This window comes from Poecile atricapillus, chromosome 31 (genome assembly GCF_030490865.1).
Source record: "Poecile atricapillus isolate bPoeAtr1 chromosome 31, bPoeAtr1.hap1, whole genome shotgun sequence".
NCBI lineage: Eukaryota > Metazoa > Chordata > Aves > Passeriformes > Paridae > Poecile > Poecile atricapillus.
This window is the reverse complement of record NC_081279.1, coordinates 2,108,459-2,180,547: the sequence shown is the minus strand read 5'-3', so window position 1 is coordinate 2,180,547 and position 72,089 is coordinate 2,108,459.

Here is a 72,089-nt window from a genome sequence, read left to right as displayed (position 1 = left end):
CTGGGGGGCTTCTCCCTTGTTGTGTTTCTAGTGGTCCCTGACCCTTAACTCCAGCCTCAAGGGTGGAGACCGTCAAGAGTTCTGTCCCTCAAAAACCCCTGCCGTGCCTCTGTTTGGGGCTCTCTGTTCTGGATCTGAGTTTGTTCCCATGCTGAAGAAATGGTTTCATGAACAAAGGCCCGTCTCGCTGGTGTTCCATGCTGGTCCCCAGAACCCTGTGGTTTCCCTGGCCGAGATCCTGAGGTTGCGGACTGCAACAGGTGCCAAGGTTGGAGAAGTTGGTGCGAAAACTCGACTTTGTGCTGTCAATGTTCTGAGTGTTGAGCCAGCACCAAATCTGTGCAACTCTATGGGAAGGAAATAATGAGGCAAAATGACATCATTGAAACAAGGAAATGCTCTTGGCACTTGATGTGCACAAATGCACAGCAGGAGAGGAAGAGCAGAGCAGCTACAAGCTGCCAGTACTTGCAGAAGAATGAATGGAAGTAACTTCCTGTTTAGGCTGGAAATTCGGAGAAAATTTGACCCCATCCAGAAGGGTGCTGAAGTGAAGCAGCTGTCTAGTTACAAGAGACAGATGGAGAAGTGAAACCCCAAAGGAAAGGCTTTGAATGTGGAGTTTTTTGGATGTTGGGGTCTTTAGAAACAGATCTTGCAAATCCCATGGGTGATGCAGGCGGCTTGCCAAGGGAGCATCCCTGTCCCCATGCCAGGGAGCTGCTGCTCTGGTCGCACAGGGTGCTTTGGGTTGTACCTGATGGCTCAGCAGAGCTTGGGGAAATGTCTCAATGTTTTTTGGATTTGAATGGCATTTGGGTCAAATCCAATTTCTCCTCTGCGGGATGAAGTCTTGAGCTCTGACGGGTTTCACTTGAAGATTTCTTTAATCTATGCCCCAGGCCAAAACCCCCCAGCAGATCCCCTGCTCCTCCCACTCTGTGTCTGCCCCAGCTATGATCCTTGGAGCTTTCCCCTTCAACTGAAAGAACTGGAAATTGGCTGGGTTTTGTCACCTCTTGGCAACAAAATTGTCTCCTGTTGTGCAGCTCAGGGGGAAAGAAACTTCTTCCTCCCTTCATTTTGCTGCAACCAAGTGTTTTGTTCCTCTTGGTGAAGAGCTGGGAAGAAAGACTTCTTTTTAAGCTGAGGGAGCCAAATTCAATACCCTTCTCATTTGGAGCAAAATCACCCAGTTATTTATGTTGAAAGTAACTTAAAAATTTTTAAGAGATCTTTTGAGAAAATTTTTCTCTTGGTGACTGATTGCAAGTGGGTATGGGAAGAAACTCTTTGCCTTGAACAATTCAAAGCAGTAATTTCTTCCCAAAGAAGAGAAGAAATTACATTTTCTGTGTGGAAAAAATAAAATAAAATAAAATAAAATAAAATAAAATAAAATAAAATAAAATAAAATAAAATAAAATAAAATAAAATAAAATAAAATAAAATAAAATAAAATAAAGTAAAATAAAGTAAAGTAAAGTAAAGTAAAGTAAAGTAAAGTAAAGTAAAGTAAAGTAAAGTAGTAGTGGACCAAAGGAGCTTAAAGCCAATCTCCATGTGCTGCCAATGACTGAATTAAATGCACAGGGCTCCTAGCAGCTGGGCCAGACCAAACGCTGTTTTTGGTTTCTTGGGGGTTTTGTCAGAAATCTTTGTAGCACCAATAGTTCATGGACTTCTCTCTGCTGGCTTCAGCCATTCCTGCTGCCCATCATATCTTGCTATTATAAGGCAGCTCTTTTCATGATGTTGTCTTTGAAGTCAGATCTCTGAGCCTTTTTCTACTTCTAGCCCCAGTTTTCAGTAGGACCAACATTTTCTTGTCTGGGAGTGTATTCAGTGGTGGCCACACAAGTGAAGGCAAGGAGGTGGCAGGTGATAATTGATGGAACTTCCTGGAATGGGAAAAAACTCAGCATTCAATGTCCAACTCCTTAGAAATCTCTATTTTTCTTTCTTTTCCTGCCTCTTGTGCTCTTTGTGAATTTAGTCCTTGGAATTGCAATTCTATGGCTCCAAATTATTTGGAGACAGAATAATCTTGTACATAAAACCAAATCAATTTAACTTTCCAATATGAAAACAGTTTGACATCCAGGCTTGGGGGGAGCTGGCAGTAGTTAGTGCCTGGCCAATGACAGAACACAGAGTTCATCTGATTGAGGTGAAATTTCATTCACTGGAGACAAAGTCACATTGCCTCGCATTTGCTCAGCACTACAAATCCGTTTGAAGCTGGTTGCCAAGACTTGCTGCAAGTGCTGAGTGATGGGATAAAGCCCTGCAATGGCACCATGAAATGGGAGAGCTGGAGAGAAATCTCAAAGAATGGCATTTCCAAGCATTTTCAGGCACTGATGTTCTGCTGCTGGCTTGGTGCTGTCCAAGGGGCTGATTGGAATGGTTTTAGAGGAACTAAGCTGGGCAGTGGAATGCACCTCAGGCAGAAAATGCATCTCTGGTCTCTGCAAGTGCCTTTATCTCCCTTCATGCTCCTCAGCACTGAAATCCTGCAAGGACTGAGGGAATCTGAGGCTTTGGGAATGTCCAATAGTGAGAGATATTGGGGAGATTTGACTCAGGAGATGGAAGCAGCAGCAGAAGGTGCTGTCATCTTCATCCTAGTGCTCTCCTGCATGCTGATGCATCGTGAAGGAGGCAGGATTCCATCAAGTACCTTCTGTGTCTCCCGTGGCAAATTCTTTCATTTCTTAGAGTTTCAGGCATGTGTTGTGTGGCTGTGCTGCACCCCAGGACCAGCCTCTGCCTCTCTTTGCTCTGGCTGCTGCTTCCAAGCTGTCCGCTGTGATTTTGATTTGCAAGCCACCTCTCTGACCAGCTTCCACTTTGCTTGAAAAATTCAGCACTATGTTGGGGGCTGAACAAGTCCCAGAGCTGGGGAGAAGGATTTGAGCTGCAATTTGCATCACAGAGTTGTTAGAGTGGGGGAAATGTTGCATCCCTCCTGGACCTGGAGCTTTTAATCTTGTTGCAAACATTGAAAACCTCTTCAGCTTCTCTCATTCTACCTAAATTTGATTCCTGCTTTGATTTCACACCTCTTTCATGCAGCTTTTTCTTCTGTCCTTGGCAAGAATTGTCAGGCCTGAGAAGTTTGGTTGAGCCTTGGGACAGTTCCCATCATCTCTCTCTGCTCCTGATGCTGCTTTGAATTCTCTTGGGAATCTGAGCATGAGGGAAACTGGGGGGACTTTAGTGAGAGGAAAAGTGAGGCACAGAGGCTGAAGTGCAAATGCAGAGGGTGGGTCACCAGAGTCTGCAGTGTTGTGGGGATTTGGGCCATGCAAACAGATGTTTCTTCTCTGAGAATGGTTGATTCCTTCGGTGTGTCTCCTCCTGAAATTCCTGTGCACCAGGGCTGGTGCTGGAGCTGCAGCAGCACAAAGTTGCCAGGGAGCCGTGTGGGACCCAGTGGGAATCATTTCTTTGCTGCTTTTGATGAAAAGTTGTGACATGAATCTCAGTGTCAGGGAGGTGCCCCGTTAATGCTGCTGCAGTGCCCGCACACTGTGTCTGGAGACAGCTCAGGAGAAAATGAAGAAAAGCCAGGATGAAATCCCATGTGCTACTGAACTCGATCAGAACCTGCTTGGAGTGAAGTGTGTGAAGTGACTGGGGAGAGCTGGATAGAAGGGACAGCTCTGAGAAGTGTGTGGTACATCACTGACATCCTTCCAGAGATCTTTGCACACAGACGAAAAAGTATCAGTTTGCATGGCCTGAATCTCTGGGTCTGGAAATCCTGCGTGTTGCACAAGCTGTGCTGAGCTCACCAGGCTCTGAAATATCATTTCTGCACCTTAGGCAGGAAGAGCATCAGAGTTGTGAAGAGATGAAAAAAAATCAGTGGTAACCCAGAAGCAAACCTTGGCAATAGACATGTGTGGCAGGTGAGGAGACTGAAAGCTTTCATTCTTGTTGTGGGAGAATGAATTCAGCAATAAAACATCCTGTCTCTTGGCATTAAAATACTTTAGTTTCAGCTCTGCCCCAGCCCATCAATGTCACTGTGTGGTTGGGGGTAGGTTCTCCCCCTGTAGCTCTCTGCAGGTTGGTGCTAATTCAAGATGTTCTGGCAGGTTCCATTGTTTTGGTGCACGAGCAGGGAGAGCAGAAGAGGGATTGCAAGCGCTGCCATTTGCTGTGCTAGAAAGTCCAAGGGACAAATTTGTGCCAATTAAGGTCTCCCCTTGAAGTAGGAGGAACAATTGATGTTGTGCTTGTAGCAGAGTGTGGTGACAGAGGGGGTTTGCAAAGGAAATGTTGGTGCATGTAGGCCAGAGGCCCCTGTGCTGAGGCTCCCTCCAGGCTGGCTCCAGCCCCTCAGGGTGCCCAGGAAGCAGGCTGCCCGCAGCCCAGTGCAGCCTCCTTAGCCCTGGGGCTAGCCAGGGAAGAGCCATGGATGAGGCTGAGCCCTGCTCCCATGTGGGATGCCATGGGACAGGGCCCACTGGGATTTGCCCCTCCAGCTCCCATGTGTGTCCAGAGAAACTGCAAGGAGAGGGTGAGCTCTGTCAGTGGGACCCCCTGTGCACAGGGAGCCACTGCTGGGGTGGCTGTGCCAGCTCCCTCCGGGACATCCAGCCCTGGGAACCTGGAGCGAGTGGAAAGCACAACTTTGCAAATGTGCCCAAAGCAAATGCAAAGAGAAGTGGGGTGTGAAAAACAAAGAATGTTTATTTGTAGAAGAAAAGGAACAAGAATGAACTACACAACATATTTACATTGTCAGAATATTTGTAACAACAACAACAACAAACTATAGAACCTATTTACCTAAGAACTTATCTAACAAAACTATATGAAACGTATTTACAGAAAACTTAAGCAATCCCTAAAACCTCTATCCTGAACAAAACAACTCCAAAACGTATGTACAGAAGCGTGTCATCTCTGTTCGGGATGTCCCTCAGTCCTGGAAGAAAAACAAGTGGCACGGTGAGTGCAGTCAGGCATGGAGGGGTGTTCCATGTGCTCCCGGGCTGGGACACTGGCACAGGGGGACTCTGCTGCCAGAAGTGAGCCTGGCTGGGGCTGGGGGCTGTGGCCCAGGCACTGGAACAGGGCTTGTGTGGCCCAAAGCAAGGCCAGGCCAGGCCAGGGATGGCCACCAGAATCCAGTGCATGGGCTAGCGTGTCCCTGAGCAGGGAGTGCCCAGCCCAGCCCCAGCCTGGCAGCAGGGGACCCGCTCTGCCCGTGGGGAGCACCTGCCTGTTCTACTGCTGGCATCGGTCTTCATCCCAACACCATGTCCTCCTCCTCGTCTTTTATATCTACATCCATCTCTTCAATATCATCTTTGGTTTCCACCTCCATCTTTTCCTCTGTCTCGTCCATATCCACATCCATCTCTTCATCTCCTGTATCTTCTCCGTCCACTTCCATTTTCTCTTCTATGTCAATCTGTGGATCGACCTCCATCGCCTCCTCTCTGTCCATGACAGCCTGCAGAGGTAGCAAAATCTCAGAGTGGGGTCCCGTTCCCACACTGTCCTACACAGCTCCAGCCCACCCAGGCAGCTGCGGGGTGTCCACCTCCATGGAATAGTACCATACCTTCTTTGGAACAAATGCAGACATCCTGCAGGGATGGATAACGAAATCCAGGCAATGGGCAGCTTTCAGGACTGAGGGGGGTATCAGGGAGCTAGTGACAATCAAAGTGGCAGGGGTAGCTGTGGAGCAGGGTGAAGAGCGTGCTGACACAAGAGGCCAAGGGTTGTGTTGTGGCCGTTGCTGGATGCTGGAAGTTCTAGCTGGAGCGTGCACTGTGACATCACTGCCAGGAGCCCAGGCCCAGGCTGAAGTGGACAACGGAGACCATAGAATGATGGAATCCCTGGGTGGCTGGGCTTGGAAGGGACCCTAAAGACCATCTTGTTCCAAGCGGAGCAATCTTCCCCCAGAATATGTTGCTCAGAGCCCTGCTCCCAGCTGGCCTTGGATGTTGCCAAGGATGGAGCATCCCCAGGCTGTGTGCACAGCCTGGGCCAGTGCCCCAGCAGCCTGAGTGGAAAAGAGCAGCTTCATTAGATGCAACTTCAATCTCACTCCTGCAGTTGAAAGGCTTCTCCTCTCGGTGCCCATCTTTCCTAGAGCTGCAGGGAGGCCTCCCCAGCACCTTCTCTTTCCAGGCTGAGCATCCCCAGCCCCACATGGACAGCAGTCCGATGCGTGGGGGTCAAGGCTAAAGGGTAGCAAAGAGCATGAGGAAGTGAGAGATGGAAGCTTCTGGAGATGGAAGCTTTGCCTCTAAATGTAGAAAATCAATAAAAGTAGAGGGGAAAATGGTGGGAGTCTGGCTCTGTTCTAACTGGCGAAGATTTTCTTTTCTTCTTTTCTGTCGTGCTGCCCCAAGTTTTGTTGTTTGAAAGGAGGTTTGGCAAAATATCCATTGTCTTCTCCATTGGTGAAACACTGAGTAAAGTCTGGGCAAGCTGATGATGCAGAGCAAAACCTGGAAATATCTACTGGGGATCCTGATCCTGGGGAATGCAGCTAAAGCCAGCCAAAAGCAATTTCTGGAAAGTCAAGCCTGGTTTACGTTTTCTGGAGTTGGGCTGTGCCAACTTCACCAGTCATTTATAAAAAAGGAAAAACACTCAAATCAAAAGAGACAAAAGCACAAAGAAACAAACCCAAACCAACCAATCAAACAAATAGATAAAAAACCCCAAATAGAACGAAAGGCAATGAGAAGTTAGGATTAGTTGTAAGGATATCACAGCAGGCGAATGGCTGCTTCCTACAGGATCACCATCAAAAACCACCTAGAACAACTTCTCCAAAATATATCCAACGGGAGAAATCTAAAAAGTGATCCATGGCAGCTTTGGGGGCAGCTCTGCATTACGGTGAAGGATGAGCATGCAGTGGTACAGATGCAGCACTGCCCACCCTCCAGGCTGCTGTTTGCTCTGCTGAAAGACTCTTGCAGGACTGTGGCCCCTCTCCATGCAATGGAAATCATTGCCACAGCTCTCAGTTGAGGCACTGGCATTTCCAGAGCCAGATTCAGGCACAATCCTGCTGCCTGCTGAGCATCTGGGAAAGATCCTGAGCATCTTCAGGCCTAGAAGCACAAAACAGCTCAGGCTCTTCCTGAACTGGCTTTTCAGGGCAGGTTTCCATAGCTCTGCAAGATTTCTTCATCCCTCAACACGTCTGACTTTATGTCCAATGATGCATTTGGCTTCCTTCCTTCCTCCTGTGTGCCCGTGAGTAACCTTCCACGTGGATGGAGGAGATTGTGTACAGGACAATTGATTCCTGCATTGCCATTTGGCTTCACTGTCACTCAGTTGAACATGGTCCTTATCTAAGAAGGACTTTCAAGAAATGGGTAGGAGTTTTGGCTCTGAGAGGAGCAGAAAGCACATTTTCTACACCAAATTGCCAGCTGATGCAGTTTCCCTGCCAAAATAGTGATTCTCATTCATCTTCCTGGGAAGAATGTGAAGAGCCATTCAGAGATCCCAGGTTCAGCTGGCCTGTGGCTTTGTGTACCTCATTTCACATGTCCAATTTCAAGGGCCACTAAAAGAGGCTCATATTTGCCTTGCTACGCAGAAGTGCTGTAGGTATTTCCAGGAGAAAAGGAAAAACATCGCTGTCCTGTGGTGTGCTAGAAATGCCACCACAATTGTGGGTCTGTGAGCAAAGCCAGCCAGTGCTTTTTGGCACTGCAAGAGCTGAGAGTGTGGCAGAGCGGTTTTGATATTCTTTTTAGAGTCCTGAAAGCATTGTTGCCAAAACAATCTTTCTCTCCTGTCTTCTGTCCTAAACTGTGGAACAGAGAAAATGGAAAGGAGCAGAGGTTTGTTTCAATTGGCTTTTCTATTTTGAAGTCTTCAAATAGTGTCAGCTTGATGCATGATACTTTAGAAATTGGATGAGTTGCACCTATTTCATCCCAGCAGAGAGGTGGGATTGAAGACTTCCAACAAGAGAAGTACTGGATGTGTAAGAGCTCAGTTTTCCACCCCTCAGCCCCTGGTATCTCGCTGGACTATTTGAAGCAGCCTCAGCCAGATACATTAAAATACAGCTCCAAACAACAACAGAATGCAAATGTTCCACCAAATGGGGAAAAATAAGCAAAGTGGGTGGGCAGCATCTCTTTCTGAAGAGCTCGTGTTGATTTTGCAAAGTCAGATGCAAACAAGTTTTGCCATATTTCTTTCCTAGATAAATGTAGCTATTGAATAGAAATCTGTCTCTGAGGCTGCTAAATTAGGTATGATTTTAGATCTGGCAGGAACAGACCAGGCTGCAGAGAAGCTGTGATTGTCTGACCCTTGGAAGGGTTCAAGGCCAGGTTGGATGGGGCTTGGAGCAAGCTGGTCTAGGGGAAGGTGTCCTGAGTGTGCTGAGAGCTGGAACAAGAGGAGCTTTAATGTCCCTTCCAAGGCAACACATCCTGGGAGTCCATGAAGAGAAACTTGGACTTTTCCTGAGATGCTGCCTTTGCAAGGGCAAGTCCCAAATAGCCCAGGTAGTTTGAAATGGCCTGAGCAGAACCCAGCTGTGCTTTCTCATAGGTTGCCGCGGCGGTGGAGGTGGCAGGGGTGCCGCGACTCCCGGAAAAGCGGTCCGCGGTTGGGCTGCCCGGGGCACAGACACGTCCTCTGCCCGGCGAGTGATTTCAGCTCAGCTCAGCTCAGCGGCAGCGTGCAGGCGACACGGAGGGAGAGAGCAGAGCGCTGTGTGGCGTTCCGCAGAGAACTGGCCTTTATTACAGCCGGGCCCTCGGCCAAGGGAGCCAGTGACAGCAGCTCTGTGGAACAGGGGATAAACTGGGGTATTTATAGGGGAGGAGAGGGGCTGGGGGAAACTGGGATACAGGTATTGGGGTGGGATGGCAGGGGAGAACACCAATGGAGTGTAACAGTTTAACATAACTAACTCAAAGATTGCTGGGACTGATACTTTTCTCTCTCAGAAAAATGTATCTTACCTCCAAGGGAGGGCCAGGATCTCTGAATCAGGCAGTTCCCCAGCCTCCGCAGTCAACCATGGAAAAGCAGCTTCTGAACAATAAAGATTGCTCTTGCCGTGCCAACCTCGCTGCGTCGTGTGTCCGTCTCGAGCGCCACAGCGACCCTCTGCAAACAGAGCTGCACCTGACTGAAAATGAATGGGACAGAAATCAGGAACTCTGAAAGTTTGATTTCCTATCCAATACAGCCCAGCCAGCCAGCCCCACACAATCCCCATCCCACCGCTCCAAATGTGGATCCCACTTCTCCCAACCTCCTTCTGGCCTGGGGTGACTTTGTGATCCTTGGATCCCCAGGTGTCTGTTCTGTTTCTGCTGCCTATTAAGTTCTGCACCTTCAAGACTGGCTCTGAGAGCCAAGGGGGGGAAGAAGAAGCTGCAGCTTGTTTGCAGAAATGGCACTCAGTGCCCCGCACGCTTCCCTGGCCTGTGTTGTCTGCAGCAGGGACGGACAGTGGGACAGAGCTCTCCTTTGCTTCTAGGCAGTTTAGTTCAGTTTCCTTTTTAGTTAGTTTTTAGTTTAGTTTAGTTGGTTTTTAGCTAGCTGAGGCACAGAAGTTCCCCAGAGTGTTTTTTGCCTTTTTCCTTGGATCTGTTCAAAGCTGCTCTGGACTGAGAACCCAGACAAACCCCGGGAGCTCACGGCTGTGGCCCACGGGGGCCTGGGCCTGGGCCCTTTCCAGCGCCGGAGGAACTGATAAGAGACTGAGCGAGCTGAGCTACACCCCATGGAAAGGACTTTTCTGGCTTTGCCATCTCTTCAAACAGCCAGAGGATTTATTCTTTAGTATTATTCATATTATTCATATTATTCATGTTCTTCATATTCAAGGGACAACTTTAATTTGCTTTTTAAATGGACCCCATTCAGACGGTTTCTTCCAAATTTGCCCTAAACCAAAACATCTTCCACCTCCATCTCACCTGGCGGCGGTGCAACTGAGTAATTTTAGTGTGGGATTGAGATTTTCTGAGGAGGAACAAGCCCTTTTGAGTTGGGATTAAGCCTTTTTGGGGTAAAATGGAGCTGTTTTCAGTGGGATTGAGTTGTTTCGAGGTGACAGATCGATCCCTCTTGGCTTTTGGAGTGCAAAGAGATGGAGATGAGAAGCTGTTGGGGGTTAGGTTTCCTTCTTTTTGTTCTGGCTCAGCTGTGGAATTTTTACGCATTAGTTGTGGGAAAAACCTGACTGCGGGTGGTACTTGAGAAACACAAAGAGTTCGGTTGGGCCCAGGGGGAAAGGGGGCAGGAGAAGGGGAAGGTGGGCAGAGTTTGGCAGCTTCTTCAGCTTCAGAGAAGGACACTTTGCTGGGTGCTGTTGCTGCAGAGAGAAGGGAATTTGCCATCACCCAGACGGAGCTGCTGTTTCTCCTTCTCCTTCTTCCCTCTTCGTTGGTGGCCTCACACCCCCTGTCATGCCGGGACACGTGGCAGTGCCAGGCACCGCCACGGAGCTACTGATCCACCTCAGCCACCGGCCCGGGATCTCAGCTCATCCCTGCTGTTCCAGCTGAGTGTTCCTCAGAGCCCTGCAGGAGCACTGGCACTGACTGCCAACCCGAGGGGGTTTGTGAAGCAAAACCTCTCCTCCATCCTTTCCCATGTTGGCCGAGAAGGCTGTCACGGGGTCCCTGGTTCTGTTTTCTTGTTAATGCCGTAGTTATTGTTGTTTGTGTGCCTCGTTATACACGCTAAAGTGTGTATACAGTAAAGAACTGCTATTCCTATCCCCAGATTTCTGTCTGAGAGCCCCTTGAGTTCAAAATTATAATGATTCAGAAGGAGGCGATCTACATTTTCATTCCAGGGGAGACCCCTGCCCTTCCTAGCAGACACCTGTCTTCCAAAACAAGGACAGATGGGGAGTTTCTCCACCCTCCTTACCTTTGTGGGGCCGGCAGTGCTCTTGGTTCCCCATGCTCTTTTTGTGGGGTCTTTTGTGTCTGTCCCCCTCCACTACAGGAGGGGTGGGCGTTGTGTCTGTGCCCCTCCAACTTAGGGGGACAGGGGATATTTGCTGCCCCCTTTCTTCTCCTGGGAAGCCTGTGCGGGCTCTTTGTCCCTCTCTGATTTGGGGGGTGCCAGTGTTGTCACCATCCTGGCAGCCCCCGGCCGCTCTTTCCCTTTGACAGTCCTGGGGTGTTCCCTGTCCGCTTGCAATTTGTGGGGCTGGCACAGGCAAAATTCCCCTCATCTTTAGGGGGGCTGGCAGTCTCCCCTTCCCCCTCTGACTTGGGGGCCGCTGTGGGCTCCATCCATCTCTTATTTTGGGGGGGCCAGGTATTTATCTCCCTTCAGTGTTGTGGGCCCAGGGATCGTCTCCATCCTCCTCCACTTTTGAGGGGCCTGGGAGTAGTCTCTGCCTCCCACCGATTTTGGGGGGACTGGTGCAGGCTCTACCCCTCTCTGATTTTGAGGGACAACCTGGAGGAAAGGCATCAAAAGCTTGACAAAGGCTGAAGGGAACGCTCTGATTACCCCTTTTGCCAAGAGGTTCCCTTAGCTGAAGTTGCTAACAAGGACCAGACTTGCCAGCCCGCAGTGGATTTCAGATTCTTTTATTTCCTGGGCCCTCAGTCCTGCGTGGGACACGGGAACTGGGTGCTGCAGAGGCTGCGGCAAGGCATCAGAAATGGCCGCCCAACACCCAAGGGTGGTAGAAGATCTGCTCCAGCACTGGCCGATCCATGGGGTGCTTGGACAAACAGCAGCGGATCAGATGTTGGCACTCTGGGGAGAGAAGGCAGAAAGCGGCGCTCACTTGCAGAAGGCTCCTGCCCAGCTGCTCCCGGCGCCTGCAGAAGCCGGGCCACGCTGCGTGTGCTGGGAGCTGGCCTTGGCGGGAGAGCGGCACGGCAGGACAAGCGTCCCCTCCTTCAGCCAAGCGTGCCACAGCCAGCCTGCCACGGGCCACCTGCTGCAGCCGGCCCTTGAGGGCACATGGACGTCCCGCGCAGCTGCGGGAGGGCCGGGCTGGGCTGCGCGCTGCCACCTGCCAAAGCCTGCCTTCTTCAGGCCCCATAGCAACCTGGAGAGGCCTCCTGCGGGAAGAAGAGCTGCCCCAAGACGATGTCTCGCTCCTTCTCCAAGGGTAAGTACCCGCACACCATCTCAAACAGCAGCACGCCCAGGGACCAGATGGTCGCCCCATCGCCGTGGTAGCAGCGAAGGCCCATCCACTCGGGCGGGCAGTACGTGCGTGTTCCTAGGGGAGACGGGCCTTCAAGTCCCCTCAGAATCCATCAAAATCCTTGAAAAGACACACAAAATTCCAGAAAAAACCCACATAATCTCTGACAATTTCCACAAAACTCATGAAAAATCCCTCAAAATTATTTAAATTTTCCCAAAATATTATAAAATTCCAGAGTAATCCCACAGAATTCCCTAAATATTCAGAAAATTATTCCAAATTCCAGAAACATCCCACAAAATCTCCACAACTTCCCACAAAATTCCAGAAAAATCCCTCAAAATCCCTAAATCTCATAAATAACCAACAAAATTCCACAAAAATCCCAAAAAATCTGAGAAAAACTCCTGAAAATTTTTAAAAATCTCCTCAGAATGCCTCAAAATTCCAGAAAAAGCCCACAAAATTCCAGAGATATTTACAGAATTCCCTAAACCTTCTCAAAACCCTACCGTATTCAAGAAACAGCGCACAAAACTTGCCACAAAGTTCTAGAAAAATCATTCAAAATTCTTCAAGTCTCCTGAAAATCCCACCAAATACCCGAAGTCTTGTCAAAACCCAACAAATTTTAGAGACATCCCACAAAATCTACACCAATTTCCACAAAATCCAAGAAAAATCCCACAAAATTCCCTGCATCTCCTCAATACCCTACCAAATTCCAGGAATATCCCACAAAATCCCTACCAATTTCCATAAAATTTAAGAGTAATCCCACAAAATTCCCTAAATCACCTTAAAACCATACCAAATTCCAGGAACATGCCACAAAATTCCCTAAATCTCCTCAAAACCCAACTGAATTCCCACAAAATCCCACAAAATTTCCACAAATTCCCACAGAATACATGAAAAATCCCTCAAAATCCCTAAATCTCTTCAATATCCCACAAAATTCCACAAAAATCACACAAAACCTCCACAAGTTTCCACAAAATCCAAGAAAAATTCCACAAAATTCTTCAAGCCTCCTCAGAATCCCACACAATTAACAGGAAAAATACACAAAATTCCTGAAAAATCTCCAAAATTCACAAAATCTTCTCAAACGCTTACCAAATTGCAGAAACATCCCACAAAATCTCCTCAATATCCAACAAAATACATGAAAAATCCCTCAAAATTCTTTAAGCCGCATCGCAATCTCACAAAATTCCACAAAAAGCACACAAAACCTCCACAAGTTTCCACAAAATCCAAGAAAAATTCCACAAAATTCTCCAAGCCTCCTCAAAATCCCACACAATTCACAGGAAAAATACACAAAATTCCGGGAAAATCCCACAAAATTCACAAAATATTCTCAAAAATCCCACCAAATTGCAGAAACATCCCACAAAATCTCCACAAATTCCCACAGAATACATGAAAAATCCCTCAAAATTCCCTAAATCACCTTAAAACAATACCAAATTCCAGGAATATGCCACAAAATTCCCTAAATCTTCTCAAAACCCAACTGAATTCCAGAAACAGCCTACAAAATCACCACAAATTCCCACAAAATCCATGAAAAATCCCTCAAAATTCTTCAAGCCGCCTCAGAATCTCACAAAATTCCACAAAAATCTCACAAAAATCTCCAGAAATGTTCACAAAATCTAAGAAAAATTCCTCAAAATTCGTCAATTCTCCGCAGAATCCCACAAAATTCCAGAAAAATCCCACAAAATCTCCACAAATCTCCACAAAATCTAAGAAAAATCCCGCAAAATTCATCATCTCCTCTAAATCCCACAAAATCCTTGAAAAGCCTTACAAAATTTAAAAAAAATCACTCAAAATTCCCTAAATCTTCTGAAAACTCTACCAAATTCAACAAAAATCCCACAAAATCTCCACAAATTCCCACAAAATTCCTGAAAAACCGCACAAAATTGCAGAGAAGTCCCTCAAAATTCCTTAAATCTTCTCAAAAGACAACTGAATTTCAGAAACATCCCACAAAATCTCCACAAATTCCCACAGAATACATGAAAAAAACCTCAAAATCCTTAAATCTCCTCAATATCCCACAAAATCTGGCAAAAATCACACAAAACCTCCACAAGTTTCCACAAAATCCAAGAAAAATTCCACAAAATTCTTCAAGCCTCCTCAAAATCCCACACAATTCACAGGAAAAATACACAAAATCCCTGAAAAATCCCCAAAATTCACTAAATCTTCTCAAACCCTTACCAAATTGCAGAAACATCCCACAAAATTTCCTCAAATTCCCACAAAATCCATGAAAAATCCCTCAAAATTCTTCAAGCCGCCTCAAAGTAAGACAAAATTTTACAAAAATCTCACGAAATTTCCACAAAGGTTCACAAAATCTAAGAAAAATTCCTCAAAATTCATCAATTCTCTGCAGAATCCCACAAAATTCCAGAAACATCCCACAAAATCTCCACAAATGTCCACAAAATCTAAGAAAAATCCCAAAAATTCAACAAGTCTCCTCTAAATCCCACAAAATCCTTGAAAAGCCTTACAAAATTTAAAAAAAATCACTCAAAATTCCCTAAATCTTCTGAAAACTCTACAAAATTTTACAAAAATCCCAGAAAATCTCCACAAATTCCCACAAAATTCCTGAAAAACCCCACAAAATTCCAGAGAAGTCGCACAAAATTCCCTAAATCTTCTCAAAACCCAACTGAATTCCAGAAACAGCCCACAAAATCACCACAAATTCCCACAAAATCCATGAAAAATCCCTCAAAATTCTTCAAGCCACCTCACCATCTCACAAAATTCCACAAAAATCACACAAACTCTCCACAAATGTTCACAAAATCTAAGAAAAATTCCACCAAAATCTTCAAGCCTCCTCAGAATCCCACACAATTCACAGGAAAAATACACAAAATCCCTGAAAAATCCTACAAAATTCACAAAATCTTCTCAAACCCCTACCAAATTCCAGAAACATCCCACAAAATCCCACCTAATTTCCATCAAATTCAAGGAAAATCCCTCAAAATTCTCTAAATCACTTTAAAACCATGCCAAATTCCAGGAATATGCTACAAAATTCTCTAAATTGTCTCAAAAGCCAACTGAATATCAGAAACATCCCACAAAAATCCCCACTAATTTCAATCAAATACATGAAAAATCCCTCAAAATTCTTCAAGTCTCTTCAGAATCCCACAAAATTCTTGAAAAATCCCACCAAATTCCAGAGAAGTCCCACAAAATTCCCTAAATCATTTCAAAACCATACCAATTCACAGCAATGACCCACAAAATCTCCACTGATTCCCACAAAATCCCACAAAAATCCCTCCAAATTCCCTAAATCTTCTGAAAACTCTACCAAATTCCAGAAACGCCCCATAAAATCCCCACAAATTCCCACAAAATTCAAGAAGAACACCACAAAATTCGCTCAATCTTTTCAAAATACCACAAAATTCTTGAATAGCCCCACAAAATTCCAGAAATATCCCACAAAATTCCCTAAATAATTTTAAAATTTGATAAGTTCCAGAAACATCCCACAAAATCTCCTCAATATCCAACAAAATTCCAGAAAAATCCCACAAAATTACCTAAGTCTTTTCAAAACCCAAGAAATTCCAGAAACGTCTCTCAAAATCTCCACAAATTCCCACAAAATACATGAAAAAACCTCAAAATCCTTAAATCTCCTCAATATCCCACAAAATTCCACAAAAATCACACAAAACCTCCACAAGTTTCCACAAAATCTATGAAAAATTCCTCAAAATTCTTCAAGCCTCCTCAGAATCCCACACAATTCACAGGAAAAATACACAAAATTCCTGAAAAATCCCACAAAATTCCACTACATCTTCTCAAAACCCCACCAAATTCCAGAAACATCCCACAAAATCTACACCAATTTCCGCAAAATCCAAAAAAAATCCCACAAAATTCACTAAATCTCTTCAATACCCTACCAAATTCCAGGAATATCCCACAAAATTTCCACTAATTTCCATCAAATTTAAGAGTAATCCCACAAAATTCCCTAAATCACCTTAAAACAATTCCAAATTCCAGGAATATGCCACAAAATTCCCTAAATCTTCTCAAAACCCAACTGAATTCCAGAAACATCCCACAAAATCTCCACAAATAACCACAAATTTCAAGAAAAATCCATCAAAATGCCAACATCTCTTCAATATCTAACAAAATGCCACAAAAATCACACAAAATTTCCACAAATGTTCACAAAATCTATGAAAAATTCCACAAAACTCTTCAAGCCTCCTCAGAATCCCACACAATTCGCAGGAAAAATATACAAAATTCCTGAAAAATCCCCAAAATTCACAACATCTTCTCAAACCTTACCAAATTGCAGAAACATCCCACAAAATCTACACCAATTTCCACAAAATCCAAGAAAAATCCCACCAAATTTTCTTAATCAACTCAAAACCCAACTGAATTCCAGATATTTCCCAAAAAATCTCCACAAATTCCCACAAAATACATGAAAAATCCCTCAAAATCCTTCAATCTCCTCAATATCCCACAAAATTCCACAAAAATCCCACAAAACCTCTGCAAGTTTACACAAAATCTATGAAAAATTCCTCAAAATTCTTCAAGCCTCCTCAGAATCCCAAAAAATTCCAGAAGAGTCACTAAAAGTTCCAGAAACATCCCACAAAATCTTCTCAATATCCAACAACATTCAAGAAAAATCCCTCAAAATGCCAAAATCTCCTCAATAACCCACAAAATTCCACAAAAATCACACAAAACCTCCACAAGTTTCCACAAATTAGAAGAAAAATTCCACAAAATTCTTCAAGTCTCCTCAGAATACCACAAAATTCCTGAAAAACCCCACAAAATTCTAGAAAAGTCCCAACAAATTCCCTAAATCTTCTCAAAACCCAACTGAATTCCAGAAACATCCCACAAAATCTACACAAATGTCCACAAAATCTAAGAAAAATCCTGTAAAATTCTCCAAGGCTCCTCTAAATTCCACAAAATCCTTGAAAATCCCTCAAAATTTCAAAAAAATCACTCAAAATTCCCTAAATCTTCTGAAAACTCTACATAATTCCACAAAAATCCCACAAAATCTCCACAAATTCCTAAAAAGATCCTGAAAAACCCCACAAAATTCCAGAGAAGTCCCACAAAATTCCCCAAATCTTCTCAAAACCCAACTGAATTCCAGAAACATCCCACAAAATCTCCACAAATTCTCACAAAATCTAAAAAAAAAAATCCTCAATATTGTTCAAGTCTATGCAGAATCCCACAGAATTACAGAAAAATCCACAAAATTCCTGAAAAATCCCACAAAATTCCCTAAACCCTCCTAAAACCCAACTGAATTCCAGAAACATCCCACAAAATCTCCACAATTTCCCACAAAATACATGAAAAATCCCTCAAAATCCCTAAATCTTCTCTATATCCCACAAAATTCCACAAAAAATCCCACAAAACCTCCACAAGTTTCCACAAAATCTAAGAAAAATTCCTCAAAATTCTTCAACTCTCCTCAAAACCACACAAAGTCCTTGAAAAGGCCCACAAAATTCCAGAAAAATTCCTCAAAATTCCGAAAATCTTCACAAAACCCTACCCAGTTCCAGAAACATCCCACAAAATCTCCACAAATGTCCACAAAATCTAAGAAAAATCCCACAAAATCCCCAGAAGTTTCCACAAAATCTAAGAAAAATTCCTCAAACTTCTTGAAGTCTCTGCAAAATCCTGCAAAATTCTAGAAAATACCACATTTTGAAGAATCCAACAAAATCCCTAAATCTCCTCAATATCCAACAAAATTCCACAAAAATCCCACAAAATCCCCACAAATTTCCATAAAATCTAAGAAAAATTCCCCAAAATTCTTCAGGTCTCCTCTGAAACCCTCAGAATTCTTGAAAAAAGCCCAAAAATTCCAGAGAAATCCCACAAAATTCCCTACATTTTTTCAAAACACCCTCAAATTTAAGGAACATCCCACAAAATCTCCACAAATCTCAAAATCTAAGAAAAATCCTTCAAAATTCTTCAAGTCTCCTCAAAATACCACAGAATACCAGAAAAATTCAAAAAGTTCCAGGAAAAATACCACAAAATTATTTAAATAATTTCAAAACCTTACCAAATTCCAGAAACATCCCACAAAATCTCGACTCATTTCCAAAAATTACAGAAAAATCCCTCAAAATTCCAGACAAATCCCACAAATTCCACAAAAATCCCACAAAATTATTTAAATCTTCTCAATATCACACAAATTTCCAGAAATATTTTACAGATTGCACAAAAATCCCACAAAAATCCACAAAAATCCCACAAAATTATTTCAATCTGCTCAAGATCCTATAAACTTCTACAAAAATCCATCAAGATTCCCCAAATCTCTTCAAAATGCCACAAAGTTTTTTTCCTGGCCAACAAGTGGCCGTTGCTGAGAACTGACAGCAGTTGGGACCATTGAAAAGTGACATCAACCTGGGAACACCACTTGAAGACCTAAGGCCGGCAATTCCTTGCTCTCTTTGCTTTCCGCCTTTTCAAGAGGTACCAGGGCTCCCCTTCAGCCTCCTTCCCCCCAGGCCAGCCAAGGCCACGGGAGGGGAGCGGGGCTGGCCGCAGCTCTGCGCTTCCCGGGGAGGATGGAGACTGGCAAGTGACAGGAGCCCCTTCTCAGAGGCTTGGCTGGGCCTTGCACAGCGGGGCTGCCGGGCCAGGCCGCTCCCTGCCTGGCCTGCACTTGCTGCCGCTGCTCAGTTTCACCACACACTGCCCACTAAAGATATGCAGGGAAAGACAGGAGCTTGCAGCGTGCTCAGATAATGGCCACACTCCCCACAGCAGCCATGGGAAAAAATCTTCTAGCGCAGACAGCTCCAGCCGCTGCTCCGGCAGAGATCCCGGGACCATCCACAAGGCCTGGGCAAGAGTTGAACCTGCTCACTACTCAGGTGAGTCTTGCAAATTCATCCTTTTTTCCAGAGATAGGGGAAGAGAGAGAGAGAGATCAACATGGAAAGAGACAGCATAAACTGTTGGGAGGTGCTTCAGGGAGGCAAAGAGTTAGTTTCAGATAAGCATTGTTACAGGAGAGGCATGGCTGTAAGCCAAGCTAGTGAATTTTGACCTCCTGCTTTGGGAGATGGGCGTGGGAGCCCTGGATGAAGTTGTCCCACCCCAAACCCCTTGTGAAGGGTGGCTCAGGGGTTCTGATTGGGTTTCAGTCCCTGGGGGGTTTCTCCCTTGTTGTGTTTCTAATGGTCCCTGACCCTGAACTCTACCCTTAAACGTGGAGACCCTCAAGAGTTCTGTCCCTCAAAACCCCTGCCCTGCCTTTGTTGGGGGCTCTCTGTTCTGGATCTGAGTTGTTCCCGTGTTGAAGAAATGGTTTCATGAACAGAGGTGCTTCTCGTTGTAGTACATGCCGGTTTCCAGAAAATATCATCCCTGGACCTGATCCTGCATTTGCGGACTACAACAAATGGTGGAGAATGCACGGCATCCAGCCAGGCACCAGGAGAACAGCAGGAGCGGCTCCATGGACACTCCGTAAATCCCCGGCTGATGGCTCGAGAGCCGGAGAGACTCCCGCCTTAGAAAGGAGGAGTCGAGAATACCTGGCAGGAGGGCCAAGTTGGGAGTGCCTCAGGGTCATGGGGGAAAAGGGCTTATGGAGGTGGGGGAGCCGAGAGACCAGACACTGGGACAAACATCTAACATCACCCAACGAGACGTATTATGGAGGGTTTTGGGTTTTTTTATATAGATGGGAAGGACCTTTATGGACGAGATTAACATTATGGACGATTATGGACGATTATGGACGGTATGGCCCTTCCTGTGGACTGTTTTTTGGCTTCTGTGAAGTCCCTCATTTTTTTTTGGTGTATACCTCCCTGTATCTTCCCCTCTCCTCTGTTCCTAAGGGCAGGACAAAGGGCGAAAAATGCCAAGATGGCTTGGGGTTGCTGCCGACTCCCCGTCACCCCGGTGTCTTTCTGCCATCCCATCCCCTGTTTTCCTGAAGGCAGGCAAGGGACGGGGAACATCCAGAGTGCTGCGGGTCTGCGGCCATCTGCCCACCGTTCCGTGTCCTCCTTCAACCCCTGTCTTTCCATATTCCCGTTCCCTGGCCGGAAAAGTCCATCCCGGACCCTGCCCTCTTCCCAAGATGGCACTGCCCACACGGTCTGGGATTCCTTTTTTCCCGCCTTGCTCCTTCTTTTCTGGTCCCCAACCTTCCCTTCCCCCAGTAACTCCTGCTTCGCTCCCAGCCCTTTCTTTGGCTGCTCCACCCCTGGGGGCTGTGCCTTTTCCATGGTGGGCAACACCCCCTCTGGGGAAATCAAAACTGGAACCAAGCTCTGAAAGCCAGCGTTTCACCAAGAACATCTCAAGTGTAGACGCCCACACCTACGAGACCAGAGCCGAAGCTGGAGATCTAAGAACTCTGCCCCTCGTGAGAGGAGATCTAAGAGCTGCGCCCTTCCTGAAAGAAACTCCAGAACTGGAAGAGACTGAACTAAAAAACCGTTACGTTTGTATTAAGTACCATCATTGTTTAATTTAAGTGTTTGTTTTTAATTTTATTTTTTTCTGTTTGTTTGTTTGCTTAACGTGTTTTGTTATTGAGTTTTTAGTGTCCCACAGAGCAAAGTGAGTGCTCTGTGGAGGAGGTAAGATTTTATGCTGTAAGTTTTGGAAACAGTTTTAAGCTCCAAATTAAAATTTGATGGGGAAAAAAAACAAGGAGCAGATGTTGTGATGTGCCTCGGGGGAGGAAACGAATTCCATTGTCCCACTACAAACCCCTTGTGAAGGACGGCCCAGGGGTTCAGATTGGGTTTGAATCCCTGGGGGGTTTCTCCTTTGCTGTGTTTCTAGTGGTCCCTGACCCTGAGCTCCAGCCTCAAGGGTGGAGACCCTCAAGAGTTCTGTCCCTCAAAAACCCCTGCCGTGCCTCTGTTTGGGGCTCTCTGTTCTGGATCTGAGTTTGTTCCCATGCTGAAGAAATGATTTAATGAACAAAGGCTCGTCTCACAGGTGTTCCATGCTGGTCCCCAGAACCCTGTGGTTTCCCTGGCCGAGATCCTGAGGTTGCGGACTGCAACAGGTGCCAAGGTTGGAGAAGTTGGTGTGAAAACTCGACTTTGTGCTGTCAATGTTCTGAGTGTTGAGCCAGCACCAAATCTGTGCAACTCTATGGGAAGGAAATAATAAGGCAAAATGACATCATTGAAATGTGGGTAAGGAGGAGCCCTCTGGGCCTGAGATTCTGGCTCTACCCTGGAGACAAGATACTTCTCTGTAAGAGAGAGACAATGTGTCGCTCCCAGGGGTCTCTGAGTTAGATATGTTAAACTGTTGTGTCCCATTGGTGTTCCCACCTGCTGTCCCATCCCGATACAGGTATCTCGGGCTTCCCCCCGCCCCTCTCCTTCCCCATAAATATCCCGGCTTTTCCCCTGTTCTACGGATTCGCTGTTGCCGGCACCCTTCGCCGAAGCTCTGCCTGAATAAAAGGTTTTGCCTTGGTGGAACGCTGGACCAGCATTCCCGTCCCTGCTTCCTGTGTTGCCTGCCTGCCGCTGCTGCCGAGCCGAGCTAAGCTGAGCTGAAATCACTCAACTACCGCTGAGCCTGAGCTGAATCACTCGCCTGCTCGAAGCTGCTCACGCGCCTCGGCCCAGCCCTTATCAGGGCTGAATATCTAGAGAAGTCGCAGTGCTCCGGGCTTTCCGTCGCTGCAGCAACTGGTGTCCCAAACGCAGGGCCTTCGAAGGAGCCCTGAAGAAGCGTCTGCCCGCAGTTTGCCTGCGAGACGAGCCGCTGTTTGAGCCGCCGCCCCTCGAGGAAGCCTTTCTTGCATTCTAGCAAGAGGTGATCCCAGAGGCTGCGACCGGGTCCCTCGTCTGACCATCTGGGGCAAGGAAGAGCCCCTGAGGACCGGCCGCCAGGTGACCACCTACCCAGCAGCTTTTTTTTCACCCGCCGGCATCTGCTGAAGAGAAATTGTAAGTCGAAGGTTTTTTTTTCCCCGGGCTTTTTCTTTTTTTTCTTTCCTGTTTTACTGCTGGGTGGGGAGTGAAAAAGGATGGGAAACCAGTCCTCTGTACAGAGACTGACCCCACCTGAGAGTGAGTTTTATATCCAAGTTGTAAATACCCTAAAATCGGGAACTTTTAAGTTTTCTAAAGGGGATTTAAAAAGATTTATTCATTGGGTTTTTAAACATTTTAAGATTAATTCGGACTCTGCTAAATCAGGAATTTTTTGGGATAATGTGGGAAGAAAGTTATATACTGTTCAAGCTAAAGGGGATTTTTCTGTTGCAAAGTTTTTTCCTGTGTTTCAAAATATTATTTTCTCATTGGAAAATGAGGGAAAAAAAGAAGAGGGAGTTTTGGGTCCCCAGTTAAACCTCCCAACCCCGTCCACCTCTCCAAGTGCCCCCGAACACCTCTCCCTATCTGAGAGCAGGTCAGCGGGTGGATGTTGCCCCCAGGCACAGAGCTGCTGCCGACTCCCTGACACCTTCCCACTGTTTCTCTACCCGTACCAGGGTGGCAATGGCCGTGCCGCTCTGGGTCTTTCCTCTACCCTCTCTCCTATGCCCTCACACCCAGTTGTGTCCCTCCCAGTTCCTAGCGTTAGCACAGATGGCGCCGGCAGCGTGGCCAGCCCCGCCATTTTGTCCCACTCCCACCCCGGTTTTCCCGCCCTCGATGCCCAAAATGGCCACTTTCCCGCCTTCACCCCTTCTCTTCCTGCCGCGTCCTGCGGCTCCTCCCCCCCCACTGCGTCGTTGGGTGTAACCGCGTCGGGCCCTCCCCCATCCATGGGGAAACCCCTCCCCATCGCGGACCCCGGTCCTGTCCCTTTGTGCCGGGGCCCCGTCCCCAGCGGCGCTCCCGCTCCAGGGTCCCTGTGCCCCGGAGGCCGGGACGGCTCCAGCCAGAGCGGGGCCATCTCGGCTTCCCCACCCGGCCACAAAAGGGCCAGCTCTAGACACCCGAGCCGGCCCCGCGCTGCCAGCAAGCGCCCCCCATCTCCACTAGGAGATGAGAGCAGTGAATCTTCTTCAGATTCTGAATATGGAAATCACTGGGCTGAGGTGCAGAGGGAAGCCACACGGGCGGGGAACTCTGCTCTGTCCCAGAAAATACTTGCCTTTCTGGTAATAATGAAGAGAGACAGGACAGGGGCACAGGTTGCTGCATGGGAGTCCCTTCATTATAGGGAACTGCAGGAACTTTGCAAAGCTGCCGAGGAACACGGCAGGGGTTCACATTTTTTTAAACACTTACTAGAAGCTTCCTTCTCTGCCCACGTCATGGTTCCACATGACATCAAGAATATTATGAACTGCCTGCTCTCTCCAGCAGAATACATGCTGTGGGAGAGGCAGTGGAAGAAACATTTAAAGCAGTTAGCAGACGTTTATGCAAAAGATGCTAACAGACTCAATTTTACTTTGGAGCAATTAGCAGGAGGAGGAGATTTCCAAAAGCCCCGAGATCAGGCCAGGGATCTGCCTGAAGCAGCCTTACAGGATATAGCTAATGCTGCTAAGATACCTCTTTTTACCAACCCTGATGATAAAGTGCCAACACAGTGCTTCACCAATATTAAGCAAGGGGCAACTGAGTCTTTTATTAAGTATATTGATAAGCTAAAAGTAGCCGTTGAAAAGCAGATAGAAAGCCCTCAAGCGCAAAAAGAATTAATAGTAAAAATAGCAATGGCCAATGCTAATCAGGAGTGCAAAGCAGTTTTGCAAGCCCTCCCTCTGGACCCCGAACCAACCATAGATCAGATGTTTGAAGCCTGCACCAAACACTCCTCTGCCTCAAGTGAGAATACAGTGGCACTTGCAGTGGCTAAGGGAGTGGCAGAGGGGATATCTGGAGCTTATGCTGCAGACCCCAACACAAATCGCTGTTTTAACTGCGGCAAGCCTGGACATTTTTTCAAAGACTGTCCAGAGAGACATTCCATACAATCACCTGCCCACCAACAGTTCCCCAGACAGAACTGGCGTTCGGGAAACTTCAGGCAGAGCGCGGAACGGCTCCGCGCTTCGACATCAAATCAAATGTCACACCGCTCCACCCCTCCTGCCAAACCCACCATCCTGCCTCCACGGGGACCCCGATATCAAACCCAGCAGGTGGAGCGCTCCAGATGGGAACCCGCCGTCAACTGGTAACTAAACTCTCTTTACAGATGAAGGGTGACTGTGTTTACAAAATCCCCACAGGGAAACGTGGACCACCAGGCGGTCCCTCCAACATCTTAATACTTGGGGACCCTACCAACTGTCCAGAACAAATGCATACTGTTCCTGAGGTTCAGACCATATACCCTGGAGATGAAATTTCCATATCCCTGACCTGCATAGACCCTCCTTATTATTTAAAGGAACAGACTCCTGTGGCACAGGCCTTTTTACTTCCCAGTGACTGCCCGGAACAGGTTCCCCTCAACCCCAGCGCTATGTGGACTCAGGTTGTGGGCTTCTGCAAACCCATTGTGGACTGCAGCCTGTTTTGTTATGGGGAAAGGATTCAGCATCCAGGAATGCTAGACACTGGAGCAGATGTTACCATCATCGCCGCTCCGAGTGGCCAGACAATTGGGAATTACAACCTGTAGCAGGCATGATCTCAGGAATTGGAGGGATGACAGCCTCCATGAGGAGCAAACGGAATATTGTCATCGAAGGACCTGAGGGTCAAATGGCAACCATCAGGCCATTTGTCGTGAGAGCACCAATGACCCTCCGGGGACGGGATCTCCTGTCTCAATAGGGAGCTTCTCTGCAGATTCCCAGCAGGGATTTTTAGTGGGGGTCACTGAGAAGCGTGCCACGCCTACCATCCCCCACCTCACCTGGAAACAGCACCATCCAGTGTGGGTTGATCAGTGGCCCCTATCTGAGACCAAACTGCTTGCACTGGAAGCCCTCATAGAAGAGCAGCTTGCCAAGGGCCACATTAGAGAGACCAATAGCCCTTGGAACTCCCCTGTCTTTGTCCTACACAAACCAAGCAAGGACAGGTGGAGACTCCTTCATGACCTCAGGAAAATCAATGATGTCATTGAAGACATGGGACCCCTCCAGCCTGGCATGCCTTCCCCTTCAATGCTCCCCGGGATTGGAAACTGGCTGTCATTGACATCAAGGACTGTTTTTTCAACATACCCCTCCATCCCCGGGACGCCCCCAGATTTGCATTCTCGGTTCCCTCTCCAAACAGACAAGCACCTTTAAAGAGATACCATTGGCTAGTCCTTCCTCAGGGGATGAAAAATTCTCCTACCATCTGCCAATGGTACGTGGCCCGCATCCTGTCACCTGTGAGGACCCTGTTCCTGGATGCCATCATCCTCCACTACATGGATGACATCCTGGTTAGTGCTGCTGACAATGACTATCTGCACCAGACTTTACAAAAAACCATCCAGACAATCAAGGACACTGGATCTGAGATCCGTGAGGACAAGATCCACCACACCTGCCCTTGGACCTACCTGGGACTCCGGATCCGTGAACGGACCATCGTGCCCCAGCAGCTGACCATCAAAGATGACCCCAAGACCCTGCGGGACCTACATCAGCTCTGCGGGTCCATCAACTGGATACGCCCTCTGCTTGGGGTAACAACAGAAATCCTTGCGCCCCTATTCAACCTGCTCCGTGGCAGCGAAGCCTTCGATTCACCACACTCCCTCACGCCGGAGGCCCGGGAATCCATCACCAAGGTCCAGGAGGCCCTGTCTTCACGGCAAGCCCACCGTTATGAACCCAGCCTTCCCTTCCAGCTGGTTATCCTGGGTAAGGCCCCGCACTTACACGCGCTCATTTTTCAATGGGACATGGCATTGAAGGATCCACTCCTTATCATCGAGTGGATTTTCACACATAACCAGCCCACTAAGACTATCACCACTCCACAGGAAATCATGGCAGAACTCATTAAAAGAGCTAGAGTCTGTCTCCGTACTCTTGCAGCCTGTGAGTTCACATGCATTTTCCTCCCATTGGCAACTGGAAGTTTGGTGCCTTTGCTCCAAACCAATGAGAGCCTTCAGTTCGCTCTCAATAGCTATTCAGGCCAAATTTCTATACACCCACCTGGCCACAAACTTTTCAAAACCACATTTAATTTGGTCCCCAAATCATTACAGAGCAAAACACCACTCCAGGCCCTGACGGTTTTCACAGATGGCTCAGGGAAATCCCACAAGTCAGTCATGACTTGGAAGGACCCCAGGACACAGAAATGGGAGTCTGATGTCCAAGTGGTCGAGGGATCACCACAAATTGCTGAATTAGCAGCCGTTGTCAGAGCTTTTGAAAAATTCCAAGAACCTTTCAATCTGGTGACTGATTCGGCTTATGTGGCTGGAATAGCTAGGAGAGCAGAACATGCATTTCTGAAAGAGGTCTCTAACCCAAATTGATACCAATTGCTTTCTGAATTAGTGTATCTTATCTCCCACAGAAAGCAACCTTACTATGTCATGCATGTGAGGGCACACACCAACTTCCCAGGTGCCATTGCCGAAGGAAACAGGAGGGCAGACGCCTTAGCCATGTGTGCTGGGGCAGCCAATGTCCCTGACATTTTCGCACAAATGAAATTGTCCCACCAGTTCTTCCACCAAAACGTGCCTGCACTGATGAGAATGTTCAGACTACCCAGAGACCAGGCTAGTGCAATAGTTGCCACCTGTCCTAATTGCCAATCGTTCCAAATACCTGTCGTTAACTCTGAGGTTTACCCCCGAGGACTTAACAGCTGCCAGATATGGCAAACCGATGTCACTCATGTCCCGTCCCTCGGGAGAGTCAAATATGTACATGTCTCCGTAGCACCTTCTCTGGCGCAGTGTTTGCCTCAGCCCATGCAGGAGAAAATGCCAAGCACACCATCTGACATTTTTTCTCCTTGCTTTTGCTACCCTGGGAGTCCCAGAACAAATTAAAACAGACAACAGACTTGCTTACACCTCTCAGAAACTAAGAGACTTTTTCAATGAGTGGGGGGTGAAACACGCCACGGGCATTCCTCATTCCCCTACAGGGCAATCAATAGTAGAAAGGACCCACCAAAACCTGAAAAGAGTTCTTGATCACCAGCAGGGAGGAACAGAGATCATTCCTCCCATTGAGAGGCTCTGTAAGGCTCTATATGTCATGAACTTTCTAAATTGCTCAGCTACAGAGCCTGACCCCCCTGTAATTCGGCACTTCTCTAACTCAACTCATGCCAAACTCACAGAGAAGCCACCAGTGCTGATCAAGGATCCTGAATCACAACTGGTATCAGGACCTTTCCCGTTGATTACCTGGGGGAGAGGGTATGCGTGTGTGTCCACGCCATCAGGACCTAAGTGGCTCCCAGGGAAAAATGTAAAACCTTATTTAGGCCCTACAAACCCTGCACCAAATTCAGAACTTTCAAAGTCTCCTGAGACCCACACAGGTCCAGAAAAACAGCAGCCCACTGCAGCCTGGAAATGGAGACGTCATCGGAGTCCACAGAACCGACCTGCCACCAGACCAACAACCAGACAGAGGCCAAACCGTCCTGCTACCAGAGCTGCAACGAGACGACTGCCAACGTCACGCCTGACACCGTGACAGTACGCAAGTCTTCTTAACTCCCTCCCCCTTCCCCTTCTTGCCCTCGTTGCCCAGCCCAAATTGCCAGTTTACACCAAAATGCACCTCTGTGCTGCTGCTAGTGTCAGCTCATGTGTCCCCAATACACAGAATAACCTTGCTTATAATTGTTTGGTTTTTTGTTTGTTTTTTTTTAAAAGAAGGGGGAGATGGGAGAGGAAAGGGAAAAAGAAAATAGCTCCCCCCCCCCTCCAAAAATCAGAGCTAATCTTTTATGTCCTGTTGTAGAAAATGGAGAGCAAAACCATCCTTGAGTTCCGGATGTTCCTGATTATCTGGATGCTCCTGAAAACATCAGCTCTGGATGCCTGGCTAGTAGCACAGCCCCAAGAGAACATGTGGATCACCCTGGCAAAGACGCTCAAACAAGACCACATGTGCTTGTCCATGGGCAGTGCCACCAAGCCTCTAGACTTTTTGCTCCTGGCCCATGGACACGGCTGCGAAGAATTTAACGGACTGTGCTGCTTTGACCTCCCCAGCCCCAGTGAAGGCATCCACGCCCTCATCCAGAGACCCCAACACGCGGTCTGGTCCAGGAACTCCAGACTGAAAAGGAGCCCCAGTGGCTTGAGGACCATTTTGGGAGCTAAGGGCTCAAAGGATGGGTTGCCTCCCTCCTGAAAAAAGTTTTTTGGGTTTTCCTAATTGTTATTATCTTCCCAAGTATGTTTTCATGTTTTAAGACTCTATTAGCTAACTCTCTAGGAGATGCCTTTTTAATAAGTAAAGAAGGGGGAGTTGTGGCTAAGGAGGAGCCGGCTGGGCCTGAGATTCTGGCTCTACCCTGGAGACAAGATACTTCTCTGTAAGAGAGAGACAATGTGTCGCTCCCAGGGGTCTTTGAGTTAGATATGTTAAACTGTTGTGTCCCATTGGTGTTTCCGCCTGCTGTCCCATCCCGATACAGGTATCTCGGGCTTCCCCCCGCCCCTCTCCTTCCCCATAAATATCCCGGCTTTTCCCCTGTTCGACGGATTCGCTGTTGCCGGCACCCTTCGCCGAAGCTCTGCCTGAATAAAAGGTTTTGCCTTGGTGGAACGCTGGACCAGCATTCCCGTCCCTGCTTCCTGTGTTGCCTGCCTGCCGCTGCTGCCGAGCCGAGCTAAGCTGAGCTGAAATCACTCAACTACCGCTGAGCCTGAGCTGAATCACTCGCCTGCTCGAAGCTGCTCACGCGCCTCGGCCCAGCCCTTATCAGGGCTGAATATCTAGAGAAGTCGCGGTGCTCCGGGCTTTCCGCAGCTGCGGCATTGAAACAAGGAAATGCTCTTGGCACTTGATGTGCACAAATGCACAGCAGGAGAGGAAGAGCAGAGCAGCTACAAGCTGCCAGTACTTGCAGAAGAATGAATGGAAGTAAATTCCTGTTTAGGCTGGAAATTAGAAGAAAATTTGACCCCATCCAGAAGGGTGCTGAAGTGAAGCAGCTGTCTAGTGACAAGAGACAGATGGAGAAGTGAAACCCCAAAGGAAAGGCTTTGAATGTGGAGTTTTTTGGATGTTGGGGTCTTTAGAAACAGATCTTGCAAATCCCATGGGTGATGCAGGCGGCTTGCCAAGGGAGCATCCCTGTCCCCATGCCAGGGAGCTGCTGCTCTGGTCGCACTGGGTGCTTTGGGTTGTATCTGATGGCTCAGCAGAGCTTGGGGAGATGCCTCAATGTTTTTTGGATTTGAATGGCATTTGGGTCAAATCCAATTTCTCCTCTGCGGGATGAAGTCTTGAGCTCTGATGGGTTTCACTTGAAGATTTCTTTAATCTATGCCCCAGGCCAAAACCCCCCAGCAGATCCCCTGCTCCTCCCACTCTGTGTCTGCCCCAGCTATGATCCTTGGAGCTTTTCCCTTCAACTGAAAGAACTGGAAACTGGCTGGGTTTTGTCACCTCTTGGCAACAAAATTGTCTCCTGTTGTGCAGCTCAGGGGGAAGGAAACTTCTTCCTCCCTTTCGTTTGCTGCAACCAAGTGTTTTGTTCCTCTTGGTGAAGAGCTGGGAAGAAAGACTTCTTTTTAAGCTGAGGGAGTCAAATTCAATTCCCTTCTCATGTGGAGCAAAATCACCCAGTTATTTATGTTGAAAGTAACTCCAAAATTTTTAAGAGATCTTTTGAGAAAATTTTTCTCTTGGTGACTGATTACAAGTGGGTGTAGGAAGAAACTCTGCTTGAACCATTCAAAACAGTAATTTCTTCCCGAAGAGGAGAAGAAATTCCATTTTCTGGGTGGAAAAAATGAAATGAAATGAAATGAAATGAAATGAAATGAAATGAAATGAAATGAAATGAAATGAAATGAAATAAAATGAAATAAAATAAAATAAAATAAAATAAAATAAAATAAAATAAAATAAAATAAAATAAAATAAAATGAAATAAAATAAAATAAAATAAAATAAAATAAAATAAAATAAAATAAAATAAAATAAAATAAAATAAAATAAAATAAAATAAAATACAGTAGTAGTGGACCAAAGGAGCTTAAAGCCAATCTCCATGTGCTGCCAATGACTGAATTAAATGCACAGGGCTCCTATCAGCTGGGCCAGACCAAACGCTGTTTTTGGCTTCTTGGGGGTTTTGTCAGAAATCTTTGTAGCACCAATAGTTCATGGACTTCTCTCTGCTGGCTTCAGCCATTCCTGCTGCCCATCATATCTTGCTATTATAAGGCAGCTCTTTTCATGATGTTGTCTTTGAAGTCAGATCTCTGAGCCTTTTTCTACTTCTAGCCCCAGTTTTCAGTAGGACCAACATTTTCTTCTCTGGGAGTGTATTCAGTGGTGGCCACACAAGTGAAGGCAAGGAGGTGGCAGGTGATAATTGATGGAACTTCCTGTAATGAGAAAAACTCAGCATTCAATTTCCATCTCCTTAGAAATCTCTATTTTTCTTTCTTTTCCTGCCTCTTGTGCTCTTTGTGGCTGCTCTGAGTTTAGTCCTTGGAAATGCAATTCTATGGATCCAAATGATTTGGAGACAGAATAATCTTGTACATAAAACCAAATCAATTTAACTTTCCAATATGAAGGCAGTTTGACATCCAGGCTTGGGGGGAGCTGGCAGTAGTTAGTGCCTGGCCAATGACAGAACACAGAGTTCGTCTGATTGAGGTGAAATTTCATTCACTGGAGACAAAGTCAAATTGCCTCTTATTTGCTCAGCATTACAAATCCATTTGAAGCTGGTTGCCAAGACTTGCTGCAAGTGCTGAGTGATGGGATAAAGCCCTGCAATGGCACCATGAAATGGGAGAGCTGGAGAGAAATCTCAAAGAATGGCATTTCCAAGCATTTTCAGGCGCTGATGTTCTGCTGCTGGCTTGGTGCTGTCCAAGGGGCTGATTGGAATGGTTTTAGAGGAACTAAGCTGGGCAGTGGAATGCACCTCAGGCAGAAAATGCATCTCTGGTCTCGGCAAGTGCCTTTATCTCCCTCCATGCTCCTCAGCACTGAAATCCTGCAAGGACTGAGGGAATCTGAGGCTTTGGGAATGGCCAATAGTGAGAGATATTGGGGAGATTTGACTCAGGAGATGGAAGCAGCAGCAGAAGGTGTTGTCACCTTCATACTTGTGTTCTCCTGCGTGCTGATGCATCGTGAAGGAGGCAGGATTCCATCAAGTACCTTCTGTGTCTCCTGTTCAAATTCTTTCATGTCTTAGAGTTTCAGGCATGTGTTGTGTGGCTGTGCTGCACCCCAGGGCCAGGCTCTGCCTCTCTTTGCTCTGGCTGCTGCTTCCAAGCTGTCCGCTGTGATTTTGATTTGCAAGCCACCTCTCTGACCAGCTTCCACTTTGCTTGAAAAATTCAGCACCATGTTGGTGGCTGAACAAGTCCCAGAGCTGGGGAGAAGGATTTGAGCATCAATTTGCATCACAGAGTTGTTAGAGTGGGGAAAATGTTGCATCCCTCCTGGACCTGGAGCTTCTAATCTTGTTGCAAACACTGAAAACCTCTTCAGCTTCTCTCATTCTACCTAAATTTGATTCCTGCTTGGATTTTACACCTCTTTTATGCAGCTTTTTCCTCTGTCCTTGGCTAGAATTGTCAGGCCTGAGAAATTTGGTCGAGCCTTGGGACAGCTCCCATCATCTCTCCCTGCTCCTAATGCTGCTTTGAATTCTCTTGGGAATCTGAGCATGAGGGAAACTGGGGGGACTTTAGTGAGAGGAAAAGTGAGGCACAGAGGCTTAAGTGCAAATGCAGAGGGTGGGTCACCAGAGTCTGCAGTGTTGTGGGGATTTGGGCCATGCAAACAGATGTTTCTTCTCTGAGAATGGTTGATTCCTTCGGTGTGTCTCCACCTGAAATTCCTGTGCACCAGGGCTGGTGCTGGAGCTGCAGCAGCACAAAGTTGCCAGGGAGCCGTGTGGGACCCAGTGGGAATCATTTCTTTGCTGCTTTTGATGAAAAGTTGTGACATGAATCTCAGTGTCAGGGAGGTGCCCCGTTAATGCTGCTGCAGTGCCCACACACTGTGTCTGCAGACAGCTCAGGAGAAAATGAAGAAAAGCCAGGATGAAATCCCATGTGCTACTGAACGCTATCAGAACCTGCTTGGAGTGAAGTGTGTGAAGTGACTGGGGAGAGCTGGATAGAAGGGACAGCTCTGAGAAGTGTGTGGTACATCACTGACATCCTTCCAGTGATCTTTGCACAGGGAAAAAAAAGTATCAGTTTGCATGGCCTGAATCTCTGGATGTGGAAATCTTGCGTGTTTCACAAGCTGTGCTGAGCTCATCTGGCTCTGAAATATCATCTCTGCACCATAGGCAGGAAGAGCTTCAGAGTTGTGAAGAGATGAATAAAAATCAGTGGTAACCCAGAAGCAAACCTTGGCAATAGACGTGTGGCAGGTGAGGAGACTTAAAGCTTTCATTCTTGTTGTGGGAGAATGAATTCAGCAATAAAAAATCCTGTCTCTTGGCATTAAAATACTTTAGTTTCAGCTCTGCCCCAGCCCATCAATGTCCCTGTGTGGTTGGGGGTAGGTTCTCCCCCTGTAGCTCTCTGCAGGTTGGTGCTAATTCAAGATGTTCTGGCAGGTTCCAGTGTTTTGGTGCAGAGAGTGCAGAAGAGGGATTGCAAGCGCTGCCATTTGCTGTGCTAGAAAGTCCAAGAGACAAATTTGTGCCAATTAAGGTCTCCCCTTGAAGTAGGAGGAACAATTGATGTTGTGCTTGTAGCAGAGTGTGGTGACAGAGGGGGTTTGCAAAGGAAATGTTGGTGCATGTAGGCCAGAGGCCCCTGTGCTGAGGCTCCCTCCAGGCTGGCTCCAGCCCCTCAGGGTGCCCAGGAAGCAGGCTGCCCGCAGCCCAGTGCAGCCTCCTTAGCCCTGGGGCTAGCCAGGGAAGAGCCATGGATGAGGCTGAGCCCTGCTCCCATGTGGGATGCCATGGGACAGGGCCCACCGGGATTTGCCCCTCCAGCTCCAAAGTGTGTCCAGAGAAACTGCAAGGAGAGGGTGAGCTCTGTCAGTGGGACCCCCTGTGCACAGGGAGCCACTGCTGGGGTGGCTGTGCCAGCTCCCTCCGGGACATCCAGCCCTGGGAACCTGGAGTGAGTGGAAAGCACAACTTTGCCAATGTGCCCGAAGAAAATGCAAAGAGAAGTGGGGTGTGAAAAACAAAGAATGTTTATTTGTAGAAGAAAAGGAACAAGAATGAACTACACAACATATTTACATGGTAAGAGTATTTGTAACAACAACAACAACAACCTATAGAACTTATTAACCTAAGAACATATCTAACAGAACTATATGAAACATATTTACAGAAAACTTAAGCAATCCCTAAAACATCTATCGTGAAGACAACAACTATAAAACGTATATACAGAAGGGTGTCGTCTCTGTCTGGGATGTGCCTCAGTCCTGGAAGAAAAACAAGTAGCACGGTCAGTGCAGTCAGGCATGGAGGGGTGTTCCATGTGCTCCCGGGCTGGGACACTGGCACAGGGGGACTCTGCTGCCAGAAGTGAGCCTGGCTGGGGCTGGGGGCTGTGGCCCAGGCACTGGAACAGGGCTTGTGTGGCCCAAAGCAAGGCCAGGCCAGGCCAGGGATGGCCACCAGAATCCAGTGCATGGGCTAGCGTGTCCCTGAGCAGGCAGTGCCCAGCCCAGCCCCAGCCTGGCAGCAGAGGACCCGCTCTGCCCGTGGGGAGCACCTGCCTGTTCTGCTGCTGGCATCGGTCTTCATCCCAACACCATGTCTTCCTCCTCGTCTTTTTCATCTACATCCATCTCTTCAATGGAGTATTTGATGTCCACCTCCATCTCTTCCTCTCGGGTCTCCTCTCCATCCACTTCCATGTCTTCTTCCGCATCTATCTGTGTATCGACCTCCATCTCTTCCTCTTTGTCTGTGCCAGCCTGCAGAGGTAGCAAAATCTCAGTGGGGTCCCTTTCCCACACTATCCCACAAAGCTCCAGCCCACCCAGGCAGATGCGGGGTGTCCACCTCCATGGAATAGTACCATACCTTCTTTGGAACAAATGTAGACATCGTTCAGTGATGGATAGCAAATTCCAGACAACGGGGAGTTTTCGGGACTGAGGGGGGTATCAGGGAGCAGGTGACAGGCAAGGTGGCAGCGGTAGTCTTGGAGCAGGAGAAGAGCGTGCTGACACAAGGAGCCAAGGGTTGTGTTGTGGCCGTTGCTGGATGCTGGAAGTTCTAGCTGGAGCGTGCACTGTGACATCACTGCCAGGAGCCCAGGCCCAGGCTGAAGTGGACAACGGAGACCATAGAATGATGGAATCCCTGGGTGGCTGGGCTTGGAAGGGACCCTAAAGACCATCTTGTTCCAAGCGGAGCAATCTTCCCCCAGAACAGGTTGCTCAGAGCCCTGCTCCCAGCTGGCCTTGGATGTTGCCAAGGATGGAGCATCCCCAGGCTGTGTGCACAGCCTGGGCCAGTGCCCCAGCAGCCTGAGTGGAAAAGAGCAGCTTCATTAGATGCAACTTCAATCTCACTCCTGCAGTTGAAAGGCTTCTCCTCTCTGTGCCCATCTTTCCTAGAGCTGCAGGGAGGCCTCCCCAGCACCTTCTCTTTCCAGGCTGAGCATCCCCAGCCCCACATGGACAGCAGTCCGATGCGTGGGGGGTGAAGGCTAAAGGGTAGCAAAGAGCATCAGGAAGTGAGAGATGGAAGCTTTTGGAGATGGAAGGTTTGCCTCTAAATGTAGAAAATCAAGAAAAGTGGAGGGGAAAATGATGGGACTCTGGCTCTGTTCTAACTGGGGAATATTTTCTTTTCTTCTTTTGTGTCGTGCTGCCCCAAGTTTTGTTGTTTGAAAGGAGCTTTGGCAAAATATCCATTGTCTTCTCCATTGGTGAAACACTGAGCAAAGTCTGGGCAAGCTGATGATGCAGAGCAAAACCTGCAAATATCTACTGGGGATCCTGATCCTGGGGAATGCAGTTAAAGCCAGCCCAAAGCAATTTCTGGAAAGTCAAGCCTGGTTTATGTTTTCTGGAGTTTGGCTGTGCCAACTAAATCAGTCACTTATAAAAAAGGAAAAAAACTCAAATCAAAACAGACAAAAACACAAACAAACAAACCCAAAGAAACCAATCAAACCAATAGATAAAAAAACCCAAATAAAACCAAAGGCAGTGAGAAGTTAGGATTAGTTTTAAGGATATCACAGCAGGCAAATGGCTGCTTCCTACAGGATCTCCATCCAAAGCCACCTAGAGCAACTTCTCCAAAATATATGCAACAGGAGAAATCTAAAAAGTGATCCATGGCAGCTTTGGGGGCAGCTGTGCATTATGGTGAAGGATGAGCATGCAGTGGTACAGATCCAGCACTGCCCACCCTCCAGGCTGCTGTTTGCTCTGCTGAAAGACTCTTGCAGGACTGTGGCCCCTCTCCATGCAATGGAAATCATTGCCACAGCTCTCAGTTGAGGCACTGGCATTTCCAGAGCCAGATTCAGGCACAATCCTGCTGCCTGCTGAGCATCTGGGAAAGATCCTGACCATCTTCAGGCCTAGAAGCACAAAACAGCTCAGGCTCTTCCTGAACTGGCTTTTCAGGGGAGCTTTCCATAGCTCTGCAAGATTTCTTCATCCCTCAACACGTCTGACTTTATGTCCAATGACGCATTTGGGTTTCTTCCTTCCTCCTGTGTGCCCGTGAGTAACCTTCCACGTGGATGGAGGAGATTGTGTACAGGACAATTGATTCCTGGATTGCCATTTGGCTTCACTGTCGCTCAGTTGAACATGGTCCTTATCTAAGAAGGACTTTCAAGAAATGGGTAGGAGTTTTGGCTCTGAGAGGAGCAGAAAGCACATTTTCTACACCAAATTGCCAGCTGATGCAGTTTCCCTGCCAAAATAGTGATTGCCATTCATCTTCCTGGGAAGAATGTGAAGAGCCATTCAGAGATCCCAGGTTCAGCTGGCCTGTGGCTTTGTGTACATCATTTCACATGTCCAGTTTCAAGGGCCACTAAAAGAGGCTCATGTTTGCCTTGCTAGCCAGAAGTGCTGTAGGTATTTCCAGGAGAAAAGGAAAAACATCGCTGTCCTGTGGTGTGCTAGAAATGCCACCACAATTGTGGGTCTGTGAGCAAAGAGAGCCAGTGCTTTTTGGGGCTGCAGCAGCTGAGAGTGTGGCAGAGCGGAGTTTCAATTCTCTTTAGAGTCCTGAAAACATTGTTCCCTGAACAATCTTTCTCTCCTGTCTTCTGTCATAAACTGTGGAACAGAGAACATGGAAAGGAGCAGAGGTTTGTTTCAATTGCCTTTTTTATTTTTTAGTCTTAAAATAGTGTCAGCTTGATGCACGATACTTTAGAAATTGGATGAGTAGCACCTATTTCATCCCAGCAGAGAGGTGGGATTGAAGACTTCCAACAAGAGAAGTACTGGATGTGTAAGAGCTCAGTTTTCCACCCCTCACTCCCTGGTATCTCGCTGGACTATTTGAAGCAGCCTCAGCCAGATACATTAAAATACTGCTCCAAACAACAACAGAATGCAAATATTCCACCAAATGGGGAAAAATAAGAAAAGTGGGCGTCAGCCCTTTCTGAAGAGCTCATGTTGATTTTGTGAAGTCAGATGCAAACAAGTTTTGCCATATTTCTTTCCTAGAAAAATGTAGATATTTAATAGAAATCTATCTCTGAGGCTGCTAAGTTTGGTATGATTTTAGATCTGGGAGGAATAGTACAGGTCTGTGATTGTCTCACCCTTGGAAGGGTTGAAGGCCAGGTTGGATGGGGCATGGAGCAAGCTGGTCTAGGGGAAGGTGTCCTGAGTGTGCTGAGAGCTCACATCTCACCTCACTGTGAGATGCACATCAGGAAATGGGTGTACAAAGGGCCTGAAGTGTGACCAGCTTTGGGAGTGCAGAACAGGGATTACAAGCGCTGCCATTTGCTGTGCTCAAAAGTCCAAGGGACAAATTTGTGCCAATTAAGGTCTCCCCTTGAAGTAGGAGGAACAATTGATGTTGTGCTTGTAGCAGAGTGTGGTGACAGAGGGGGTTTCCAAAGGAAATGTTGGTGCATGTAGGCCAGAGGCCCCTGTGCTGAGGCTCCCTCCAGGCTGGCTCCAGCCCCTCAGGGTGCCCAGGAAGCAGGCTGCCCACAGCCCAGTGCAGCCTCCTTAGCCCTGGGGCTAGCCAGGGAAGAGCCATGCATGAGGCTGAGCCCTGCTCCCATGTGGGATGCCATGGGACAGGGCCCACTGGGATTTGCCCCTCCAGCTCCCAAGTGTGTCCAGAGAAACTGCAAGGAGAGGGTGAGCTCTGTCAGTGGGACCCCCTGTGCACAGGGAGCCACTGCTGGGGTGGCTGTGCCAGCTCCCTCCGGGACATCCAGCCCTGGGAACCTGGAGCGAGTGGAAAGCACAACTTTGCAAATGTGCCCGAAGAAAATGCAAAGAGAACTGGGGTGTGAAAAACAAAGAATGTTTATTTGTAGAAGAAAATGAACAAGAATGAACTACACAACATATTTACATGGTAAGAATATTTGTAACAACAACAACAACAAACTATAGAACCTATTTACCTAAGAACATATCTAACTAAACTACATGCAACATATTTACAGAACACTAAAACAAACTCTAAAATGTCTATCTGAACGCAACAACTCCAAAACGTATATACAGAAGGGTGGCATCTCTGCCCGGGATGTGCCTCAGTCCTGGAAGAAAAACAAGTGGCACAGTCAGTGCAGTCAGGCATGGAGGGGTGTTCCATGTGCTCCCGGGCTGGGACACTGGCACAGGGGGACTCTGCTGCCAGAAGTGAGCCTGGCTGGGGCTGGGGGCTGTGGCCCAGGCACTGGAACAGGGCTTGTGTGGCCCAAAGCAAGCAGAGGAAAGGCCAGGGAAGGCCACCAGAATCCAGTGCATGGGCTAGCGTGTCCCTGAGCAGGGAGTGCCCAGCCCAGCCCCAGCCTGGCAGCAGAGGACCCGCTCTGCCCGTGGGGAGCACCTGCCTGTTCTACTGCTGGCATTGGTCTTCATCCCAACACCGTGTCCTCCTCCTCGTCTTCTATATCAATTTCCATCTCCTCAATATTGTCTTGAATTTCCTCCTCCATTTCTTCTTCCATCTCGTCCACATCTATGTCCATCTCTTCATCTCCGGTGTTCTCTTCGTCCACTTCCATTCTCTCTTCACTGTTAACTGGTGTATCAACTTCCATCTCCTCCACTGTGTCTGTGGCAGCCTGCAGAGGTAGCAAAATCTCTGAGTGGGGTCCCTTTCCAGCACTATCCCACAGAGCTCCAGCCCACCCAGGCAGCTGCGGGGTGTCCACCTCCATGGAACAGTACCATACCTTCTTTGGAGCAAAGGCAGACATGGTGCAGGGATGGAGAACAAAATGCAGGCAATGGGGAGCTTTAGGGACTGCTGGGGCAATCGGGGAGCAGGTGGAAAAAAGGTGACTGGGGTACGCCTGGAGCACCGTGAAAAGCGTCCTGACACAACGAGGCAATCACAGGTTGTGTTGTGGCCGTTGCTGGATGCTGGAAGTTCTAGCTGGAGCGTGCACTGTGACATCACTGCCAGGAGCCCAGGCCCAGGCTGAAGTGGACAACGGAGACCATAGAATGATGGAATCCCTGGGTGGCTGGGCTTGGAAGTGACCCTAAAGAGTATCTTGTTCCAAGCGGAGCAATCTTCCCCCAGAATATGTTGCTCAGAGCCCTGCTCCCAGCTGGCCTTGGATGTTGCCAAGGATGGAGCATCCCCAGGCTGTGTGCACAGCCTGGGCCAGTGCCCCAGCAGCCTGAGTGGAAAAAAGCAGCTTCATTAGATCCAACTTCAATCTCACTCCTGCAGTTGAAAGGCTTCTCCTCTCTGTGCCCATCTTTCCTAGAGCTGCAGGGAGGCCTCCCGAGCACCTTCTCTTTCCAGGCTGAGCATCCCCAGCCCCACATGGACAACAGTCCGATTCGTGGGGGGTCAAGGCTAAAGGGTAGCAAAGAGCATCAGGAAGTGAGAGATGGAAGCTTTTGGAGATGGAAGCTTTGCCTCTAAATGTAGAACATCAATAAAAGTGGAGGGGAAAATGGTGGGACTCTGGCTCTGTTCTAACTTTGGAATATTTTCTTTTCTTCTTTTGTGTCGTGCTGCCCCAAGTTTTGTTGTTTGAAAGGAGCTTTGGCAAAATATCCATTGTCTTCTCCATGTGTGAAACACTGAGCAAAGTCTGGGCAAGCTGATGATGCAGAGCAAAACCTGCAAATATCTACTGGGGATCCTGATCCTGGGGAATGCAGCTAAAGCCAGCCAAAAGCAATTTCTGGAAAGTCAAGCCTGGTTTACGTTTTCTTGAGTTTGGCTGTGCAAACTTCACCAGTCATTTTTAAAAAAGGAAAAAAACTCAAATCAAAAGAGACAAAAACACAAACAAACAAACCCAAAGAAACCAATCAAACAAATAGATAAAAAACCCCAAATAAAACCAAAGGCAGTGAGAAGTTAGGATTAGTTGTAAGGATATCACAGCAGGTGAATGGCTGCTTCCTACAGGATCACCATCCAAATCCACCTAGAGCAACTTCTCCAAAATATATCCAACAGGAGAAATCTAAAAAGTGATCCATGGCAGCTTTGGGGGCAGCTCTGCATTACCGTGAAGGATGAGCATGCAGTGGTACAGATCCAGCATTGCCCACCCTCCAGGCTGCTGTTTGCTCTGCTGAAAGACTCTTGCAGGACTGTGGCCCCTCTCCATGCAATGGAAATCATTGCCACAGCTCTCAGTTGAGGCACTGGCATTTCCAGAGCCAGATTCAGGCACAATCCTGCTGCCTGCTGAGCATCTGGGAAAGATCCTGAGCATCTTCAGGCCTAGAAGCACAAAACAGCTCAGGCTCTCCCTGAACTGGCTTTTCAGGGCAGGTTTCCATAGCTCTGCAAGATTTCTTCATCCCTCAACACGTCTGACTTTATGTCCAATGATGCATTTGGCTTCCTTCCTTCCTCCTGTGTGCCCCTGAGTAACCTTGCACGTGGATGGAGGAGATTGTGTACAGGACAATTGATTCCTGGATTGCCATTTGGCTTCACTGTCGCTCAGTTGAACATGGTCCTTATCTAAGAAGGACTTTCAAGAAATGGGTAGGAGTTTTGGCTCTGAGAGGAGCAGAAAGCACATTTTCTACACCAAATTGCCAGCTGATACAGTTTCCCTGCCAAAATAGTGATTCTCATTCATCTTCCCGGGAAGAATGTGAAGACCCATTCAGAGATCCCAGGTTCAGCTGGCCTTTGGCTTTGTGTACATCATTTCACATGTCCAGTTTCAAGGGCCACTAAAAGAGGCTCATGTTTGCCTTGCTACGCAGAAGTGCTGTAGGTATTTCCAGAAGAAAAGGAAAAACATCGCTGTCCTGTGGTGTGCTAGAAATGCCACCACAATTGTGAGTCTGTGAGCAAAGCCAGCCAGTGCTTTTTAGGGATGCAAGAGTTGAGAGTGTGGCAGAGCGATTTTGATATTCTTTTTAGAGTCTTGAAAACATTGTTCCCAAAACAATCTTTCTCTCCTCTCTTTTGTCCTAAACTGTGGAACAGAGAAAATGGAAAGGAGCAGAGGTTTGTTTCAATTGGCTTTTCTATTTTGATGTCTTCAAACAGTGTCAGCTTGATGCACGATACTTTAGAAATTGGATGAGTTGCACCTATTTCATCCCAGCAGAGAGGTGGGATTGAAGACTTCCAACAAGAGAAGTACTGGATGTGTAAGAGCTCAGTTTTCCACCCCTCACTCCCTGGTATCTCGCTGGACTATTTGAAGCAGCCTCAGCCAGCGGCGGTGGAGGTGGCAGGGGTGCCGCGACTCCCGGAAAAGCGGTCCGCGGTTGGGCTGCCCGGGGCACAGACACGTCCTCTGCCCGGCGAGTGATTTCAGCTCAGCTCAGCTCAGCGGCAGCGTGCAGGCGACACGGAGGGAGAGAGCAGAGCGCTGTGTGGCGTTCCGCAGAGAACTGGCCTTTATTACAGCCGGGCCCTCGGCCAAGGGAGCCAGGGACAACAGCTCTCTGGAACAGGGGAAAAACTGGGGTATTTATAGGGGAGGAGAGGGGCTGGGGGGAAACTGGGATACAGGTATTGGGGTGGGGTGGCAGGGGAGAACAGCAATGGAGTGTAACAGTTTAACATAACTAACTCAAAGATTGCTGTGAGTGATACTTTACTCACTCTTAGAAAAAAGTATCTTGCCTCCAAGGGAGGGCCAGGATCTCTGAATCAGGCAGTTCCCCAGCCCCCGCAGTCAACCATGGAAAAGCAGCTTCTGAACAATAAAGATTGCTCTTGCTGTGCCAACCTCTCTGCGTCTTGTGTCCCTCTCGAGCGCCACAGCGACCCTCTGCAAACAGAGCTGCACCTGACTGAAAATGAATGGGACAGAAATCAGGAACTCTGAAAGTTTGATTTCCTATCAAATACAGCCCAGCCAGCCAGCCCCACACAATCCCCATCCCACCGCTCCAAATGTGGATCCCACTTCTCCCAACCTCCTTCTGGCCTGGGGTGACTTTGTGATCCTTGGATCCCCAGGTGTCTGTTCTGTTTCTGCTGCCTATTAAGTTCTGCACCTTCAAGACTGGCTCTGAGAGCCAAGGGGGGGAAGAAGAAGCTGCAGTTTGTTTGCAGAAATGGCACTCAGTGCCCCGCACGCTTCCCTGGCCTGTGTTGTCTGCAGCAGGGACAGACAGTGGGACAGAGCTCTCCTTTGCTTCTAGGCACTTCAGTTCAGTTTCCTTTTTAGTTAGTTTTTAGTTTAGTTTAGTTGGTTTTTAGCTAGCTGAGGCACAGGAGTTCCCCAGAGTGTTTTTTGCCTTTTTCCTTGGATCTGTTCAAAGCTGCTCTGGACTGAGAACCCAGACAAACCCCGGGAGCTCACGGCTGTGGCCCACGGGGGCCTGGGTCTGGGCCCTTTCCAGCGCCGGAGGAACTGATAAGAGACTGAGCGAGCTGAGCTACACCCCATGGAAAGGACTTTTCTGGCTTTGCCATCTCTTCAAACAGCCAGAGGATTTATTCTTTAATATTATTCATATTATTCATATTACTCATATTCTTCATATTCAAGGGACAACTTTAATTTGCTTTTTAGAGGGACCCCATTCAGAAATTTTCTTCCAAATTTCCCCTAAACCAGAACATCTTCCACCTCCATCTCACCTGGCAGCAGTGGAACTCAGTAATTTTAGTGTGGGATGGAGGTTTTCTGAGGCGGAACAAGCCCTTTTGAGTTGGGATTGAGCCCTTTTGCGGTAAAATGGAGCTGTTTTCAGCGGGATTGTGTTGTTTCGAGGTGACAGATCGATCTCTCCTGGCTTTTGGAGTGCAAAGAGATGGAGATGAGAAGTTGTTGGTGGTTAGGTGTCCTTCTTTTAGTTCTGGCTCAACTGTGAAATTTTTACCCATTAGTTGCGGGGAAAACCTGACTGCGTGAGATACTTGAGAAATACAAAGAGTTCAGTTGGGCTGAAGGGGGCAGGAAAAGGGGAAGGTGGGCACAGTTTGGCGGCTTCTTCAGCTTCAGAGAAGGACACTTTGCTGGGTGCTGTTGCTGCAGAGAAGGGAATTCACCATCACCCAGATGGAGCTGCCATTTCTCCTTCTCCTTCTTCCCTCTTCATTGGTGGCTTCACAGCCCCTGTCCTGCTGGGACGTGTGGCAGTGCCAGGCACCACCACTGAGCTGCTGATCCACCTCAGCCACCGGCCCGGGATCTCAGCTCATCCCTGCTGTTCCAGCTGAGTGTTCCTCAGAGCCCTGCAGGAGCACTGGGACTGACTGCCAACCCGAGGGGGTTTGTGAAGCAAAGCCTCTCCTCCATCCTCTCCCGTCCCGGCTGAGAAGGCTGTCACAGGGTCCCTGGTTCTGTTTTGTTGTTAATGCCGAAGTTATTGTTGTTTGTGTGCCTCGTTATACACGCTAAAGTGTGTATACAGTAAAGAACTGCTATTCCTATCCCCAGATCTCTGTCTGAGACCCCCTTGAGTTCAAAATTATAATGATTCAGAAGGAGGGGATCTACATTTCCATTCCAGAGGAGGCCGCTGCCCTCCCTAACAGAAACCTGTCTTCCAAAACAAAGACAGATGCGGAGTTTCTCCACCCTCCTTACCTTTGTGGGGCCGGCAGTGCTCTTGGTTCCCCATGCTCTTTTTGTGGGGCCTTTTGTGTCTGTCCCCCTCCACTATAGGGAGGGTGGGCGTTGTGTCTGTGCCCCTCCAACTTAGGGGTACAGGGGATATTTGCTGCCCCCTTTCTTCTCCTGGGAAGCCTGTGCGGGCCCTTTGTCCCACTCTGATTTGGGGGGTGCCAGTGTTGTCACCATCCTGGCAGCCCCCGGCCGCTCTTTGCCCTTTGACAGGCACCCTTGAGGGCACATGGACGTCCCGCGCAGCTGCGGGAGGGCCGGGCTGGGCTGCGCGCTGCCACCTGCCAAAGCCTGCCTTCTTCAGGCCCCATAGCAACCTGGAGAGGCCTCCTGCGGGAAGAAGAGCTGCCCCAAGACGATGTCTCGCTCCTTCTCCAAGGGTAAGTACCTGCACACCATCTCAAACAGCAGCACGCCCAGGGACCAGATGGTCGCCCCATCGCCGTGGTAGCAGCGAAGGCCGATCCACTCGGGCGGGCAGTACGTGCGTGTTCCTAGGGGAGACGGGCCTTCAAGTCCCCTCAGAATCCAACAAAATCCTTGAAAAGCCACACAAAATTCCAAAAAAATCCCAGAAAATCTCCAACAATTTCCTCAAAACTCATGAAAAATCCATCAAAATTATTTAAATTTTCCCAAAATATAACAAAATTCCAGAAAAATACACGAAGTTCTAGAAAAATCCCTCAAAATTCCCTAAATATTCAGACATTTCTACCATATTCCAGAAACATCCCACAAAATCTCCACGAATTCACACAAAATTCAAGAAAAATCCCTCCAAATCCCTAAATCTCCTTAATATCCAACAAAATCTCGTCAAAAATCCCACAAAATCTCCACAAATAACCACAAAATACATGAAAAATACCTCAAAATTCCAAAATCTCCTCAATATCCCACCAAATTCCACAAAAATCCCACAAAACCTCAACAAATTTCCACAAAATCTAAGAAAAATTCCTCAAAATTCTTCAGGTTTCTTCAGAATCCCACAGAATCCAAGAAAAATTCACAAAATTCCTGAAAAATCCCACAAAATTCCCCAAATCTTCTCAAAACCCTACCAAATTCCAGAAACATGCCACAAAACCTCCACAAATTCCCATAAAATTCAAGGAAAATCCCTCAAAATTCCCTAAATCGTCTCAAAATCCTACGAAATTCCACAAGCATCCTCCTAAATCTTTTCAAATGTCCACAAAATTCAAGAAAAATCCCACAAAAATCTCTGAATCTCCTCAATATCCCACAAAATACCACAAAAATCCCACCAAATTCCAGAAACATCCCACAAAATCTCAACAAATTACCACAAAATACATGAAAAATCCAGCAAAATTCCAAAATCTCCTCAATATCCCACAAAATTCCACAAAAATCACACAAAACCTCCACAAGTTTCCACAAAATCTAACAAAAATTCCTCAAAATTTTTCAAGTCTCCTCTAAACCACACAATGTGTTTGAAAAGGCCCAAAAAATTCCAGATAAATCCCTCAAAATTCCCTAAGTCTTCACAAATCCCTACCAAGTTCCAGAAACATCCCACAAAATCTCCACAAATGTCCACAAAATCTAAGAGAAACCCTGCAAAATTCATCAAGTCACCTCTAAATCCAACAAAATCCTTAAAAGGCCTTCCAAAATTCCAGAAAAATCTCTCAAAATTCCCGGAATCTTCTGAAAACTCTACCAAATTCCAGAAATGCCCCATAATATCTCCACAAATTTCCATAAAATTCAAGAAAAATCCCTCAAAATTCCCTAAATCACCTTAAAACCTTACCAAATTCCAGGAACATGCCACAAAATTTCCTAAATCTTCCCAAAACCCAACTGAATTCCAGAAACATCCTACAAAATCTTTAGAAATTCCCACAAAATATTTGAAAAAATCCCTCAAAATCCTTAAATCTCCTCAATATCCCACAGAATTCCACAAACATCACATAAAACCTCCACAAGTTTTCACAAAATGTAAGAAAAATGTCTCAAAGATCTTAAACTCTACCCGGAATCCCACACAATTCACAGGAAAAAATTCACAAAATTCCTGAAAAATCCCACAAAATTCACTAATTTTTCTCAAAACCCTACCAAATGGCAGAAACATCCCACAAAATCTACACAAATAACCAGAAAATCCAAGAAATATCCCACAAAATTCCCTTAATCTCCTCAATATCCTACCAAATTCCAGGAATATCCCACAAAATCCCCACTAATTTCCATAAAATTAAAGAAAAATCCCACAAAATTCCCGAAATCACCTTAAAACCATACCAAATTCCAGGAATATGCCACGAAATTCCCTAAGTCTTCTCAAATCCCAACTGAATTCCAGAAACATCCCACAAAATCTCCACAAATTCCCACAGAATACATGAAAAATCCCACAAAATCCCTAAATCTCCTCAATATCCCACAAAATCTTACAAAAATCACACAGAACCTCCACAAGTTTCCACAAAATCCAAGAAAAATTCCACAAAATTCTGCAAGCCTCCTCAAAATCCCACACAATTCACAGGAAAAATACACAAAATCCCTGAAAAATCCCCAAAATTCACCAAATCTTCTCAAACCCGTACCAAATTGCAGAAACATCCCACAAAATCTCCACAAATTCCCACAAAATCCATGAAAAATCCCTCAAAATTCTTCAAGCCGCCTCACAATCTCACAAAATTCCACAAAAATCTCACAAAAATCTCCAGAAATGTTCACAAAATCTAAGAAAAATTCCTCAAAATTTGTCAATTCTCTGCAGAATCCCACAAAATTCCAGAAACATCCCACAAAATCTCCACAAATGTCCACAAAATCTAAGAAAAATCCCAAAAATTCATCAAGTTTCCTCTAAACCCCACAAAATCCTTGAAAAGCCTTTACAAAATATTAAAAAAAACCACTCAAAATTCCCTAAATCTTCTGAAAACTCTACCAAATTCCACAAAAATCCCACAAAATCTCCACAAATTCCCACAAAATTCCTGAAAACCCCCACAAAATTCCAGAGAAGACCCACAAAATTCCCCAAATCTTCTCAAAACCCAACTCAATTTCAGAAACATCCCACAAAATCTCCACAAATTCCCACAAAATACATGAAAAATCCCTCAAAATTCTTCAAGCCACCTCACAATCTCACAAAATGTAAGAAAAATCCCACAAAATCTCCACAAATGTACCCAAAATCTAAGAACAATTCCACCAAATTCTTCAAGCCTCCTCAGAATCCCACACAATTCACAGGAAAAATACACAAAATTCCTGAAAAATCCTACAAAATTCAAAAAATCTTCACAAAATCCTACCAAATTCCAGAAACATCCCACAAAATCTCCACAAATTCCCACAAAACACATGAAACAAACCTCAAAATCCCTAAATCTCCTCAATATCCCACAAAATTCCACAAAAATCACACAAAACCTCCACAAGTTTCCACAAAATCCAAGAAAAATTCCACAAAATTCTTCAAGCCTCCGCAGAATCCCACACAATTCACAGGAAAAATACACAAAATCCCTGAAAAATCCCCAAAATTCACTAAATCTTCTCAAACCCTTACCAAATTCCAGAAACATCCCACAAAATCTCCACAAATTCCCACAAAACACATGAAACAAACCTCCAAATTCTTCAAGTCGCCTCAGAATCCCACAAAATTCTTGAAAAATCCCACAAAATTCCAGAGAAGTCCCACAAAATTCCCTAAATCATTTCAAAACCATAACAATTCACAGCAATGTCCCACAAAATCTCCACCCATTCCCACAAAATCCCACAAAAATCCCTCCAAATTCACTAAATCTTCTCAAACCCTTACCAAATTCCAGAAACATCCCACAAAATCTCCACAAATTCCCACAAAATCCTTGAAAAATCCCTCAAAATTCTTCAAGTCGCCTCAGAATCCCACAAAATTCTTGAAAAATCCCACAAAATTCCAGAGAAGTCCCACAAAATTCCCTAAATCATTTCAAAACCATAACAATTCACAGGAATGTCCCACAAAATCTCCACCCATTCCCACAAAATCCCACAAAAATCCCTCCAAATTCATTAAATCTTCTGAAAACTCTACCAAATTCCAGAAACGTCCCATAAAATCTCCACAAATTCCCACAAAATTCAAGAACACCACAAAATTCGCTCAATCTTTTCAAAATACCACAAAATTCTTGAATAGACCCACAAAATTCCAGAAATATCCCACAAAATTTCCTAAATCATTCCAAAACCCTACCAAATTCCAGAAACATCCCACAAAATCTCCTCAATAGCCAACAAAATTCCTGAAAAATCCCAGAAAATTCCCTAAAACTTCTCAAAACCCAACTGAATTCCAGAATCATCTCGCAAAATCTTCAAACATTCCACAAAATACATGAAAAATCCCTCAAAATGCCAAAATCTCCTCAATATCCCACAAAATTCCAGAAATATCCCACAAAATTTCCTAAATCATTCCAAAACCCTACCAAATTCCAGAAACATCCCACAAAATCTCCACAAATTTCCATCAAATTCAAGGAAAATCCCTCAAAATTCCCTAAATCACCTTAAAACCATACCAAATTCCAGGAATATGCCACGAAATTCTCTAAGTCTTCTCAAATCCCAACTGAATTCCAGAAACATCCCACAAAATCTCCACAAATTCCCACAGAATACATGAAAAATCCCGCAAAATCCCTAAATCTCCTCAATATCCCACAAAATCTTACAAAAATCACACAAAACCTCCACAAGTTTCCACAAAATCCAAGAAAAATTCCACAAAATTCTTCAAGCCTCCTCAAAATCCCACACAATTCACAGGAAAAATACACAAAATCCCTTAAAAATCCACAAAATTCACCAAATCTTCTCAAACCCCTACCAAATTGCAGAAACATCCCACAAAATCTCCACAAATTCCCACAAAATCCATGAAAAATCCCTCAAAATTCTTCAAGCCGCCTCACAATCTCACAAAATTCCACAAAAATCTCACAAAAATCTCCAGAAATGTTCACAAAATCTAAGAAAAATTCCTCAAAATTCGTCAATTCTCTGCAGAATCCCACAAAATTCCACAAACATCCCACAAAATCTCCACAAATTCCCACAGAATACATGAAAAATCCCAGAAAATCCCTAAATCTCCTCAATATCCCACAAAATCCCTCAAAAATCACACAAAACCTCCACAAGTTTCCACAAAATCCAAGAAAAATTCCACAAAATTCTTCAAGCCTCCTCAGAATCCCACACAATTCACAGGAAAAATACACAAAATCCCTGAAAAATCCCCAAAATTCACAAAATCTTCTCAAACCCCTACCAAATTGCAGAAACATCCCACAAAATCTCCTCAATATCCCACAAAATCCATGAAAAATTCCTCAAAATTCTTCAAGCCGCCTCAGAATCTCACAAAATTCCACAAAAATCTTACAAAAATCTCCAGAAATGTTCACAAAATCTAAAAAAAATTCCTCAAAATTCGTCAATTCTCTGCAGAATCCCACAAAATTCCACAAACATCCCACAAAATCTCCACAAATGTCCACAAAATCTAAGAAAAATCCAGCAAAATTCATCGTCTCCTCTAAATCCCACAAAATCCTTGAAAAGCCTTACAAAATTTGAAAAAAAATCCCTCAAAATTCCCTAAATCTTCTGAAAACTCTACCAAATACCACAAAAAACCCACAAAATCTCCACAAATTCCCACAAAATTCCTGAAAAGCCCCACAAAATTCCAGAGAAGACCCACAAAATTCTCTAAATTTTCTCAAAAGCCAACTGAATTCCAGAAACATCCCACAAAATCTCCACAAATTCCCACAAAATCCTTGGAAAATCCCTCAAAATTCTTCAAGTCGCCTCAGAATCCCACAAAATTCTTGAATAGCCCCACAAAATTCCAGAAATATCCCACAAAATTCCCTAAATCATTCCAAAACCCTACCAAATTCCAGAAACATCCCACAAAATCTCCTCAATATCCAACAAAATACCTGAAAAATCCCACAAAATTCCCTAAAACTTCTCAAAACCCAACTCAATTCCAGAATCATCTCGCAAAATCTCCAAAAATTCCTACAAAATACATGAAAAATCCCTCAAAATCCCTAAATCTCTTCAATATCCCACAAAATTCCAGAAATATCCCACAAAATTTCCTAAATCATTTCAAAACCCTACCAAATTCCAGAAACATCCCACAAAATCTACACAAATTTCCATCAAATTCAAGGAAAATCCCTCAAAATTCCCTAAATCTTCTGAAAACTCTACCAAATTCCGGAAACGCCCCATAAAATCTCCACAAATTCCCACAAAATTCAAAGAGAACACCACAAAATTCGCTCAATCTTTTCAAAATACCACAACATTCTTGAATAGCCCCACAAAATTCCAGAAATATCCCACAAAATCCCCACTAATTTCCATCAAATTTAAGAGTAATCCCACATAATTCCTTAAATCACCTTAAAACCATACCAAATTCCAGGAATATGCCACAAAATTCTCTAAATTTTCTCAAAACCCAACTGAATTCCAGAAACATCTCAAAAATCTCCACAAATTCCCACAAAATACATAAAAAATCCCTCAAAATCCTTAAATCTCCTCAATATCCCACAAAATTCTTGAAAACTCCCACAAAACCTCCCCAAGTTTCCTCAAAATCCAAGAAAAATTCCACAAAATTCTTCAAGCCTCCTCAGAATCCCACACAATTCACAGGAAAAATACACAAAATTCCTGGAAAATCCTACAAAATTCACAAAATCTTCACATAACCCTACCAAATTCCAGAAACATCCCACAAAATCCCCACTAATTTCCATCAAATTCAAGGAAAATCCCTCAAAATTCTCTAAATCACCGTAAAACCATACCAAATTCCAGGAATATGCCACAAAATTCTCTAAATTTTCTCAAAAGCCAACTGAATTCCACACCTTACAAAATCTCCACAAATTCCCACAAAATTCAAGAAGAACTCCACAAAATTCGCTCAATCTTTTCAAAATACCACAACATTCTTGAATAGCCCCACAAAATTCTAGAAATATCCCACAAAATTCCCTAAATCATTTTTAAACCCAACAAATTCCAGAAACATCCCACAAAATTCCCTAAATTTTTTCAAATCCCCATCAAATTTAAGATACATCCCACAAAATCTCCACAAATCTCAAAATCTAAGAAAAATCCTTCAAAATTCTTCAAGTCTCCTCAAAATACCACAGAATAGCAGAAAAATTCACAAAATTTCAGGAAAAATAACACAAAATTCTTTAAATAATCTCAAAACCTTACCAAGTTCCAGAAACGTCCCACAAAATCCCCACAAATTTCCCAAAATTACAGAAAAATCCCTCAAAATTCCAGACAAATCCCACAAATTCCACAAAAATCCCACAAAATTATTTAAATCTTCTCAATATCACACAAAATCCCATAAATATTTTACAGATTGCACAAAAATTCCACAAAAATCCACAAAAATCCCACAAAATTATTTCAATCTGCTCAAGATCCTATAAACTTCTACAAAAATCCATCAAGATTCCCCAAATCTCTTCAAAATGCCACAAAGTTTTTTTCCTGGCCAACAAGTGGCCGTTGCTGAGAACTGACAGCAGTTGGGACCATTGAAAAGTGACATCAACCTGGGAACAGCACTTGAAGACCTAAGGCCGGCAATTCCTTGCTCTCTTTGCTTTCCGCCTTTTCAAGAGGTACCAGGGCTCCCCTTCAGCCTCCTTCCCCCCAGGCCAGCCAAGGCCACGGGAGGGGAACGGGGCTGGCCGCAGCTCTGCGCTTCCCGGGGAGGATGGAGACTGGCAAGTGACAGGAGCCCCTTCTCAGAGGCTTGGCTGGGCCTTGCACAGCGGGGCTGCCGGGCCAGGCCGCTCCCTGCCTGGCCTGCACTTGCTGCCGCTGCTCAGTTTCACCACACACTGCCCACTAAAGATATGCAGGGAAAGATAGGAGCTTGCAGCGTGCTCAGATAATGGCCACACTCCCCACAGCAGCCATGGGAAAAAATCTTCTAGCGCAGACAGCTCCAGCCGCTGCTCCGGCAGAGATCCCGGGACCATCCACAAGGCCTGGGCAAGACTTGAACCTGCTCCCTACTCAGGTGAGTCTTGCAAATTCATCCTTTTTTCCAGAGATAGGGGAAGAGAGAGGGAGTGATCAGCATGGAAAGAGACAGCATAAACTGTTGGGAGGTGCTTCAGGGAGGCAAAGAGTTAGTTTCAGATAAGCATTGTTACAGGAGAGGCATGGCTGTAAGCCAAGCTAGTGAATATTGACCTCCTGCTTTGGGGGATGGGCGTGGGAGCCCTGGATGAAGTTGTCCCACCCCAAACCCCTTGTGAAGGGTGGCCCAGGGGTTCTGATTGGGTTTCAGTCCCTGGGGGGTTTCTCCCTTGTTGTGTTTCTAATGGTCCCAGACCCTGAACTCCACCCTCAAAGGTGGAGACCCTCAAGAGTTCTGTCCCTCAAAAACCCCTGCCTTGCCTTTGTTGGGGGCTCTCTGTTCTGGATCTGAGTTTGTTCCCATGCTGAAGAAATGGTTTCATGAACAGAGGCGCTTCTCGTTGTAGTACATGCCGGTTTCCAGAAAATATCATCCCTGGACCTGATCCTGCAGTTGCGGACTACAACAAATGGTGGAGAATGCACGGCATCCAGCCAGGCACCAGGAGAACAGCAGGAGCGGCTCCATGGACACTCCGTAAATCCCTGGCTGATGGCTCGAGAGCCGGAGAGACTCCCGCCTTAGAAAGGAGGAGTCGAGAGACGATTATGGACGATTATGGACGGTATGGCCCTTCCTGTGGACTGTTTTCTGGCTTCTGTGAAGTTCCTCATTTTTTTTTGGTGTATACCTCCCTGTATCTTCCCCTCTCCGTTGTTCCTAAGGGCAGGACAAAGGGTGAAAAATGCCAAGATGGCTCGGGGTTGCTGCCGACTCCCCGTCACCCCGGTGTCTTTCTGCCATCCCATCCCCTGTTTTCCTGAAGGCAGGCAAGGGACGGGGAACATCCAGAGTGCTGCGGGTCTGCTGCCGTCTGCCCGCCGTTCCGTGTCCTCCTTCAACCCCTGTCTTTCCGTATTCCCGTTCCCTGGCCGGGAAAGTCCATCCCGGACCCTGCCCTCTTCCCAAGATGGCACTGCCCACGGAGTCTGGGATTCCTTTTTTCCCGCCTTGCTCCTTCTTTTCTGGCCCCCAACCTTCCCTTCCCCCAGTAACTCCTGCTTCGCTCCCAGCCCTTTCTTTGGCTGCTCCACCCCTGGGGGCTGTGCCTTTTCCATGGTGGGCAACACCCCCTCTGGGGAAATCAAAACTGGAACCGAGCTCTGAAAGCCAGCGTTTCACCAAGAACATCTCAAGTGGCAACGCCCACACCTACGAGACCAGAGCCGAAGCTGGAGATCTAAGAACTCTGCCCCTCGTGAGAGGAGATCTAAGAGCTGCGCCCTTCCTGAAAGAAACTCCAGAACTGGAAGAGACTGAACTAAAAAACCGTTACGTTTGTATTAAGTACCATCACTCTTTAATTTAAGTGTTTGTTTTTAATTTTGTTTTTTTCTGTTTGTTTGTTTGCTTAACATGTTTTGTTATTGACTTTTTAGTGTCCCACAGAGCAAAGTGAGTGCTCTGTGGAGGAGGTAAGATTTTATGCTGTAAGTTTTGGAAACATTTTTAAGCTCCAAATTAAAATTTGAAGGGGGGAAAAAAAAAAAGGAGCAGATGTTGTGATGTGCATCGGGGGAGGCAACGAATTCCATTGTCCCACTCCAAACCCCTTGTGAACGACGGCCCAGGGGTTCAGATTGGGTTTGAGTCCCTGGGGGGCTTCTCCCTTGCTGTGTTTCTAGTGGTCCCTGACCCTGAACTCCAGCCTCAAGGGTGGAGACCCTCAAGAGTTCTGTCCCTCAAAAACCCCTGCCGTGCCTCAGTTTGGGGCTCTCTGTTCTGGATCTGAGTTTGTTCCCATGCTGAAGAAATGGTTTCATGAACAAAGGCTCATCTCACTGGTGTTCCATGCTGGTCCCCAGAACCCTGCGGTTTCCCTGGCCGAGATCCTGAGGTTGCGGACTGCAACAGGTGCCAAGGTTGGAGAAGTTGGTGCGAAAACTCGACTTTGTGCTGTCAATGTTCTGAGTGTTGAGCCAGCACCAAATCTGTGCAACTCTATGGGAAGGAAATAATAAGGCAAAATGACATCATTGAAACAAGGAAATGCTCTTGGCACTTGATGTGCACAAATGCACAGCAGGAGAGGAAGAGCAGAGCAGCTACAAGCTGCCAGTACTTGCAGAAGAATGAATGGAAGTAAATTCCTGTTTAGGCTGGGAATTCGGAGAAAATTTGACCCCATCCAGAAGGGTGTTGAAGTGAAGCCGCGGTCTAGTGACAAGAGACAGATGGAGAAGTGAAACCCCAAAGGAAAGGCTTTGAATGTGGAGTTTTTTGGATGGTGGGGTCTTTAGAAACAGATCTTGCAAATCCCATGGGTGATGCAGGCGGCTTGCCAAGGGAGCATCCCTGTCCCCATGCCAGGGAGCTGCTGCTCTGGTCGCACTGGGTGCTTTGGGTTGTATCTGATGGCTCAGCAGAGCTTGGGGAGATGCCTCAATGTTTTTTGGATTTGAATGGCATTTGGGTCAAATCCAATTTCTCCTCTGCGGGATGAAGTCTTGAGCTCTGATGGGTTTCACTTGAAGATTTCTTTAATCTATGCCCCAGGCCAAAACCCCTCAGCAGATCCCCTGCTCCTCCCACTCTGTGTCTGCCCCAGCTATGATCCTTGGAGCTTTTCCCTTCAACTGAAAGAACTGGAAATTGGCTGGGTTTTGTCACCTCTTGGCAACAAAATTGTCTCCTGTTGTGCAGCTCAGGGGGAAGGAAACTTCTTCCTCCCTTCAGTTTGCTGCAACCAAGTGTTTTGTTCCTCTTGGTGAAGAGCTGGGAAGAAAGACTTCTTTTTAAGCTGAGGGAGTCAAATTCAATTCCCTTCTCATGTGGAGCAAAATCACCCAGTTATTTATGTTGAAAGTAACTCCAAAATTTTTAAGAGATCTTTTGAGAAAATTTTTCTCTTGGTGACTGATTACAAGTGGGTCTAGGAAGAAACTCTGCTTGAACCATTTAAAGCAGTAATTTCTTCCCAAAGAGGAGCAGAAATTCCATTTTCTGGGTGGAAAAAATGAAATGAAATGAAATGGAATGGAATGAAATGAAATGAAATGAAATGAAATGAAATAAAATGAAATAAAATAAAATAAAATAAAATAAAATAAAATAAAATAAAATAAAATAAAATAAAATAAAATAAAATAAAATAAAATAAAATAAAATAAAATAAAATAAAATAAAATAAAATAAAATAAAATAAAATAAAATAAAATAAAATAAAATAAAATAAAATAAAATAAAATAAGGTAGTAGTGGACCAAAGGGGCTTAAAGCCAATCTCCATGTGCTGCCAATGACTGAATTAAATGCACAGGGCTCCTATCAGTAGGGCCAGACCAAACGCTGTTTTTGGCTTCTTGGGGGTTTTGTCAGAAATCTTTGTAGCACCAATAGTTCATGGACTTCTCTCTGCTGGCTTCAGCCATTCCTGCTGCCCATCATATCTTGCTATTATAAGGCAGCTCTTTTCATGATGTTGTCTTTGAAGTCAGATCTCTGAGCCTTTTTCTACTTCTAGCCCCAGTTTTCAGTAGGACCAACATTTTCTTCTCTGGGAGTGTATTCAGTGGTGGCCACACAAGTGAAGGCAAGGAGGTGGCAGGTGATAATTGATGGAACTTCCTGGAATGGGAAAAAACTCAGCATTCAATGTCCAACTCGTTAGAAATCTCTATTTTTCTTTCTTTTCCTGCCTCTTGTGCTCTTTGTGGCTGCTCTGAGTTTAGTCCTTGGAAATGCAATTCTATGGCTCCAAATGATTTGGAGACAGAATAATCTTGTACATAAAACCAACTCAATTTAACTTTCCAATATGAAGGCAGTTTGACATCCAGGCTTGGGGGGAGCTGGCAGTAGTTAGTGCCTGGCCAATGACAGAACACAGAGTTCGTCTGATTGAGGTGAAATTTCATTCACTGGAGACAAAGTCACATTGCCTCTTATTTGCTCAGCACTACAAATCCGTTTGAAGCTGGTTGCCAAGACTTGCTGCAAGTGCTGAGTGATGGGATAAAGCCCTGCAATGGCACCATGAAATGGGAGAGCTGGAGAGAAATCTCAAAGAATGGCATTTCCAAGCATTTTCAGGCACTGATGTTCTGCTGCTGGCTTGGTGCTGTCCAAGGGGCTGATTGGAATGGTTTTAGAGGAACTAAGCTGGGCAGTGGAATGCACCTCAGGCAGAAAATGCATCTCTGGTCTCTGCAAGTGCCTTTATCTCCCTCCATGCTCCTCAGCACTGAAATCCTGCAAGGACTGAGGGAATCTGAGGCTTTGGGAATGGCCAATAGTGAGAGATTTTGGGGAGATTTGACTCAGGAGATGGAAGCAGCAGCAGAAGGTGCTGTCATCTTCATCCTAGTGCTCTCCTGCGTGCTGATGCATCGTGAAGGAGGCAGGATTCCATCAAGTACCTTCTCTATCTCCCGTGGCAAATTCTTTCATGTCTTAGAGTTTCAGGCATGTGTTGTGTGGCTGTGCTGCACCCCAGGGCCAGGCTCTGCCTCTCTTTGCTCTGGCTGCTGCTTCCAAGCTGTCCGCTGTGATTTTGATTTGCAAGCCACCTCTCTGACCAGCTTCCACTTTGCTTGAAAAATTCAGCACCATGTTGGTGGCTGAACAAGTCCCAGAGCTGGGGAGAAGGATTTGAGCTGCAATTTGCATCACAGACTTGTTAGAGTGGGGAAAATGTCCCATCCCTCCTGTGCCTGCAGCTGCTAATCTTGTGGTAAACATTGAAAACCGCTTCAGCTTCTCTCATTCTACCTAAATTTGATCACTGCTTTCATTTCACACTTTTTTCATGCAGCTTTTTCCTCTGTCCTTGGCTAGAATTGTCAGGCCTGAGAAATTTGGTTGAGCCTTGGGACAGTTCCCATCATCTCTCCCTGCTCCTAATGCTGCTTTGAATTCTCTTGGGAATCTGAGCATGAGGGAAACTGGGGGGACTTTAGTGAGAGGAAAAGTGAGGCACAGAGGCTGAAGTGCAAATGCAGAGTGTGGGTCACCAGAGTCTGCAGTGTTGTGGGGATTTGGGCCATGCAAACAGATGTTTCTTCTCTGGGAATGGATGATTCCTTCGGTGTGTCTCCTCCAGAAATTCCTGTGCACGAGGCCTGGTGCTGGAGCTGCAGGAGCACAAAGTTGCCAGGGAGCCTTGTGGGACCCAGTGGGAATCATTTCTTTGCTGCTTTTGATGAAAAGTTGTGACATGAATCTCAGTGTCAGGGAGGTGCCCCGTTAATGCTGCTGCAGTGCCCACACACTGTGTCTGGAGACAGCTCAGGAGAAAATGAAGAAAAGCCAGGATGAAATCCCATGTGCTACTGAACTCGATCAGAACCTGCTTGGAGTGAAGTGTGTGAAGTGACTGGGGAGAGCTGGATAGAAGGGACAGCTCTGAGAAGTGTGTGGTACGTCACCGACATCCTTCCAGTGATCTTTGCACACAGACGAAAAAGTATCAGTTTGCATGGCCTGAATCTCTGGGTCTGGAAATCCTGCGTGTTTCACAAGCTGTGCTGAGCTCATCTGGATCTGAAATATCATCTCTGCATGTTAGCCAGGAAAAGCTAAGTTCTGTAGAGATGAATAAAAATCAGTGGTAACCCAGAAGCAAACCTTAGCAATGGACATGTGTGGCAGGTGAGGAGACTGAAAGCTTTCATTCTTGTTGTGGGAGAATGAATTCAGCAATAAAACATCCTGTCTCTTGGCATTAAAATACTTTAGTTTCAGCTCTGCCCCAGCCCATCAATGTCCCTGTGTGGTTGGGGGTTGGGTTCTCCCCCTGTAGCTCTCTGCAGGTTGGTGCTAATTCAAGATGTTCTGGCAGGTTCCAATGTTTTGGTGCCTGAGCAGGGAGTGCAGAAGAGGGATTGCAAGCGCTGCCATTTGCTGTGCTAGAAAGTCCAAGGGACAAATTTGTGCCAATTAAGGTCTCCCCTTGAAGTAGGAGGAACAATTGATGTTGTGCTTGTAGCAGAGTGTGGTGACAGAGGGGGTTTGCAAAGGAAATGTTGGTGCATGTAGGCCAGAGGTCCCTGTGCTGAGGCTCCCTCCAGGCTGGCTCCAGCCCCTCAGGGTGCCCAGGAAGCAGGCTGCCCACAGCCCAGTGCAGCCTCCTTAGCCCTGGGGCTAGCCAGGGAAGAGCCATGGATGAGGCTGAGCCCTGCTCCCATGTGGGATGCCATGGGACAGGGCCCACTGGGATTTGCCCCTCCAGCTCCCAAGTGTGTCCAGAGAAACTGCAGGGAGAGGGTGAGCTCTGTCAGTGGGACCCCCTGTGCACAGGGAGCCACTGCTGGGGTGGCTGTGCCAGCTCCCTCCGGGACATCCAGCCCTGGGAACCTGGAGTGAGTGGAAAGCACAACTTTGCAAATGTGCCCAAAGCAAATGCAAAGAGAACTGGGGTGTGAAAAACAAAGAATGTTTATTTGTAGAAGAAAAGGAACAAGAATGAACTACACAACATATTTACATTGTCAGAATGTTTGTAACAACAACAACAACAAAGTATAGAACCTATTTACCTAAGAACTTATCTAACAGAACTATGTGAAACGTATTTACAGAAAACTTAAACTCTAAAATCTCTATGGTGAAGACAACAACTCTAAAACGTATATACAGAAGGGTGCATCTCTTTCTGGGATGTGCTTCAGTCCTGGAAGAAAAACAAGTGGCACAGTCAGTGCAGTCAGGCATGGAGGGGTGTTCCATGTGCTCCCGGGCTGGGACACTGGCACAGGGGGACTCTGCTGCCAGAAGTGAGCCTGGCTGGGGCTGAGGGCTGTGGCCCAGGCACTGGAACAGGGCTTGTGTGGCCCAAAGCAAGGCCAGGCCAGGCCAGGGATGGCCACCAGAATCCAGTGCGTGGGCTAGCGTGTTCCTGAGCAGGGAGTGCCCAGCCCAGCCCCAGTCTGGCAGCAGGGAACCCACTCTGCCCGTGGGGAGCACCTGCCTGTTCTGCTGCTGGCATCAGTCTTCATCCCAACACCATGTCCTCCTCCTCATCTTTTCCATCAATATCCATCTGCTCAATGTGATCTTCCATTTCCACCTCCATCTCCTCCACTGTCTCTTCCATTTCCACCTCCATCTCTTCCTCTCCAGTCTCCTCTCCATCGACTTCCATGTCCTCTTCTGTATTGATTTGTGTGTCAACCTCCATCTCCTCCTCTCTATCTAATCCAGCCTGCAGAGGTAGCAAAATCTCAGGGTGGGGTCCCTTTACCACTCTACCCCACACAGCTCCTGCCCACCCAGGCAGCTGCGGGGTGTCCACCTCCATGGAATAGTACCATACCTTCTTTGGAGCAAAGGCAGACATCCTGCAGGGATGAATATCAAAATCTAAGCAATGGGCAGCTTTCAGGACTGCTGGGGGAATCAGGGAGCTGGTGGCAACAAGGTGACAGGGGTGGCCTTGGAGCACTGAGAAGAGCGTGCTGACACAAGGAGCCAAGGGTTGTGTTGTGGCCGTTGCTGGATGCTGGAAGTTCTAGCTGGAGCGTGCACTGTGACATCACTGCCAGGAGCCCAGGCCCAGGCTGAAGTGGACAACGGAGACCATAGAATGATGGAATCCCTGGGTGGCTGGGCTTGGAAGGGACCCTAAAGACCATCTTGTTCCAAGCGGAGCAATCATCCCCCAGAATATGTTGCTCAGAGCCCTGCTCCCAGCTGGCCTTGGATGTTGCCAAGGATGGAGCATCCCCAGCCTGTGTGCACAGCCTGGGCCAGTGCCCCAGCAGCCTGAGTGGAAAAAAGCAGCTTCATTAGATGCAACTTCAATCTCACTCCTGCAGTTGAAAGGCTTCTCCTCTCGGTGCCCATCTTTCCTAGAGCTGCAGGGAGGCCTCCCCAGCACCTTCTCTTTCCAGGCTGGGCATCCCCAGTCCCACATGGACAGCAGTCCGATGCGTGGGGGTCAAGGCTAAAGGGTAGCAAAGAGCATCAGGAAGTGAGAGATGGAAGCTTTTGGAGATGGAAGCTTGGCCTCTAAATGTAGAACATCAATAAAAGTGGAGGGGAAAATGGTGGGACTCTGGCTCTGTTCTAACTTTGGAATATTTTATTATCTTCTTTTCTGTCGTGCTGCCCCATGTTTTGTTGTTTGAAAGGAGGTTTGGCAAAATATCCATTGTCTTCTCCATTGGTGAAACACTGAGCAAAGTCAGGGCAAGCTGATGATGCAGAGCAAAACCTGCAAATATCTACTGGGGATCCTGATCCTGGGGAATGCAGCTAAAGCCAGCCAAAAGTCATTTCTGGAAAGTCAAGCCTGGTTTACGTTTTCTTGAATTTGGCTGTGCAAACTTCACCAGTCATTTATAAAAAAGCAAAAAAACTCAAACCAAAAGAGGCAAAAACAGAAAGAAACAAACCCAAACCAACCAATCAAACCAATAGATAAAAAACCCCAAATAAAACCAAAGGCAATGAGAAGTTAGGATTAGTTGTAAGGATATCACAGCAGGCGAATGGCTGCTTCCTACAGGATCACCATCCAAAGCCACCTAGAGCAACTTCTCCAAAATATATCCAACAGGAGAAATCTAAAAAGTGATCCATGGCAGCTTTGGGGGCAGCTCTGCATTACCGTGAAGGATGAGCATGCAGTGGTACAGATCCAGCATTGCCCACCCTCCAGGCTGCTGTTTGCTCTGCTGAAAGACTCTTGCAGGACTGTGGCCCCTCTCCATGCAATGGAAATCATTGCCACAGCTCTCAGTTGAGGCACTGGCATTTCCAGAGCCAGATTCAGGCACAATCCTGCTGCCTGCTGAGCATCTGGGAAAGATCCTGAGCATCTTCAGGCCTAGAAGCACAAAACAGCTCAGGCTCTCCCTGAACTGGGTTTTCAAGGCAGGTTTCCATAGCTCTGCAAGATTTCTTCAACACGTCTGACTTTATGTCCAATGACGCATTTGGGTTTCTTCCTTCCTCCTGTGTGCCCCTGAGTAACCTTCCACGTGGATGGAGGAGATTGTGTACAGGACAATTGATTCCTGGATTGCCATTTTGCTTCACTGTCACTCAGTTGAACGTAGTCCTTATCTAAGAAGGACTTTCAAGAAATGGGTAGGAGTTTTGGCTCTGAGAGGAGCAGAAAGCACATTTTCTACACCAAATTGCCAGCTGATACAGTTTCCCTGCCAAAATAGTGCTTCTCATTCATCTTCCCGGGAAGAATGTGAAGACCCATTCAGAGATCCCAGGTTCAGCTGGCCTGTGGCTTTGTGTACCTCATTTCACATGTCCAATTTCAAGGGCCACTAAAAGAGGCTCATGTTTGCCTTGCTACGCAGAAGTGCTGTAGGTATTTCCAGGAGAAAAGGAAAAACATCGCTGTCCTGTGGTGTGCTAGAAATGCCACCACAATTGTGAGCTGTGAGCAAAGCCAGCCAGTGCTTTTTGGGGATGCAAGAGTTGAGAGTGTGGCAGAGCGGTTTTGATACTCTTTTTAGACTCCTGAAAACATTGTTCCCAAAGCTATCTTTCTCCCCTGTCTTCTGTCCTAAACTGTGGAACAGAGAAAATGGAAAGGAGCAGAGGTTTGTTTCAATTGGCTTTTCTATTTTGATATCTTCAAACAGTGTCAGCTTGATGCATGATACTTTAGAAATTGGATGAGTTGCACCTATTTCATCCCAGCAGAGAGGTGGGATTGAAGACTTCCAACAAGAGAAGTACTGGATGTGTAAGAGCTCAGTTTTCCACCCCTCACTCCCTGGTATCTCGCTGGACTATTTGAAGCAGCCTCAGCCAGCGGCGGTGGAGGTGGCAGGGGTGCCGCGACTCCCGGAAAAGCGGTCCGCGGTTGGGCTGCCCGGGGCACAGACACGTCCTCTGCCCGGCGAGTGATTTCAGCTCAGCTCAGCTCAGCGGCAGCGTGCAGGCGACACGGAGGGAGAGAGCAGAGCGCTGTGTGGCGTTCCACAGAGAACTGGCCTTTATTACAGCCGGGCCCTCGGCCAAGGGAGCCAGTGACAGCAGCTCTGTGGAACAGGGGATAAACTGGGGTATTTATAGGGGAGGAGAGGGGCTGGGGGGAAACTGGGATACAGGTATTGAAGTGGGGTGGCAGGGGAGAACACCAATGGAGTGTAACAGTTTAACATAACTAACTCAAAGATTTCTGGGAGTGATACTTTACTCAGTCTTAGAAAAAAGTATCTTGCCTCCAAGGAAGGGCCAGGATCTCTGAATCAGGCAGTTCCCCAGCCTTGGCAGTCAACCATGGAAAAGCAGCTTCTGAACAATAAAGATTGCTCTTGCCGTGCCAACCTCGCTGCGTCGTGTGTCCGTCTCAAGCGCCACAGCGACCCTCTGCAAACAGAGCTGCACCTGACTGAAAATGAATGGGACAGAAATCAGGAACTCTGAAAGTTTGATTTCCTATCCAATACAGCCCAGCCAGCCCCACACAATCCCCATCCCACCGCTCCAAATGTGGATCCCACTTCTCCCAACCTCCTTCTGGCCTGGGGTGACTTTGTGATCCTTGGATCCCCAGGTGTCTGTTCTGTTTCTGCTGCCTATTAAGTTCTGCACCTTCAAGACTGGCTCTGAGAGCCAAGGGGGGGAAGAAGAAGCTGCAGTTTGTTTGCAGAAATGGCACTCAGTGCCCCGCACGCTTCCCTGGCCTGTATTGTCTGCAGCAGGGACAGACAGTGGGACAGAGCTTCCCCTTTGCTTCTAGGCACTTTAGTTCAGTTTCCTTTTTAGTTAGTTTTTAGTTTAGTTTAGTTGGTTTTTAGCTAGCTGAGGCACAGGAGTTCCCCAGAGTGTTTTTTGCCTTTTTCCTTGGATCTGTTCAAAGCTGCTCTGGACTGAGAACCCAGACAAACCCCGGGAGCTCACGGCTGTGGCCCACGGGGGCCTGGGCCTGGGCCATTTCCAGCGCCGGAGGAACTGATAAGAGACTGAGGGAGCTGAGGTACACCCCGTGGAAAGGACTTTTCTGGCTTTGCCATCTCTTCAAACAGCCAGAGGATTTATTCTTTAATATTATTCATCTTGCTTATGCTTGTAGATACTTTGATTGTTAAGTAAACTGTGTTTTTCCACTTTTCTCCAAGAAAATGTGTTCCTGAAATATTCGGGAGAGGGACAACTTTAATTTGTTTTTTACAGGGACCCCATTTAGAGGTTTTCTTCCAAATTTGCCCTAAACCAGAACATCTTCCACCTCCATCTCACCTGGCAGTAGTGGAACTGAGTAATTTTGGTGTGGGATTGAGATTTTCTGAGGTGGAACAAGCCCTTTTGAGTTGGGATTGAGCCCTTTTGGGGTAAAATGGAGCTGTTTTCAGTGAGATTGAGTGGTTTTGAGGTGACAGATCGATCCCTCTTGGCTTTTGGAGTGCAAAGAGATGGAGATGAGAAGCTGTTGGGGGTTAGGTGTCCTTCTTTTAGTTCTGGCTCATCTGTTGAATTTTTACCCATTAGTTGCGGGGAAAACCTGACTGCAGGTGGTACTTGAGAAACACAAAGAGTTTGGTTGGGTCCAGGGGGAAAGGGGGCAGGAAAAGGGGAGGGTGGGCACAGTTTAGCAGCTTCTTCAGCTTCAGAGAAGGACACTTTGCTGGGAGCTGTTGCTGCAGAGAGAAGGGAATTTGCCATCACCCAGACAGAGCTGCTGTTTCTCCTTCTCCTTCTTCCCTCTTTGTTGGTGGCCTCACACCCCCTGTCCTGCCGGGACGTGTGGCAGTGCCAGGCACCGCCGTGGAGATGCTGATCTACCTCAGCCACCAGCCCGGGATCTCAGCTCATCCCTGCTGTTCCAGCTGAGTGTTCCTCAGAGCCCTGCAGGAGCACTGGCACTGACTGCCAACCCAAGGGGGTTTGTGAAGCAAAGCCTCTCCTCCATCCTTTCCTGTCCCGGCCGAGAAGGCTGTCACAGGGTCCCTGGTTCTGTTTTGTTGTTAATGCTGTCGTTATTGTTGTTTTTGCGCCTCGTTATACACGCTAAAGTGTGTATACAGTAAAGAACTGCTATTCCTATCCCCAGATCTCTGTCTGAGAGCCCCTTGAGTTCAAAATTATAATGATTCAGAAGGAGGGGATCTACATTTTCATTCCAGAGGAGGCCGCTGCCCTCCCTAACATAAACCTGTCTTCCAAAACAAAGACAGATGGGGAGTTTCTCCACCCTCCTTACCTTTGTGGAGCCGGCAGTGCTCTTGGTTCCCCATGCTCTTTTTGTGGGGTCTTTTGTGTCTGTCCCCGTCCACTATAGGGGGGTGGGCGTTGTGTCTGTGCCCCTCCAACTTAGGGCGACAGGGGATATTTGCTGCCCCCTTTCTTCTCCTGGGAAGCCTGTGCGGGCTCTTTGTCCCTCTCTGATTTGGGGGGTGCCAGTGTTGTCACCATCCTGGCAGCCCCCGGCCGCTCTTTCCCTTTGCCACGCTTGGGGTGTTCTCTGTCCCCTTGCAATTTGTGGGGCTGGCACAGGCACAATTCCCCTCCTCTTTAGGGGGGCTGGCAGTCTCCCCTTCCCCCTCTGACTTGGGGGCCGCTGTGGGCTCCATCCATCTCTTATTTTTGGGGGGGCCGGGTATTTATCTCCCTTCAGTGTTGTGGGCCCAGGGATTGTCTCCATCCTCCTCCAGTTTTCAGGGGCCTGGGAGTAGTCTCTGCCTCCCACCGATTTGGGGGGACTGGTGCAGGTTCCAACCCCTCTCTGATTTTGAGGGACAACCTGGAGGAAAGGCACCAAAAGCTTGACAAAGGCTGAAGGGAACGCTCTGATTACCCCTTTTGCCAAGAGGTTCCCTTAGCTGAAGTTGCTAACAAGGACCAGACTTGCCAGCCCGCACTGGGTTTCGGGTTCTTTTATTTCCTGGGCCCTCAGTCCTGCGTGGGACACGGGAACTGGGTGCTGCAGAGGCTGCGGCAAGGCATCAGAAATGGCCGCCCAACACCCAAGGGTGGTAGAAGATCTGCTCCAGCACTGGCTGATCCATGGGGTGCTTGGACAAACAGCAGCGGATCAGATGTTGGCACTCTGGGGAGAGAAGGCAGAAAGCGGCACTCACTTGCAGAAGGCTCCTGCCCAGCTGCTCCCGGCGCCTGCAGAAGCCGGGCCACGCTGCGTGTGCTGGGAGCTGGCCTTGGCGGGAGAGCGGCACGGCAGGACAAGCGTCCCCTCCTTCAGCCAAGCGTGCCACAGCCAGCCTGCCACGGGCCACCTGCTGCAGCCAGCCCTTGAGGGCACATGGACGTCCCGTGCAGCTGCGGGAGGGCTGGGCTGGGCTGCGCGCTGCCACCTGCCAAAGCCTGCCTTCTTCAGGCCCCATAGCAACGTGGAGAGGCCTCCTGCGGGAAGAAGAGCTGCCCCAAGACGATGTCTCGCTCCTTCTCCAAGGGTAAGTACCCGCACACCATCTCAAACAGCAGCACGCCCAGGGACCAGATGGTCGCCCCATCGCCGTGGTAGCAGCAAAGGCCGATCCACTCGGGCGGGCAGTACGTGCGTGTTCCTAGGGGAGACGGGCCTTCAAGTCCCCTCAGAATCCAACAAAATCCTTTAAAAGCCCCACAAAATTCCAGAAAAATCCCAGAAAATCCCCACCAATTTTCACAAAACTCAAGAAAAATCCATCAAAATTATTTAAATTTTCCCAAAATATCACAAAATTCCAGAAAAATACACTAAGTTCTAGAAAAATCCCTCAAAATTCCCTAAATATTCAGACATCTCTACCATATTCCAGAAACATCCCACAAAATCTCCACAACTTCCCACAAAATTCCTGAAAAATCCCTCAAAATCCCTAAATCTCCTCAATATCCAACAAAATCTCCTCAAAAATCCCACAAAATCTCCACAAATAACCACAAAATAGAAGAAAAATACCTCTCAATTCCAAAATCTCCTCAATATCCCACCAAATTCCATAAAAATCCCACAAAACCTCAAGAAATTTCCACAAAATCTAAGAAAAATTCCTCAAAATTCTTCAGGTTTCTTCAGAATCCCACAGAACCCAAGAAAAATTCAAAAAATTCCTGAAAAATCCCACAAAATTCCCCAAATCTTCTCAAAACCCTACCAAATTCCAGGAACATGCCACAAAATCTCCACAAATTTCCATAAAATTCAAGGAAAATCCCTCAAAATTCCCTCAAAATTCCCTAAATCGTCTCAAAATCCTACGAAATTCCACAAGCATCCCACTAAATCTCCTCAAATGTCCACAAAATTCAAGAAAAATCCCACAAAAATCTCTGAATCTCCTCAATATCCCACAAAATACCACAAAAATCCCACCAAATTCCAGAAAAATCCCACAAAATCCCCACCAATTTCTCCAAAATTCAAGAAAAATCACTCTAAATTCCCTCAATCTTCTCAAAACCCAACTAAATTCCAGAAACATCCCACAAAATCTCCACAAATTCCAACAAAATACATGAAAAATTCCTGATAATTCGTCAGTTCTCTGCAGAATCCCACAAAATCCCGGAAAAGTCCCTCAATGTTCCAGAAACATCCCACAAAATCTCCACAAATATCCACAAAATACATGAAAAGTCCATCAAAATGCCAACATCTCCTCAATATGCCACAAAATTCCCGGAAAATCCCACAAAATCCCCACAAGTGTTCCCTACAAAATTTAAGAAAAATATCACAAAATTCTTAAAGCCTCCTCAGAATCCCACACAATTCACAGGAAAAATACACAAAATTCCTGAAAAATCCCACAAAATTCACAAAATCTTCTCAAAACCCAACTGAATTCCACAAACATCCCACAAAATCTCAACAAATTCCCACAAAATACATGAAAAATCCAGCAAAATTCCAAAATCTCCTCAATATCCCACAAAATTCCACAAAAATCACACAAACCCTCCACAAGTTTCCACAAAATCTGAGAAAAATGCCTCAAAATTTTTCAAGTCTTCTCTAAACCACACAAAGTCTTTGAAAAGGCCCACAGAATTCCTGAAAAATCCCTCAAAATTCCCTAAATCTTCACAAAACCCTACCAAGTTCCAGAAACATCCCACAAAATCTCCACAAATGTCCACAAAATCTAAGAAAAATCCTACAAAATTCATCAAGTCTCCTCTAAATCCCACAAAATCCTTGAAAAGCCTTCCAAAATTCCAGAAAAATCCCTCAAAATTCCATGAATTACCCGAAAACGCTACCAAATTCCAGAAACATCCCATAAAATCTCCACAAATTCCCACCAAATTCAAGAAAAACACCACCAAATTTGCACAATCTTTTCCAAATACCACAAAATTCTTGAAAAGCCCCACAAAAGACCAGAAACATCCCACAAAATCTCCTCAATATCCAGCAAGATTCCAGAAACATCCCACAAAATTCCCCAAATCTTCTCAAAACGCAACTGAATTCCAGAAACATCCCACAAAATCTCCACAAATTTCCACAAAATCTAAGACAAATTCCTGATAATTTGTCAGTTCTCTGCAGAATCCCACAAAATCCCAGAAAAGTCCCTCAAAGTTCCAGAAACATCCCACAAAATCCCCACAAATTACCACAAAATTCAAGAGAAATCCCTCAAAAATCCCTAAATCTCCTCCAAACCCTACTAAATTCCAGGAACACCCGAAGAAATCTCCACAAAATCTAAGAAAAATCCCTCGGAATTCTTCAGTTCTCCTAAAAATTATACAAAATAGAAAATATTCCACAACATTCCAAAAAAATTCCACAAAATTCCATAAAAATCCCAGTAAATTCTTGACATTTTCACAACATCCCAAAAAATTGCAGTAAAGCCTCACAAATTTCCAAAAAAATCCCACAAAATCTCCACAAATTCCCACAAAATACATGACAAATCCTTCAAAACCCTTCAATCTCCTCAATATCCCACAAAATTCCACAAAAATCACACAAAACCTCCACAAGTTTCCACAAAATCTAAGACAAATTCCACAAAATTCTTCCAGTCTCCTCTGAAACCCTCAGAATTCTTGAAAAACGTCCAAAAATTCCAGAGACATCCCACAAAATTCCCTAAATTTTTTCAAAACCTTACCAAATTCCAGAAGCATCCCACAAAATCCCCACAACTTTTTCTTATAATTCAAGGAAAATCCCTCAAAATTCCCTCAAAATTCCCTAAATCTTCTGAAAACTCTACCAAATTCCACAAACATCCCGCAAAATCTCCACAAATGTCCACAAAATTCCAGAAATATCCTACAGAATCTCCACACATTTCCACAAATCTAAGAAAAATTCCTCAAAATTCTTCAAGTCTCCTCAAAATCACACAAAATTCCTGAAAAACCCCACAAAATTCCAGAGAAGTCCCACAAAATTCCCCAAATCTTCTCAAAACCCAACTGAATTTCAGAAACATCCCACAAAATCTCCACCAATTCCCACAAAATACATGAAAAATCCCTCAAAATGCCAAAATCTCCGCAAAATCCCACAAAATTCCAGGAATATCCCACAAAGTCCCCACTAATTCCCATTAAATTCAAGGAAAATCCCTCAAAATTCCTGAAATCACCTTAAAACCCTACCAAATTCCAGGAACATGCCACAAAATTCCCTAAATCTTCTCAAAACCCAACTGAATTCCAGAAACATCCCACAAAATCTCCACAACTTCCCACAAAATTCAAGAACACCACAAAATTCGCTTAAAATTTTCAAAATACCACAAAATTCTTGAAAAGCCCCACAAAATTCCAGAAAAATCCCACAAAATTTTCTAAATCTTCTCAAAATCCAACTGAATTCCAGAAACTTCCCACAAAATCTTTACAAATTCCCACAAAACTCAGGAAAAATCCCTCAAAATCCCTAAATCTCCTCAATATCCCACAAAATTCCAGAAAAATCACACAAAACCTCCACAAGTTTCCTCAAAATCTATGAAAAAATCCTCAAAATTATCCAACTCTCCTCAAAACCACACAAAGCTTTTGAAAAGGCCCAAAAATTCTAGAAAAATCCCTCAGAATCTCCACAAATTTCCACAAAATCTTACAAAAATTCCTCAAATTCTGAGGTTGCCTCAGAATCCCACACAATTCCAGAAAAATTCACAAAATTCCAGAAATATCCCACAGAATTTCCTAAATCATTCCAAAAGCTTACCAAATTCCGGAAACATCCCACAAAATCCCCACTAATTTCCATCAAATTTAAAAGTAATCCCACAAAATTCCCTAAATCACCTTAAAACTATACCAAATTCCAGGAATATGCCACAAAATTCCCTAAATATTCTCAAAACCCAATTGAAATCCAGAAACATCCCACAAATTCCCACAAAATTCAAGAAAAATCCCTCAAAATCCCAAAATCTCCTCAATATTGCACAAATTTCCACAAAAATCCCACAAACTTCCCTAAATTTTCTAAAATCCCAACAAACTCCAGAAACATCCCACAAAATCTCCTCAATAGCCAACAAAATTCCTGAAAAATCCCACAAAATTCCCTAAGTCTTCTCAAAATCCATCTGAATTCCAGAAACATCCCACAAAATCTCCACAAATTCCCACAGAATACATGAAAAATCCCGCAAAATCCCTAAATCTCCTCAATATCCCACAAAATTTCACAAAAATCCCACAAAACCTCCACAAGTTTCAACAAAATACATGAAAAATTTACTCAAAATTCTTCAAGCCAACTCAGAATCCCACACAATTCACAGGAAAAATACACAAAATTCTTGAAAAATCCCAAAAATTCACCAAATCTTCTCAAACCCTTACCAAATTGCAGAAACATCCCACAAAATCTACATAAATTTCCACAAAATCCAAGTAAAATCCCTCAAAATTCTTCAAGCCGCCTCGCAATCTGACAAAATTCCACAAAAATCTCACAAAATCTCCAGAAATGTTCACAAAATCTAAGAAAAATCCCGCAAAATTCATCGTCTCCTCTAAATCCAAAAAAATCCTTGAAAAGCCTTCCAAAATTCCAGAAAAATCCCTCAAAAATCCCAAAATCTTCTGAAAACTCTTCCAAATTCCAGAAACGCCTCATAAAATCTCCACAAATTCCCACAAAATTCAGGAAAACCACCACAAAATTCACTAAATCTTTTCAAAATACCACAAAATTCTTGAAAAGCCCCACAAAATTCCAGAAATATCCCACAAACTCTTCTCAATATCCAACAAAATTACAGAAACATCCCACAAAATTCCTTAAATTTTTTCAAAACCCAACTGAATTTCAGAAACATCCCACAGAATCTCCACAAATTCCCACAAAATTCAAGAAAAATCCCTCAAAATCCCTAAATCTCCTCAATATCCCACAAAATTCCAGAAAAATCACACAAAATATCCACAAATGTTTACCAAATATAAGAAAAATTCTCCAAAATTCTTCAAGCCTCCTCAGAATCCCACACAATTCACAGGAAAAATACACAAAAGTTCCTGAAAAATTTTCACGAAATTCCCCAAATCTTCTCAAAACCCTACCAAATTCCAGAAACATCCCACAAAATCCCCACCAATTTCCATAAAATTCAAGGAAAATCTCTCAAAATTCCCTAAATCACCTTTAAACCATACCAAATTCTAGGACAATCCCACAAAATTCCCTAAATCTCCTCAAAACCCAACTGAATTCCAGAAACATCCCACAAAATCTCCACAAATTTCAACAAAATCCAAGAAAAATCCCACAAAATTCACAAAATCTCCTCAATATCCCACAAAATTCCACAAAAATCACACAAAACCTCCACAAGTTTCCACAAAATCTAAGAAAAATCCGTCAAAATTCTTCAAGCCTCCTCAGAATCCCACACAGTTCACAGGAAAAATACACAAAATTCCTGAAAAATCCCACAAAATTCCCTAAATCTTCTCAAAACCCTACAAATTTGCAGAAACATCCCACAAAATCTCCACAAATTCCCACAAAATCCAAGAAAACTCCCACAAAATTCCCTAAATCTCCTCAATACCCTACCAAATTCCAGGAATATCCCACAAAATCCCCACTAATTTCCTTAAAGTTCAAGGAAAATCCCACAAAATTCCCTAAATTACCTTAAAACCATACCAAATTCCAGGAACATGCCACAAAATTCCCTAAATCTTCTCAAAACCCAACTGAATTCCAGAAACATCCCACAAAATCTACACAAATTACCACAAAATATATGAAAAATCCCTCAAAATGTCAAAATATTTTCTATATCCCACAAAATTCCACAAAAAATCCCACAAAACCTCCACAAGTTTCCACAAAATCTAAGAAAAATTCTTCAAAATTCTTCAACTCTCCTCAAAACCACACAAAGTCTTTGAAAAGGCCCACAAAATTCCAGAAAAATCTCTCAAAATTCCCTAAATCTTCACAAAACCCTACCAAGTTCCAGAATAGTCCCACCAAATCTCCATTATTGTCCACAAAATCTAAGAAAAATCCCGCAAAATTCATCAAGTCTCCTCTATATCCCACCAAATTACGGAAAAATCCCAGAACATTCCCTAAATCTCCTCAATATCACACAAAATTGCAGTAACATCCCACAAAATCTCCACGAATTTCCATAAAGTCTAAGAAAAATTACTCAAAATTCTTCAGGTCTCCTCTGAAACCCTCAGAATTCTTGAAAAAAGCCCAAAAATTCCGGAGAAATCCCACAGACCTCCCTAATTTTTTTCAAAACCCCATCAAATTTAAGAAACATCCCACAAAATCTCCACAAATCTCAAAATCTAAGAAAAATCCTTCAAAATTCTTCAAGTCTCCTCAAAATACCACAGAATACCAGAAAAATCCGCAAAATTCGAGAAAAATACCACAAAATTCTTTAAATAATCTCAAAACCTTACCAAATTCCAGAAACATCCCACAAAATCTCCACTCGTTTCCAAAAATTAAAGAAAAATCCTTCAAAATTCCAGGAAAATCCCATAAATTCCACAAAAATCCCACAAAAATTCATAAAAATTCCACAAAATTATTTCAATCTGCTCAAGATCCTATAAACTTCAACAAAAATCCCTCAAAATTCCCCAAATCTCTTCAAAATGCCACAAAGTTTTTTTCCTGGCCAACAAGTGGCCATTGCTGAGAACTGACAGCAGTTGGGACCATTGAAAAGTGACATCAACCTGGGAACACCACTTGAAGACCTAAGGCTGGCAATTCCTTGCTCTCTTTGCTTTCCGCCTTTTCAAGAGGTACCAGGGCTCCCCTTCAGCCTCCTTCCCCCCAGGCCAGCCAAGGCCACGGGAGGGGAGCGGGGCTGGCCGCAGCTCTGCGCTTCCCGGGGAGGATGGAGACTGGCAAGTGACAGGAGCCCCTTCTCAGAGGCTTGGCTGGGC